This window comes from Podarcis bocagei, assembly GCF_964188305.1.
Source record: "Podarcis bocagei genome assembly, chromosome: W".
In the NCBI taxonomy this organism is placed as follows: domain Eukaryota; kingdom Metazoa; phylum Chordata; class Lepidosauria; order Squamata; family Lacertidae; genus Podarcis; species Podarcis bocagei.
In genome coordinates this window covers 89,271,756-89,341,803 of record NC_138131.1, presented here as the reverse complement: position 1 = coordinate 89,341,803, position 70,048 = coordinate 89,271,756, and the positions used below count along the sequence as shown (strand labels likewise).

The 70,048-nt window shown below is 48.9% G+C and overlaps 3 protein-coding genes and 1 pseudogene across 7 annotated transcripts in view; 1 reads left to right on the top strand and 3 right to left on the bottom strand.

Annotated features, from left to right (window-relative positions):
• Positions 1–24,730: 24,730 nt before the first annotated feature.
• LOC308578326 (U4/U6 small nuclear ribonucleoprotein Prp4-like) lies at positions 24,731–40,290 on the bottom strand. 4 transcript variants are annotated; one of them, XM_081178598.1, is made up of 14 exons: positions 40,211–40,290; positions 38,633–38,810; positions 33,369–33,555; positions 33,179–33,266; positions 32,910–32,989; positions 32,589–32,682; positions 32,049–32,143; positions 31,524–31,582; positions 30,549–30,672; positions 28,297–28,386; positions 27,578–27,700; positions 26,285–26,392; positions 25,761–25,879; positions 24,731–25,344 (listed from the first exon to the last, which is right to left on the bottom strand). In XM_081178598.1, exons 1-14 carry the CDS (start codon positions 40,232–40,234, stop codon positions 25,151–25,153), a joined length of 1,563 nt encoding a protein of 520 aa, XP_081034724.1. In that variant the 5' UTR covers positions 40,235–40,290; the 3' UTR covers positions 24,731–25,150. The 4 variants fall into 4 exon arrangements, with proteins under 4 accessions (XP_081034724.1, XP_081034723.1, XP_081034725.1 ...); XM_081178597.1 differs by having other exon boundaries at positions 40,202–40,258; XM_081178599.1 differs by lacking the exon at positions 40,211–40,290 and adding an exon at positions 40,003–40,178.
• Positions 40,291–40,425: 135 nt separating this feature from the next.
• On the top strand, positions 40,426–42,611 carry LOC308577960 (anaphase-promoting complex subunit CDC26-like). The gene is made up of 2 exons (XM_081178292.1): positions 40,426–40,663; positions 42,180–42,611. Exons 1-2 carry the CDS (start codon positions 40,583–40,585, stop codon positions 42,324–42,326), a joined length of 228 nt encoding a protein of 75 aa, XP_081034418.1. The 5' UTR covers positions 40,426–40,582; the 3' UTR covers positions 42,327–42,611.
• Positions 42,612–46,770: 4,159 nt separating this feature from the next.
• Positions 46,771–47,523, bottom strand: LOC308578249 (barrier-to-autointegration factor pseudogene; annotated as a pseudogene). The gene has a single exon. The product of its transcript is annotated as a barrier-to-autointegration factor pseudogene (transcript).
• An 18,682-nt stretch (positions 47,524–66,205) lies between these two features.
• LOC308578167 (carboxy-terminal kinesin 2-like) overlaps positions 66,206–70,048 on the bottom strand; it is a gene marked incomplete at both ends in the record, with an annotated part of 6,429 nt that continues 2,586 nt past the window's right edge. Inside the window, 8 exons of the mRNA XM_081178425.1 lie at positions 66,206–66,247; positions 66,389–66,503; positions 66,695–66,768; positions 67,099–67,238; positions 67,420–67,558; positions 68,733–68,900; positions 69,308–69,481; positions 69,931–70,047. Coding sequence (XP_081034551.1) covers positions 66,206–66,247; positions 66,389–66,503; positions 66,695–66,768; positions 67,099–67,238; positions 67,420–67,558; positions 68,733–68,900; positions 69,308–69,481; positions 69,931–70,047 — 969 coding nt within the window. The remainder of the gene's footprint in view (positions 66,248–66,388; positions 66,504–66,694; positions 66,769–67,098; positions 67,239–67,419; positions 67,559–68,732; positions 68,901–69,307; positions 69,482–69,930; position 70,048) is intronic.

Genomic DNA, 70,048 nt, shown 5'->3' with positions numbered 1-70,048 from the left:
ATAAAGGCAATATTCCCAGCTCACAACATATTGTTTCATATTTTACAGAGTTTGCAAGTCCTAGTAATGACCTCAGAAGGGATGCGTGACATTTATCCAACCTCTTGAGGTCACCTGAAATCCACACTGGTGTGCCATATAGAAGTTGGGCACAAAGTTTCATGTCAATCACTTGCAATACAGCTGGAATAAATCTATTTCCCACTGGAGAAAAAAAGTAGGATTTAATATGGTGGGCTGTCACTTTGGCCTTAACTATTGCAGCACATATATGTGTATTCCAATTCATATTGTTTTTAAATGTGATTCCCAGATAATTGAAGTGCTTAACTTCCTGTATTAAATGTCCATTAATTATACAGCCTTTTGGGTTCCCTCTCTTTCTAAATTGCATAATCTTTGTCTTATCATAATTAATTTTGAGATTATTGAGAGAGCAGTAGTTTGAGAAACTCTTAAATAATTTTTTAAAACCCAAAACAGAGAGTGAGATCATTACAGCATCATCTGCGTAAAGTAATAAAAAAAGTGGGCTATTGTTTAAATAAGGAGTATGAGTGGTTGCATTTTGAAGAAATAATGGTAGGTCAGATAAAAATAGATTAAATAGGGTAGGGGCCAGGATACAGCCTTGCCTAACTCCTCAATTATTCAGAATAGGTCATGCAAGTCTACCATCTTTTGATCTTTCTTGGGGGAGAGCGCAGTAGGAATAAATTAAGTTATTTTCAAAACTTTCGAACCAGTTACCTTGGCTCGCCTCATATAAAGTCTCGGGAGAATCTGGTCTTTGAAGATCATTAGTAAGTAACTCTGGGTGGTGATTAGGCAAGTCCTCAGTGGCTTTTATATCAATTAAAGTGTGGTATTCAGCCTTTTGATGAGGTGCTGCAGTCGAGATTGCAGAACTGGGGACTAGTGGGGTAGGAGAGGCCTCATTTTTAAAGTACCTTGATATTTTTACACCACTTGTCCTTAGGTGTTCTCTATGTTTATATATCAGTTTTGCCAATCTCCGATCATGGAATGTAACCACCGCCCTGGCAAGCAAGCCATCGTAATATAGATATTCCACTTGGTCCAACTCCGAGGGATTACTCAAAATACCTGGCATGTATGCCTTAAGGAAGTTCAGTAGATGGACTTTGCGATCCTCTTGAGATAAAAATCCTGGGGGCTTAGGATAGCTTGAAAAAAAAAGCTTGTTTTGAAGCAACACCAGCTTCCAGTTCTTATTTGTTGGAATGCTCCCCTTATTGGATTTGGTGTTGTCTATGGTTAAAACATAGGCCCATGGATCTTGGGGCAGTAAATCTTGCTTAGAGCTTGGTGGTGGAGCAAGCGCTGAAGGTTTTAGACAATCCAGAGCTTTATCAGCACAGACGTTTGAGGGCAAGTCCTGTTTGACTGACTTCATGGCTAAAGACTTCACCAGGTTCCCTCTAGTCCCAGAGGCTGTTGTGCTCTCGAGTAGGTTAAAAAGCTTTTTAAAAACCATTTTTTAATAATACACTGTCTTAAGATTTTTTATGTTTTTACTTTTTAAACATTTTTTACAGCTGTGAATCTCCTTTTACAAGCATTAGCTCTGCAGACTTTCTTACCCTTCCTTAATGGGCCACTCCTCCATAGGGTGGAGGCGAGTCCCTGATTACTTTCCAGTTCTGCAGGCATTCCGGGTTTTCTCTAGAGAGTTTTACAGGAGTCAGCCATGATGGTAAGGATTTTTGTACAAGAGTCCAAGTAGGACTTTATGGATTCAATGTCCTCAGTAAGGAGCACTAGCCATTTGATGATTGAGAGACCCTCTTCATTTGTCTCGTGGGGATGAGGATAAGAGTCTTTCGAAGGTTTAATATTTCCCAAGGCCAATTCCGAAATTTGTTTTAACATTAGTTCCTCCATTTTTTGATCTAACGATGGTTCGGGGAGAACTTGGGATTTGGCTTTCAGTTTCGGGGATGCTTCGTCGACTGTATCAAGGATATTTTGTGTTGCTTCCATTATATTCAGGCTTTTATCACTGCTTTTAGTACACTCCTTTCTTTGCATAACCAGTCCTTCACTATGGCTGTAAGAGAGGTTGGTAGGAGAGAGTAGAATTTCTCTTCCCTTCTTGTTCTTATTCTCATTGATTTCAATCGTTTCCTCATTTGTCCCACATTTTACTCTGTTCATGTAGAAGCGAGTGATTTTTGTTTGTGCTTTCTTTAGAGTGGCTCTTTTAAAGGTGGGTCTTACAGCCTTCAGAGAAAAGCCTGAGGTTTTGCAGCCACTCCTGGTCGTCACCATTGTTTCTTTAAAGTTGTAAATTATTTCTTTTTGTTGTAATAAATACGCTACAATGCATTGATTGAGATAAATAGACAAGAGGTAATTGCAAAAGTGAAGAAAGACAACGCGGTGGAGAAAGACAACGTGGTGGAGAAGCAAGTGTGACCTTACTTCTTCAGTTGCTGCAAAGTGATTACCGCAGAGGCTCTGGCACTCCCCCGGTAATAATCAAGATGCTTAAAAATGATGTGGTGTGGTGAGCCAGTGTGGTGTAGTGGTTAAGAGCGATAGTCACGTAATCTGGGAAACCGGGTTCGTGTCTCCGCTTCTCCACATGCAGCTGCTGGGTGACCTTGGGCCAGTCACACTTCTGTGAAGTCTCTCAGCCCCACTTACCTCACAGAGTGTTTGTTGTGGGGGAGGAAGGGAAAGGAGAATGTTAGCCGCTTTGAGACTCCTGAAGGGGAGTGAAAGGCGGGATATCAAATCCAAACTCTTCTTCTTCTTCTAATATATATATATATATATATGCTTTCGTAGATTTTCACGGGTACAGGAATGCAGGTTTTGGTGTTTTCGGGTATCTTCCCGTGTAAGAGTTGGGGTGTCTAGGCGACGTTTCGACGAGGTCTCACTCGTCATCTTCAGGCTGGTGCTTTCGGCTTCTTGTTACTAGAACAGAGCAGGATCTCAGTGTTTGAGTTCCTATAAATACTGTTGAGGGGGTGTGGTGTATAGCCTCCAACGTTCTGGGCAGAGAGGAAGTTCCCAGGTTATTGTGCCTTTTCTTCTTTTGTTCATTAATTACTTGAGGGATATCTTGAGTGATTTCTTGAGTGATATTCTGAGTACCACTTAGGAGGGTCATTAGGTGTGGATTAGTTGCTAAAGCTTTCGTGTCTTGACCTCTTGAGCTTGTGAAGAGTTTTTCTGAGTTTTTCTGAGAAGAGTTTTTCTGAGAAGATGGCTGTACTGCACTTAGTTGTGCTCTTAGTTGATATGTTGACGACACCTTTGTAATTTGGCCACACGGGAAGGAAAAACTAGATAGCTTCCTCACACATCTCAACAGCCTACACCCCAAAATACAATTCACTATGGAAATAGAAGCCAACAACCAACTTCCCTTCCTTGACGTCCTAATCTACAAAAAACCTGATGGCTCCCTAGGACACACTATCTACCGAAAAAAACACACACCAACCGCTACTTACATGCACAATCACACCACCACCCTGCACAAATAAACTCCGTAGCCAAGACTCTCATCTCCAGAACCAAACGCCTGGCTGACAAAGACCACTTGACAACTGAGTTACAGAATCTCTCAAATGTGTTAATCGCCAACGGATACCAGCAAAACAGGGTTACGAAGCTAATCCAAAAAGAAACACCCCCCAAAAACCAAGACACAGAAGAAAACAATGGCATGGCCCTCCTTCCTTATATCAAGGGCACTACAGATAAAATTAGCAAAATCCTCCATAAACACAATATCAAAACAGCCTTTTGCACCAACCAAAAAATAGCCAATATCCTCAGAAACCCAAAAGATAAAATCCAGTTAGAAAACCAAGGGGTCTATGAAATACCCTGCAAAGTCTGCCCAGCCACGTACATTGGACAAACAAACAGACGAATAAATGCACGTATCGCAGAACACAAGAATGCCGTCAAAAAAGAAGAAAAAACTTCCTCTCTTTACCAACACATGAAAGAAACAGGACACGAAATTAATTTTGCAGATTCCAAATTGCTCTTTAACATGGAACATCACCACAAGAGAATAATCATGGAAGCCATCGAGATAGAGAAACACCCTCACAACATGAACAAGCGTGACGACACGTCCCGCCTGCCAGACATCTGGAAATTAGCCCTCCCCACAAAAACCGACACCAGAACCAGAGGCACACAGAACGCCATCTCCAATCAACCACACCAGACCCAAACCCAGACCCTCTCCACAGATAAATTACAGACACCATCCAGTAGCCAAACCATAGTGGCACCTCCGGATGCTGCACCCCCCTGCAATCCCTACACAGATCTGACTGGCACAGGGCACAAAACCACAGCTCGCCCCTATACACGAAGCCAAGCCAGAGCACAACTAAGTGCAGTACAGCCATCTTCTCAGAAAAACTCTACACAAGCTCAAGAGGTCAAGACACGAAAGCTTTAGCAACTAATCCACACCTAATGACCCTCCTAAGTGGTACTCAGAATATCACTCAAGAAATCACTCAAGATATCCCTCAAGTAATTAATGAACAAAAGAAGAAAAGGCACAATAACCTGGGAACTTCCTCTCTGCCCAGAACGTTGGAGGCTATACACCACACCCCCTCAACAGTATTTATAGGAACTCAAACACTGAGATCCTGCTCTGTTCTAGTAACAAGAAGCCGAAAGCACCAGCCTGAAGATGACGAGTGAGACCTCGTCGAAACGTCGCCTAGACACCCCAACTCTTACACGGGAAGATACCCGAAGACACCAAAACCTGCATTCCTGTACCCGTGAAAATCTACGAAAGCATATATATATATATATATATATATTCTTTCAGGGCCTCAGTACCTTAAAACTTGGAGTTAAAAATTTAATTAAACTAAACTAGGATCATTAGCTCCATCACAGGGCTCCCTGCACGTCAGTTTTGGGTAAAAGGGAGAGGTTCCAAGGCCTCCCCAGGCCCTTATCAGGTAAGCAGTTTTTCTTTCCTCCCAAAGATTTCTCTCTAATCACGTTCTGTTCCTTTAGGGAGTTATACTCACTCGGCTGCAGTAAAAGTTCACAGCAAGGTTCCTTCAGCTATTAATCTCGGAACTGAATTTCGCAACGCTGTTTTTCACAACAGAGACCTACTTCTTTTTCTTTCTTTTTTATAATATTTTATTAGGTTTTATCAATAGAAAAGTTTAGAAAAATACAAAAACGAAAAAGATACAAAATTACAAAATACAAAAATACAGACATTGAACACAAAAAAGAAAAAGAAAAAACACATATAAAAGAAAACAAAAATTCCCTCTTTCTTAATTTCTCATCTTTAGTTAACTTATTTTCCTGACTTCCTCACGTCTCCCATTTTTGTATCCCTTTTAAAAATTGGTTCAGCAAATTCATGTCCTATTAGTTTATCTATTATTAATCCAATCTTACATTTTACCTTGTTGCTAGAACCCCTGCAATTCATTTCAATGTCATCAGCATTCAAAAATTTTACAATATTTCTGCAAATAAGTTTTAAATTTCCTCCAATCTTCTTCCACCAACTCTTCTCCCTGGTCTCGGATTCTGCCAGTCATAACAGAGACCTACTTCTTGTTGTCTTGTTGTCTTTGAGTCTCTCTTGCTCTCTCGAACTTTTAACTTGAGCTTTTAACTCAAGCCTTGTGAGTATATTAGTTGAAGAGCAGCTGCCAAATGTTGTAGATAAAATACTGAGGCTGATAAGAGCTGAATAAAAACTGATAAAACTAATAAAAACTAATAAAAAACTGCACAACTGCTGTGGAGCTCAAGTCAGTGCTTCCACTAACTTTCCACCAATCAGTCGACTGATTTTATATTGGGGAACCATTTGTCCCAGAGGAAGAGGAATGAGATCCTCAATGGCGACTATGTAGATATGTTTACACCTTCTCCCTCCTACCAAGCTAACTGGGAAAGGGGAAAAGAAGCGCTCTTTCAGTAAACGGAGGTATAGGACGAACGCACCTTTGAGAACTGGTTGGATGGGTACCAGGTCTTCATGGGAGTTATCTGTGTGGCTTATCCTAAACGTTCAATGGATCTGGATGCTTATTTGGCTCATGTGAGGTGGGCTCACACGCTGGCAGGTGAGACTGCGGCATTAACGTATGAGAATTTTCGTAGAAACGCTTCTCTCGTGCCCTCCACCCGGTGGGACCTAAGGGACCCCAATTACTGGGGCGAGGACATTAACCCCTATATCGAAAAGAAAAACCAGGAATTGGCCAAGTCGGGTAAGACAGAGGCAAAACGGTGCCGCCAGTGCTGGGAGTACAACAGGGGTGTGTGTTCGCGACCTTCCTGTAAGTATCTTCATGAATGTGAGCGGTGCCTGGGAAACCACCCCGCCTCTGTTGGGATTCGCAGGATACTGGATAAGTCTGCAGGCTTCAACAGGATGATGCAATACTCTGCTGGGTCAGAGTGACTCAGCAGGAGTGTGATTAGTGTAATTGGCTATCACCTGTTTTAAAAAGGAAAGCCTGTTTAACAGGGGGTGTGGTGGTTGTGCCGTAGTGTGGTGGTGCTGTGGTGGAGAGTATTCGTTTGTAAGTACTCTGTATGGACTGTTTCTTTTGTAAATGCCTGTATATAGCTCACATTAAAAAGGACTGCACTGAAAAACCTGGAACTCTTAGTGTTTCGCTGAAAACGCCGCGTGGAATACGCGACAGGGTTATGGGCCCAGCACGCTTCCGCTGCGCAAGAGTACAGGAGGCAGTTATCTAGCCGTGGGTGCTGGAGGAGAGCTGCAGGGATGGAGCAGTCCAGAACTGGCGTGTTGCTGGAGAAGCTGACGGCCACGAACTACAGCATCTGGTAGGTCCGCATGCAACACTTCCTCAAGCGTGAGGGCCTGTGGAAGGTGGTGGAAACTCCACCGCAGCCCCCTGAGGAGGATGAGGACGACGATGAAAAGCTGGCACTAGCAGAGGCCCAGCTTGAAAAGGATGAGAAAGCTTTGGCTACGATCATCCTTGGAGTGGATGACAGCCAGCTAGTCTACATAGATGATAAGGTGACGGCAAGTGAGGCGTGGAATGTGCTCAAGGCTGTCCATGTGCGAGAGACAGCTGGCTCACTGATAACACTGACCAGGAGACTGTACCGGTGTCGGAAGAAACCGGGGGACTCCCTGGTAAACCACCTAAAATTCCTAACAGGCTGTTTCCAGGAGCTAGCCTTAAGAGGGAGGCCTGTGGGGGAAGAGGACAAAGTCTTTATAGTCCTGAGTTCCCTTGACGACAGCTATGATATGCTGGTCAACTCCCTCGAGTCTGTAGAGACTGATAAGCTGACTCTGGAATACGTGACCGGACGGTTGTATGCAGAGGAGGACAGGCGTGCAGAGCGAAAGATGACCTCAGCCCAGCTGTTGGAGCATCCCAGAGGGAGCAACAGCCGGGAAGAGCAGAGGTGTCGGGAGCCGGAGAAACAGCCAGGAGGAGCTGCTGCAGACCAGCCGGTGGTCAACAAAGTAAAAAGGTGTTTTTGCTGCAAGTCCAGTGGACATCTGCTTCAGGACTGCCCGAGAAAACAACAAAAACAGCGGAAGCACAAGTGGCAGCAGAGGGAGTCTACCGCTTGGGTGTCTGCAGATGGTCAAGAAAATGAAGAGCTGTGGGTTCTGGACAGTGGAGCTTCTCAAACCTTTTGTAAAAGAAAAGGATTGCTAACTGATGCTAGGGCTTCAAACAAAAAACATGTAAGTCTTGCTACGGGCCAGAAAGCAAATGTGGTTTGTGAGGGGGAGGTTGTGTTTCCACAGCTGGGACACACATTCAGGAATGTGTTGTGTGTGCCTAGTTAGCAAAACAATCTCCTGAGCATTCCTGATTTGGCAAAAGCAGGCTTTGAAGTAAATTTTGTGGGAGATCAGTGCCAGATAAAGCAAAATGGGGCAGTGTTGGCAAATGCTAGCCTTAGAACTAATATGTATGTACTGCAGTGTGAATCTAAGGTTGCGAATGTGCAAAATGTCCTGACCCATGATATGTGTATTCATCTCCTGCACAGGCGTCTAGCTCATGCTAGCTATAAGGTGCTAAACAAAACATTGGAGTTGTGTGGGGGGATGAAAAACATAAAAAGTTGTGATAATTACTTAGACTGCAATATCTGCAAGGAGGTTAAAAGCAGGGCTTGCCCAGTAGCAAGAGCAAGCCAGAGAGAAACCAAAAAACCACTGGAGTTGATTCATGCTGATGTAACTGGTCCTTTTCCGCCAAGTGTCTCCCACAACAAGTACTGTTTGATCCTAGTGGATGATTTTTCTAGATTTGGCTGGATCTATCCATTAAAGCAAAAGTCTGGCATTGCCCAAACTTTGAAGTTCTGGGTAAGAAGGGTAGAAAGGCAACTTGGTGAAAAGGTGTGCTCTATTCAATCAGACAGGGGAGGGGAGTTTATGGCAAGCTCCCTAAGAAACTGGTTGCGTTCCCAAGGGATTAAACATAGGCTTACCAATGTGGCCACGCCTCAAAAGAACGGAGTAGCAGAGCGTAGGGGAGGTGTCTTGCAGACACAAATGAAAGCATTGTTAGCAGATGCAAATATCCCAATTAAGTACTGGGCTGAAAGTATTAAGACTGCGAATTATATTGGGAATCGCTTGTGGTCAAGGGTACTAGATAACATACCCTATAAAATTCTCTATAACAAAAGTCCCAGTTTACAACATTTAAGAATCTTTGGGACAAAGGCATGGGTTGACATACCTGTGAAAAACCGAAGAAAAGGTGGGAAAAGGGCACAGCAGTTGCTATTTCTTGGGTATGAAAGTGGTACGAAAGCCTACAGGTTTGAAGATGATAAAAACCTTTTGAGTTATAGTCGATCAGCCAGCTTTAATGAGCAAAGAAATTGGCCCAAGATACATGCAAACCTGCTGCCAGGAAAAGTTTTACTGCCGAGCATACCTGATAAGGCAGCTGAAACAAAGCTAAGAATTGGCAGCTCTCCCAGAGAAACTGAAAGGGAGGAAGTAAAGGTTGAGCATTTATCTCCAGCTGCTAGCATGGAGCAGGGAAGAGAAGAAAGTGGAACAGGGACAGGAGGAGGTAGTTCTACAGAGTCAATCCACCCCAAAAGCAGTCCTGAAGGTAGCCCAGGGGGTGAGATTAATGAACCAAGGAGGTCTGCAAGAAGTAATAAAGGTCAACCTCCAGACCGTTATGGGTTCCCAGCCACCATAAACCAGGTTGTGTAACTGAGCCAGAAAACTTTGAAGAAGTGCTAGAGTTACCTACTCTAGAGAAAGAGGCGTGGTTAAAGGCAATGCAGGCAGAGTATAACTCTCTGCTAAACAACAATGTGCTTGTACCTTCAGAATTGCCTGAAGGTAAAAAGCCCATAAGCTGTAAGTGGGTTTTTAAAGTGAAAAAGCTGGCTGATGGAAGTTGTCAGAGGAAAGCCAGGTTGGTTGCATGGGGCTTTACACAGAGGAAAATGATACATTATGATGAAGTGTTTGCCCCAACAGCAAAGGCTGAAACAGTAAAATCAGTTTTAGCAATGGCAAGTCTGAGAGGGTTAAAAGTTAATCATTTTGATGTTGCCTCAGCATATTTAAATGCTCCTATTGACGCTGAGGTGTATTTACAGCAAATACCAGGTTATGAGCTGGGAAAAGACAGCATGGTGTTAAAACTGCAAAGGGCACTATACGGTTTACACCAAAGTGCACGTCTATGGCATGACTGCATAGACACAACTTTGAAAAAGATGGGATTCAAACAAAGCCTGGCTGATTCCTGTTTATATTCAGCAATGGTGCAAGGAAGTGTTTGTTATTTACTTTTGTATGTTGATGATATCTGTCTAATAACAACTGCACAAAAGCATAGAATCATAGAATCATAGAGTTGGAAGAGACCACAAGGGCCATCGAGTCCAACCCCCTGCCAAGCAGGAAACACCATCAGAGCACTCCTGACATATGGTTGTCAAGCCTCTGCTTAAAGACCTCCAAAGTATCCAATATTTCCAGGCCTTTGACCATTTTGGTTGCCCTCCTCTGGACACGTTCCAGTTTGTCAGTGTCCTTCTTGAATTGTGGTGCCCAGAACTGGACAGAGTACTCCAGGTGAGGTCTGACCAGAGCAGAATACAATGGCACTATAACTTCCCTTGATCTAGATGCTATACTCCTATTGATGCAGCCCAGAATTGCATTGGCTTTTTTAGCTGCCGCGTCACACTGTTGGCTCATGTCAAGTTTGTGGTCAACCAAGACTCCTAGATCCTTTTCACATGTACTGCTCTCAAGGGACGGGTTCTCCATGGGATTTAGAATCCCAGTAGCATTCCCCCCCAACACCGTGGACCCCCAAAATCAGAAGTCTGTGCGGGAAAGGCCAGAGATAGTTAGGAAAAATATACAGAAGGAGATCACGGCAGGCAGGGTTGCAGGCCCTTTTCCCGAGCCCCCTCTGGAGGGACTTCACCTATCCCCTCTGGGCATAGTACCTAAAAAAGCTCCGGGGGAATTTCGCATGATCCACAACCTCTCTTACCCAAGGGGAGGTTCAGTGAATGATGCAATACCTCAGGAACTGTGCACGGTAAAATACGCCTCTTTTGACCAGGCAGTCAAAATGATTTGTAGATTTGGCCGAGGAGCGCTCCTAGCGAAATGCGACATCGAGTTCGCATTCTGCCTCCTGCCTGTGCATCCAGAAGATTTCCGTTGGTTGGGGTTTAGATTTGAGGGGGCGTATTTCATTGATAAGGCAATGCCTATGGGCTGCTCCGTCGCATGCTCTGCATTCGAGTCCTTTAGTACCTTTCTTGATTGATTTGTCAGAAACAAAAATTCTCATGTGCTTGATGTATGGTTTCTTGCCAAACATCTTTTCATAGGGGGTACAACCAATCGGTGATTATAATCTGTGATTATAGGTGTAAACAAAACAGCCGAGCGCTTCTGCCCAATAACTCTCTGGAAGATTGGCATCATGCAGCAAGGTTTTCAAGCCTTGAAGCAATGTTTGGCTTGCCCTTTCACAAAGTCCATTCATCCAAGGAGACCGTGGACTTGACAGGCCATGTTGAATTCCTTTCTCAGTCAGAAAAGCTTCAAACTGCTGAGAAATGAATTCTCCCCCTCGATCTGTAAATAAACATTTCACCTGTTTATCATGCACATTTTTCAACCAAGCACAGAATTCCTTGAACCTAGGAAATGCTTCTGATTTCTGCTTGAGATTGAACACATGAATATATCTGGGATATGAATCAATGAGAACCATAAGGTACCTGGCTCCACCCAAAGAGTGTGTTAGTGGACCAACGAGATCAGCATGCACTACCTGGTATGGTTCTGTAGCTTGTCTACTAGACACTTTACCTTTTGCAGCCATTTTGACCTTGTTTGCTGCGCATGCCTTGCACTTCATGTGGTACCTGCAGGGTTTAATTGTCATACCTTCAACTAAGGCAGGCATTTTGGAACTGCCTTGAAGTTTAAATGACCAAATTTCCTGTGATAATCATGGATACATCCTGCATGCAACACCTTGTTAGTATCTGCAATACAAGTTTCATCCTGCACAACATCAACAGAATCATCATAATGCAATACAAACAAATGATCAATATAATCAGCATGCAATACAAAGTCATCTTTCTTGGTGATGGTGCACTTCCTCTTCTTGAAGGAAACGTCTATGTCCTGTTCAGTCAGCTGCGAGACGCTCAATAGGTTGTGTACAGTATCTGGAACAAAAAGAATGTTGCGTATTGATGCATCCAAGCTGTGAAGAATAACCGTTCCATAGCCTTGAGTGGAGATCGTGTGGTCATCCGCTTGGTGAATTGCACCTTCCTGTGGAGTAAAGGACACGAACAGGTGTTTGTCTTTGCAGATGTGCCTCCCGAGTCGATGATGAAGAAAGATCTAGACGTCTTCTGGACCTTTGGAGTGAAGCGTGAGACCATTGCCTTGTGTTGCGTCGTCCTGGACTTCTGACCTTTGCCTTTGCCTTTTCCATGTGTTGAGCTTTCGCTGCGCTGCTCTGTTGCCTTGGCCTTGGGATGTTTGCAATCCCTCTTCATGTGGCCTAGACGTCCACACAAGTAGCATTTCACTGCCTTCAAAGCTTTGGTGCCATCTAGTGTCCTTCGGAATCGCCCTCTAACAAATAATTAATGACCTGAGCCTTTGATAAGGCTCCAAGGCACGTTCCCCCATTCAGCAGAGTTTCCAAAGCAGCAGAAGTGATGAGATTTATGGCTACATCACTATGCTTTATTTCTTACTACACAGACAGCAAAGAAATATACATCCTCTCTCTATGAAAGCAGAGAGCAACTGGAACAAAGGAAACAGGAAACCAGTAAACATCACATCCGTCTCCCTTCTCCCGTGAGACTTCCAATAGCCTGGACTGTCTCTGGAATGTAAACAGAGCCTTGTGACTCTAAGCAGCTGCTCAGTGGCAAACAGAAACTAACAGTCACTCCCTGCTGGGATATTCATGGTAACTACTCAATAGTCGTTATATTGACCCTACTCAATAAATATGACTAACTAGGGTATAGGGACGCGGGTAGTGCTGTGGTCTAAACCACTGAGCCTCTTGGGCTTGCCAATCAGAAGGTCGGCGGTTCGAATCCCCGTGATGGGGTGAGCTCCCGTTGCTCGGTCCCAGCTCCTGCCAACCTAGTACTTCAAAAGCACACCAAAAAGTGCAAGTAGGTATTGCTCCAGCGGGAAGGTAAACAGTGTTTCCGTGCACTGCTCTGGTTTCGGTGTTCCATTGCGCCAGAAGCGGCTTAGTCATGCTGGCCACATGACCCAGAAAAACTGTCTGCAGACAGTTTTTTTTGCTCCCTCAGCCTGTAAAGCGAGATGAGCGCCACAACCCCAGAGTTGTCTGCGACTGAACTGTCAGGGGTCCTTTACCTTTACCTTTTTAACTAGGGTATATGAATTTCAGTGTGTCTGCTGTCAAGAAAACTTAGTTGAATGAAAGCTAATGTTTTTAATTGTTTTTAGAAGTCTTAAAAAAGTCTTGAAAATTATTAATGACCTGGTTGCCACCTGGGGCTCCTTCAGAAGGAGCAGGATATAAATTGAATAAATAATAATAAATACATAATGTGTGCTTGGGACCTGAGATCTTTGTACCCATTTTTCATACCTGGCTGCAGTGCCTGATAAATCACTGAAATTGATATACCCTAGTTAAAAAGGTAAAGGTAAAAGACCCCTGACAGTTAGGTCCAGTCAAGGGCAACTATGGGGTTGCGGCGCTCATCTCGCTTTCAGGCCGAGGGAGCCGGTGCTTGTCCACAGACAGCTTTCCGGGTCATGTGGCCAGCAAGGCTAAACTGCTTCTGGCGCACGGAAACACCATTTACCTCCTGCCACAGCAGTACCTATTTATCTACTTTCACTGGCGTGCTTTCGAACTGCTAGGTTGGCAGGAGTTGGGACAGAGCAACGGGAGCTCACTCTGTTGCAGGGATTTGAACCGCCGACCTTCTGATTGGCAAGCCCAAGAGGCTCAGTGGTTTAGACCACAGCGCCACCCGCGTCCCTTTTCCCTCCAAGGTAGGCAGTGACTGATAAAGTACTTCTAGCCTTTCAGAAAAGTTGTTGTTTATTAAATTTGTATACCACCCTTCATCCATAGATCTCAAGGCTGTTCAAAACATAAAAATACAATATAAGAACATAAAATACTTAATAAAAACAATACAAACTAATACTCCCTCCCTCAAACACACGCTTACTCAGCCAAAAAGGCCTGGTTGAAGAGGAACATTTTTGCCTGGGAATTTAGAATATGAGATGCAGCTGACCAGAGAGACTTTGAGTGCATAGAGACATGCCTCACGGCTGTGCAGGGTTGGGCGATGTCAACTTTTCAACATTGTGGTGTTGAAAAATGGAGGGAAGAACAAGCTGTGTTGGGACCAGCCCTGCAAGGTGCTGGAGTGAAACTGCTGAGGCCCTTCATCCAGGTAGCATAATTACATCTTACTTGAACATATATAATGTGGTTAGTTTGGGGGATTCAGTGGTTAAAGTAGCCAGGCCAGCTTTTGGGTGAGTCAGTGGGCCTGGGCATGGTATAACAAAGGAAGTGGCTTTGTACCAGAGGACAAATGGGTGGGCCCTGGGCCCCCTCCCTCACCTGGCTGCTAGTGAGAAGGGCAATAGCCAGCGTTGTGTGAGAGAGCTGGGCTAGAAGCAGGCGGCTGGCAGAAGCCAGGGCGTCAGAGCTGTACCCGATTCCTGCTTGGAATCCAAGGCTGTGGTCGTGGGAGAAGCAAGACCCTTTCGGGGTGCTGATGCTGTGAGCACCTCCATTGTAGACTCAGGTTGTATATATGTGTAGATAAACCATCTCTCCTAAAGACATAACAATTGCTGCTGTCCATCATTCCAAGGAAACCGAACATGGGTAAGTGCCTGAAACCCCTGGAGTCCCACACCCTTCGGAGACTGGGGTAGTGAAGCACAAAAGAGGGTGTGTCTACTTGAATTTGCTTCAATTCATGCAAATTAGTATCAAATAAATTGTTGTAATAATTTTAAGGTGCACACGCTTAGTGGGCCACACTCCACAGAAAACCAGTAATAATAATAAGTTATTATTTATACCCCACACATCTCGCCGGGCCTCCCCAGCCCCTCTGGGTGGCTTCCAACAGGGTATTAAAAACACAATAAAACGTGAAACATTCCCTAAACAGGGCTGCCTTCAGGCGTCTTCTAAAAGTCAGAGAGCTGTTTACAGTATTCCCTTGACAACTGATGGGAGGGTGTTCCACAGGGCGGGTGCCATTACCAAGAAAGCCCTCTGCCTGTTTCCCTGTAACCTCACTTTTCGCAGGGAGGAAACCGCCAAAAAGCCCTCGGCACTGGGCCTCAGTGTCCAGGCTGAATGACGGGGGTGGAGACACTCCTTCAGGTCTACTGGACTGAGGCAGTTTAGGTGTGCTGGTCCAGGGGGGAGGTTACTGTTATTGGTTTCAGAACTCACAGGGTTAAGGAGTTCTGGTGACGTCTCTTTCCTGAGGCGTGGTTAGAAACACATACGGGAGTGGTTTGACGCTACGTGTTTCAGTCTGGTTTCGCTTTTGCGGAGGGAGGACGCAAGATGTGTGCGTTGTCACCGGGACAGATTTAAGATCTGGTTTACTTCATGATTAAAGGCTAACAAGATAAGGAACGCTTTGTGTCAGTTCTGAATTATTCACCCACATGCTGCAATTGCTTCACCGCTGTGTTTATCTCTGCTACCGGCAAGAGGGAGAGGCAGGAAGGATCTTTGGATCAGCACGGACAGACAACAGAGCTGCGCAAAGGGAAGCGTGCTGGACTCCATGTTTGTTTTTCTTGGAACTCATGGCAACACTGACCTCTCCGTTGCCATAGGTTATGGGTGCTTGCCAACGCTTTGAAGCATTGCAGGAACGTCTCACATGTGGGGGAAGCCAGCAGGAAAGTTGCTGGGGCCAGCCGGAGCTGTCTTTGAGGCTGGAAGGAGCTCGCTGGGAGGAGAAGCCGATCTGCCAGAGGCCGGAGGAAGCTGATGCTGTCGTGAGTACGCTTACCCCGGGGGAGAAGGAGATGGCTCAGTCCCAGGAACATGGCTTTGAGCTTAAGCTGCCATGTGCGAAGTTAACAACCCAAACGTGGTTGGAGTGGAGTTATTTAGCAGAGTTGTCCTTAGTTGGAGCCAAGCTCTGGGAATTGGTGAAGCCGATGTCTTCGTCAGCTGGGGCAGTTGGAAGCCAACGTGAAGCTGAGCAGCGTGTTCTGGTTTTCTGGCTGAGAATGTAAGTGCTGATTTAAGGCCTATAGTTCTGGATGCAAGGAAGCCGACGGTCGCTTGGCTAGCTCTCCAGGAAGTGTGCAACGCTGGGGGCGGAAGCAAGGGCCGGGAGATGGCTGCATCAGAACAGGAGAGGCAAGATGGAGCTTACCACCTTTGTGGAAGCCAGTGCACAGCTGGGAAAGGCTGTGGGACCCCTGAGGGGGGCAAAGGGACTATTACCACTACTGCTGCTGTTGCTGCCAGTTTTGCAGAGTCTAAAAGCTGCGTGGGTGATGCAACGTGTCTGCGTGAGGAGCTTGGAGAGAGGCAAGCTGCTGGGGGCCCTTTACCTACCACTGGGGGTGCAGGAAAGCGTCCTGGGAGCCCTGGGAGCAGTGGGGGGGCAGTGAGCAGTAAAAGAACAGAAAAGCCTCTTTTTCCAAAGGCTGCCAAGAGTTGTTTGCGTCGTGAGTCGAAGCCTGGGAAACAGGACAGAGCTAAATGCTTCAAGGTCAGACATCTGCTGCAGAGGGAGATAAGGCCTGCAGAGTTGTCTGGGAACTCTGAGATAAGTCCAGTCTTCAGAGCAACGCAGGATGTTGCGGTTTCGGACGCTGCCAAGGACAGAGGCGGCAGCGGGACGTTTGTTGCTGCTATGGCAACTTTGAAAAACAATGCCAGCAGGAACACAGATGTGAAGTGGGTGTTGGATTCGGGTGCCAGTCATCACCTCATTGGGACGCCATCTGCTGGGGAGCTGCGGAATTGCAGGGCTGTTTTAACTGGAACTGCTGTCACATTAGCTGACGGGACAAAACGAAAAGTTTCTAATGCTGCAAATGTATATGTTTCTGTTTTGCAGGCGGAGCTGGAGTGTTTCATTGTACCAGGGATGAAGTGTTGCCTGTTATCGATACCTGCTTTGGCGAAGCAGGGGTACAAAATTTGTTTTGAAAATAACACCTGTTCTATTTCCAGAGGGGGGAAGCTGCTTGTCAACGTGGAAGGCAAGGGCAATCTCTTTGTTCTGGAGACACCTCTGGAGGGTGGGGGGAATGCAGGAAAAGCACAGGCGCAGTGTGCTAGTGTTCCCAGTCATGATTCATGTGTTCATGTATGGCACAAGAGAATGTCTCATGCTTGTCTGGAAGATGTTAAGAGGCTGCCAGGCTGCACCAAAGGTTGTAAAATCACACCATGTGAGGGATCCCTAGTGTGCAGGGCATGCAGCAAGGTTCAAAGGTGCGGGTTTCCCGGGGTAAAGAGGGTAACCACAAAACCTTTTGAGTTGGTTCACACAGACCTTACAGGACCCATGAAGTGTGAGAGTCTGGGTGGGGCCAGGTTTCTGCTAACGATGGCAGATGATTTTTCTCAGAATTTATGGTGTTTCTCTCTCAGGTCACAGAGGGAGGCAGCGCAACTGATCCAGGATTGGGTTGCGGAGGTGGAACTAAGGTTCTCCACCAAGGTGCAAGAGTTCAGGAGCGACCGTGGGTCACAATTCACTGGGTCTGCTCTGAAGGAATTCTTCAAGGAAAAGGGAATTCGTCACCAGGTGACGGGTGCAAAGTCTCCTCAAGAGAGAGGCATGGCAGAGCACAGGAGTGAAGCACTGGCTGAAGCTGTCAGGGTTTTACTGTGTGACTCTGGGTTGCCTCAGAGCTTTTGGAGTGAAGCTTGGAAATTTGCCAGCTTTGTTTTTAACAGGTCCTACAATCATGATGTAGGTGACACACCGTATTTTCTGTTGCACAAGAGGAAGTCACAGGTGCATTTCTTCCGTTCGTTTGGGTCTAGGGCTTCAGTGCCGATACCAACAGCGCAACGGAAGGAGGGTGGTCCTAGGTGCCAGGACATGATCTTCTGTGGGTATGATCCTGCAACAAATGGGTGGAAGTTTGCATACCCAGAGGGTGATCAGACCAAGCTGCTGGTCAGCAAGCATGCTGAGTTCTTTGAGCAGGGTGGTTGGTCACAGCCTAGGTATGGTTCTGATTTTCTCTCAGAATGTCTGTCCGATTCTGAGGGGGAGAAAAGGGAGGAAGAAAGGGAGGAAGGAGAGTCAGAGGCGGAGCCTGTTGCTGATGACCAGGTTGCTGATGATGGTCAAGCACAGGGGTGGGTTTCTCCACAGGTTAAGATGGAACCCAAAAGTGAGCCTTCATCTCCTGTTAGCCAAGTGCAGGAGGCCCGAAGACGCAGCAAGTCAGAGGGGGAGTCCTCTGTGCTGGGAGACACACTTGCTGACCCCAGTGGGTCAGGAGGAGCGCCCGAGGTTGTACTCCGGCGGTCAACTCGGACCAAAAAGGGGATTCCACCGGAAAGGTTTCAGGTCACCAATGCGTGGGTTGGTTTCGCACAGTGTGATTCTGGGAGTGTGGAAGGGATTCAACAATTGCCTGGGATAGATGCCAGTGGGAGGCAAAAGGCAATGGGAGGTGAGTTGAACTCAAAGAGGTCTGTAAATAGGGGTTCACAGTTTCCCTCAGGGTTCGAGACGAGAGGGGGTGTTATTGGTTTCAGAACTCACAGGGTTAAGGAGTTCTGGTGACGTCTCTTTCCTGAGGCGTGGTTAGAAACACATACGGGAGTGGTTTGACGCTACGTGTTTCAGTCTGGTTTCGCTTTTGCGGAGAGAGGACGCAAGATGTGTGCGTTGTCACCGGGACAGATTTAAGATCTGGTTTACTTCATGATTAAAGGCTAACAAGATAAGGAACGCTTTGTGTCAGTTCTGAATTATTCACCCACATGCTGCAATTGCTTCACCGCTGTGTTTATCTCTGCTACCGGCAAGAGGGAGAGGCAGGAAGGATTTTTGGATCAGCATGGACAGACAGCAGAGCTGCGCAAAGGGAAGCGTGCTGGACTCCATGTTTGTTTTTCTTGGAACTCATGGCAACTCTGACCTCTCCGTTGCCATAGTTACCGTGGGGCGAGGTCCAGGACCTGAGTCGAGGGTCGGCAGACAGTTCTCCACGAGCGAAGCGGGGTCCACAGCGAGGAGCCGGGCAAGGACAGGAACAGGACTGGGTGCTGGCCGAAACAGCTCTTCAATGACGTTGCTCCCGCAACCTGGGACCGGGCTGACTGGCCTTTATCTTCTCTGAGGCCGGGGGCAGTCCCGGCCCCCAGGTGACCCGCCTCTCCTGGCCTTAAGGCGAGCACTCCTCCTGGGAGAAACCAGTTCCCTCCGCCTCTCTGTCCTGAGCCTCTGCAGCTCAGGAGAGGCCGGTGGGTTACTGGACCCAGGGGGAGACTCATTTTCCCCTGACAGGGCTGGGAGAGGCGCACCTGTAGGCAATGTGTCCTCAATCACCTCCGGAGCCAGAGTGGATTCACCTGGTGCCTGCTCCTGAGGTGCAGGCGCTTCAGAATCAAGGCCCTGCCCCAGCTCAGCCAGCCCTGGAGGCGGGGACTCCTGTGCAGGCTGGGATTCCTCCGGTTCAGCCTCTGAATCGGATTCCCAGGCCATCACATTAGGGCTTTAAAGGTCAGCACCAACACTTTGAATTGTGCTCGGAAACGTACTGGGAGCCAATGCAGATCTCTCAGGACCAGTGTTATATGGTCCTGGCGGCCACTCCCAGTCACCAGCCTAGCTGCCACATTCTGGATTAGTTGTAGTTTCTGGGTCACCTTCAAAGGTAGCCCCACGTAGAGTGCACTGTAGTAGTCCAAGCGGGAGATAACCAGGGCATGCACCACTCTGGCACGACAGTCCGTGGGCAGGTAGGGTCTCAGCCTGCGTACCAAATGAGTCTGGTAGACAGTTGCCCTGGACAGAGATTTGACCTGTGCCTCCATGGACAGCTGTGAGTCCAAAATGAGTCCCAGGCTGCGCACCTGGTCCTTCAGGGGCACGGTTACCCCATTCAGGACCAGGGAGTCCTCCACACCAGCCCGCCCTCTGTCCCCCCAAAACAGTACTTCTGTCTTTTCAGGATTCAACCTCAATCTGTTAGCTGCCATCCACCAACCGCCTCCAGACACACAGGACCTTCACCGCCTTCACTGATTCTGATTTGAAAGAGAGGTGGAGCTGGGTATCATCCGCATACTGATGAACACCAAGCCCAAACCCCCTGATGATCTCTCCCAGCGGCTTCATGTAGATGTTAAAAAGCATGGGGGAAGAGGACAAAACCCTGAGGCACCCCACAAGTGAGGGCCCAGGGGTCTGAACACTCATCCCCCAACACCACTTTCTGGGCACGGCCCTGGAGGAAGGAGCGGAACCACTGCAAAACACTGCCCCCAGCTCCCAACCCCTCCAGATGCTCCAGAAGGATGTCATGGTCGATGGTATCAAAAGCTGCTGAGAGATCCAGCGGAACAAGGAAACAGCTTTTACCCTTGTCCCTAGCCCGCCGGAGATCATCAACCAGTGTGACCAAGGCAGTCTTATGTGGATTAAGCTTCAGTTTGTTGGCTCTCATCCAGTCCATTACCATTTAATTTTTAAGATGGCAAAAATGGCAAATTTAGGATGATCTTGGCATTCATGTGGGAGGAGGCAGTTCTCTGGGGAAACTGATCTCCCAGCTGTTGTCAGACTACAACTCCCAGAATCTTTAGCAATGCTGACTGGGGCTGATGGGAGTTGGAGTTGAGGCTGATTTTCTACCCCTGGTGTTCATCATTTTGACAGAAAAGGAAGCTGTACTATGAATATTTAAAGTCATTTTCAGGCTTATTTAAAGGACAGAATGAATAGCTAGCTGAGCTTTCCTTCTGGTCCACCTGGGGGCAATTATTCAACACCACCTTCTTCATGAAGTTTGTTCACCATGATTTCTGAATCCCACTACAAATCTCAGCATCAGGCAAGCCATTCCCCCTCATGTTCTTGGCCCCAGGTATAATAATAGTGCTGACCTACCTTACAGGGCTGTTTCTAAGAATTAATGTGGAAAAGCCTGTGAAGAACCTTTGAGGACTTTGGTAGGCAGTTGTGCCTACCATAGTGTATAATAGCATGTAGCTACCTCCCAATGATAATCCTTACAAAAGCCCTGTAAGGTAACGTTTATTAAATGTTCAGCCTGTTAACTGATTGCCATGTAAAGCGTCTCCAAGCAACTTACAAAACTTTTAAAAAGCATAAAGCACAGCATAAAAGTATGTGGTTTTTTTCAGGTGGTTCACAATTTAGCGGAACCACCTGCAACATCGGGGCCCAATACGGGCCACATGTTCTCCTGCAATGATTTTGCAAAGTTTTTTGCAGATAAAATCGCTCAGATTCGGGAAGAGGTAGACTCCACCGTGGGAGCAGGGCGGGAGAGTGCTAGAGTTCTGTCTAGTCAAGTTGCGTGGGATCAATTCCAACCTGTTACCTCCGAGGATGTGGACAGGCTGCTTCGACGAGTGGAGCCAACCACCTGTCTCCTGGATCCTTGCCCATCCTGGCTTATAAAAGCTAGCCGGGAAGGACTGGGCGATGGGCTTCGTGGGGTGGTGAATGCTTCCCTCTGTGAGGGAGCCTTCCCAGACCTGCTGAAAGAGGCGGTTATTAAACCGCTTCTTAAAAACCATCTTTAGATGCGGCCACGATGGCCAATTATCGCCCAGTCTCAAATCTTCCATTCTTGGGCAAGGTGATTGAGCGAGTGGTTGCTGAACAACTCCAGGCACGCCTGGAAGAAGCGGACCATTTGGATCCCTTCCAGTCGGGATTCAGGCCTCACCATGGGACTGAAACTGCCTTGGTCGCACTGGTTGATGATCTCCGGCGGACTAGGGACAAAGGTGAGAGCTGTTTAATAGTTCTGCTGGATCTCTCAGCGGCATTTGATACCATCGACCATAACATCCTACTGGACCGTCTTGAGGGGCTGGGAGCTGGGGGCACTGTTTATATATACAGTGGTTCCGCTCCTTCCTCCTGGGCCGTGTTCAGAAAGTGGTGTTGGGGGATGAGTGTTCAGACCCCTGGGCCCTCACTTGTGGGGTGCCTCAGGGTTCTGTCCTCTCCCCCATGCTTTTCAACATTTACATGCAGCCACTGGGAGCGATCATCAGGAGGTTTGGGCTGGGTGTTCATCGGTATGCGGATGATACCCAGCTCTACCTCTCTTTCAAATCAGAACCAGTGAAGGCGGTGAAGGTCCTGTGTGAGTGTCTGGAGGCGGTTGGAGGATGGATGGCGGCTAAAAGATTGAGGTTGAATCCTGACAAGACAGAAGTACTGTTTTGGGGGGACAGGAGGCGGGCAGGTGTGGAGGATTCCCTGGTCCTGAATGGGGTAACTGTGCCCCTGAAGGACCAGGTGCGCAGCCTGGGAGTCATTTTGGACTCACAGCTGTCCATGGAGGCACAGGTCAAATCTGTATCCAGGGCAGCTGTTTACCAGCTCCATCTGGTACGTAGGCTGAGACCCTATCTGCCTGCGGACTGTCTCGCCAGAGTGGTGCATGCTCTGGTTATCTCCCGCTTGGACTACTGCAATGCGCTCTGCGTGGGGCTACCTTTGAAGGTGACCTGGAAACTACAACTAATCCAGAATGCGGCAGCTAGACTGGTGACTGGGAGCGGCCGCCAAGACCATATAACACCAGTCTTGAAAGACCTACATTGGCTCCCAGTACGTTTCCAAGCACAATTCAAAGTGTTGGTGCTGACCTTTAAAGCCCTAAATGGCCTTGGTCCAGTATATCTGAAGGAGCGTCTCCACCCCCATCGTTCTGCCCGGACACTGAGGTCCAGCTCCGAGGGCCTTCTGGCGGTTCCCTCACTGCGAGAGGCCAAGTTACAGGGAACCAGGCAGAGGGTCTTCTCGGTGGTGGCGCCCGCCCTGTGGAACGCCCTCCCATCAGATGTCAAAGCGATAAACAACTACCTGACATTCAGAAGACATCAGGGAAGTTTTTAATATGTGACATTTTAGTGTATTCTTCATCTTTGTTGGAAGCCGCCCAGAGTGGCTGGGGAAACCCAGCCAGATGGGCGGGGTACAAATAATAAATTATTATTATTATTATTATTATTATTATTATTATTATTATTATTATTAGGGGGGGATCCATATATTACAATAAAAAGCATACAAAATCTGCAAATCATGCTCTGTAAAACTGAAGAAAAACTTGGGTAGCAAAACAGCTTGGACCCGTTTACTCATGAGATTTCCTTACCCCACCTGTGCCCACTCGCTTTGTACAGTGGAATTGGTGCTGCTACAGCTGCCAAACAACACCCGTCTTTCAATTGCTTAGTGTGGCAATGCCAACACTGTGGAACTCCTGGCCTATTGAATTCAAGCAGGAGCCTTCACTGTACTCTCTTTCGTGCTTGCCAAGCCTACCCGGATGCTTACAAAGTAGAAGTAATTTTAATCTGTTTTAGTATTTTAACTTCTGTATACTTTTTAAGGATTGGTTGTGGTTTTTTCTTGATTTTACTTTTTTTGTAAATGGCTTTGGGGTTAAAGAAAATGAAAATAAGCCTTGCCCTCTTGTTTAAGCTTCTTCTTCCAACAACAACAACAACTGTAGTTGTTATTATTATATTTGTACCCCACTCATCTGAATGAGTTGCCTTAGCCCCTCTGGGTTGTTCCCGAGAAATAAGAAAAAGCATAATCAAACATCAAACATTAAAAAGCTTCCCTATACAGGACTGCCTTCAAATGTTTTGGCATATGACAGGAGGGCGTTCCCAGGGAGGGTGCCGTTACCGAGAAGGCCCTCTGCCTGGTTCCCTGTAACCTCACTTCTTGCAGAGAAGGTTCTCAGAGCCGGATCCTGTGTCCAGGCTAAACGACGGGGGTGGAGATGCTCCTTCAAGTGTACTGGGTTGAGGCCATTTAGGGCTTTACAGGTCAACACCCACACTTTGAATTGTGCTCAGAAACGTACTGGGAGCCAGTGCAGATCCTCCGGAACCCGTGTTATATGGTCGCAGCGGCTGCTCCCAGTCACCAGTGTAGCTGCCACATTCTGGATTAGTTGTGGTTTCCAAGTCACCTTCAAAGTTAGCTCCATGAACATCATGTGGCAGTAGTGCAAGTGGGAGATAACCAGAACATGTACCACTCTGGCAAGACAGTGCATAGGAAGGTAGGGTTGCAGCTGGTGTACCAAATGGAACTAGTAGACAACTGCTCTGGATACAAAATTGACCTGCATCTCCATGGACAGCTGTGCATCTAAAATGACCCTCAGATTGTGACCTGGTCCTTCAGAGGCACAGTTACTCCATTCAGGACCAGGGAATTTCCCACACCGGCCCTCCTCCGTCCCCCAATACTTCTGTCTTGTCGGGATTCCACCTCAATATATTGACTGCCATCCATCGCCCAATTGTCTCCAGACACCCACACAGGACGTTCACCGCCTTCACTGGTTCTGATTTATATGAGAGGTAGAGCTGGGTATCCTCATACTGATGAACACCCAGCTCCAACCCCCAGATTATCTCTGTCCACGGCTTCATATAAATTATTCTGGGCAACCTTCTGAGCTCCACATGCCAGTGGTAGGTGGGGTGAGGCAAAAATGAGTAGGGCAGCTAATGTAAATGTTACCTCTGTGCAGCAGGCCAGTTTCCATATCCACACACGCCCTTCCATATCCTTCATCTAGGCAAGCAAGAAGTATTATCAGAGTGAAAGAACGCATTCCTGCCAGGCAAAAACTCTCAGGGAGGATGTGAAACATGGTTTGTGGAGGGTTGTGGCCAGGGGAGAGTCCTGAGGGCCAGGCAGGGAAGCCTGGAGGGCCACATCTGGCTTAGGGGGCCTGTGGTTTCACCATTCCTGGGCTAATGATCCTTAAGGTCCCTACCAACTTTATGATTCTATGAATGCAGGAGTGATAATAGGAAAGCTGAGCACTGATGGGTGGGGCAGGGGAGGCACCCCATCACCAGAGGCTGTTTGGCTCAAGAAATGTGTCAAAAACGCAACCCACACAGGCGTCACCATTTTCAAGCAGCCACTCTGCTTTAATGTTAGGGTGTCGTTTTTCAAGAAAAGTCTCTGTCCGAGTGAGAAGAAGCTGTGACCCCACTCCAAAATAACAACCAGAACAACCCACCCTACCATCTCTGTTAGCACCCTGGGTATTCCTAAAGGTTGGTAGTGCTGGATCAATGCAAGCCAATTCCACAGGGAAGGGAGAGGAGAGTACACAACTAAAGCAAAATGCAATAGGAAAGGCATTCTCAAACTCAGCTTGGCCTGACCAGAGGGTGTGTGCATGTGTTAGGAGGAGGCAGTATCCCAGAAGTGCATCAAACCATGCCCTGATCTGCAGCGGAGGCCCAGGGAGTCACAGCAGGCTGCCTTCCTTGGCTGCGGGAGCTGGGCAGGGCCAATCCGGCAGAAATGCTCCTTCCGCCTACTCTGCCATCCAAAGCTTGAAAGTCCTGTCATAAGAGCATGTGGCGATCAGCTGCCCGTCCAGGGAGATGTCCAAGCCCATGACTTTGCCCTCGTGTCCTGCCAAGGTTTTCAGCGGGGATGAGCCTGGGTGCGTCCAGACCTTGGCTGTGTTGTCGTAAGATCCAGTAAGCAGGAAGTTGCCATGATTTGCTGGGTGGCGGAAAGAGAAAAATAACAGGAAGTGGGGAGGAGGACTAAGGAGGTAATATAGAGATTTACCACTTACAGCAGGGGTGAGGAACTACAACTCCCATCGTCCATGACCATTAGCTATGCTGGCTGGGGCTGATGGGAGTCCAACAACTTCCAGAGTGCTACCAGTTTCCCCAAAACCTTACCCAAAAGCCAACCATAAGCAGGGAACGGGGGATGCAGGAAGAGGGAGGGTGAGTGACAGAGCATACAGGCTATTCTCAAGAGCCAGTGTATTTGGGGAGGGTGGGGAGCGGTATATATCCAAGTCTTGGGAATCTATGTTGCACATGGAAACCACAGACAAGGTACTTTTCAACCCATTATATATCCTCAGTTTCTGGGAAAAGGCATTAGCAGCTACAGAGACTTACGTTCAAACTTCACTCTGGTCACCAGGTTCTGATGGGCAGGGATGGTGTAGATGCACTTTCTCTGGCGGAGATCCCACACTTTACAGGTGTTGTCGCCGCTTTCAGTGGCAATGTGGTACCTATGAGAAGTACGGAAGAGGAGGAATTCGGGTTTGCGTGCAAGGGGGTTGTTCCCAGTTTCAGCCCTATTCATAATCCTACATGATTATGAAAAAGCTTTAATAAAATATATTGGAGGAGGGGGGAAGGCTATGTACCCATCATACATTTAAAGCACACGGCTTCTGCCAAAGAATCCTGGGAACTGTAGTTTACTAAGGGCATAGGGAATTATAAGCTCTGTGAGGGGGAAACTAAAATTCCCAGGGTGATTTGGGGTGGGAAATGTGCTTTGAATGTATAGTGTGCATGCAGACCAAATTAGTTCCATTAATTTCAATTAATCTACTCCAAGCAGAAGTTAGTTGTCTGTGTGTCAATATTAAGACCTGCACCCCAAGAGGGGAAGGCAAATTGGTTCTTACCCGTTAGGGGAAAAGTTGATCCCATAGATCTCCTTGAGATGACCCTCCAAAAACATGATACAACGCCCTGTGCGCAGATCCCACACGCGGCCAAATGCATCAAGGCCACTGAAAGGAAGAGAAAAACGTCAAACAATCTCTTTCTCACACAACCCCCTTCCCATGCTTCCACTCTGAATAAGAGGCATCACTTAAAGCCATCTTTGGATCTTCTTTCCTCTTTAGTTGTCACCTAGGCTGGATGCCTCTTAACATCACTAAACAGGAGCCAAAGGAGCTTCTGCGAACCACAGTTGTTAAATTGGAGCAAAGCCTTTCTGCAATGCAGCTCGGATTGCCTCCCATGTTACTACCACCTCCTGTCTGCAGTTCCAAGGTTTTGCAAGCAGGACCCAGATCTGACCTACCTGGCAAATCACATGTAGGAAAGTCTAATTAGCACACTTTGTTTGCATAGATTTAGAATATTTATTATGCACTTAAATCAAAAAGTTATCTAAGAGGAGTACAAAAACTGAACGTGAAACATAGCTAAAATCTACAGAACAATTAAAAAGCAAATATACCTAAAAGCCATTGGCATTATAAACACGCATAAAAATAAGTAGAACTTTAAAAACAAAGTAACTAAATTATGCACTTGGGTAGGCTTTTCAAGCCAAAAAAAAAAAAAAAGGATTCAGCAGGTGCCTAAAACTATATAGCTTGCTTAATGTCAATAGGCAGGGAGTTCCAAAGCATAGTTACATGACAATGAAGGATCGACTCAATTACAAACAAGCTAAAGCAAGAGCTGCCCAGATCAGAATTTGCAAATTAAGAACAATGATGGGGCAAATCTTAATATTGCCCTAAAAAGTTGAAACTTTTATTTTAATGAGCAGTATAAACTCAGGAATACAGTCAAGCTATTAGGAACAAAGGAAGTTTCCTAGAAATGAGTCAGAACATTGGTCCATCTAATTCAGTAGTGTCTACACTGACTGGCAGCTGCTCTCCAGGATTATAGATAGGAAGATAACCATTGGGGATTGAAGCTGTGACTTTCTCCACGCAGAGCAGACGCTCTTATCGAAGCTATGGCCCCTCCCTCATTAGAATTTCCACCCTGTGACTTTTTAGCTCCAGGAGTGAAGACTTGAGTGGGATCTTCTGAAGGTAGAATCCCAACCAGTTCTCTCTCTTTTCTGGCATTTTAGAACTAGCAAGAATGAGCATCATTACTGACTGGCTGATACTTGCTCAGTGACACCCCCAGGGAGGGTTAGGACTTGCACATGCATGTAGATTTACCCAATGGCAGAAAGGGAGCCGTCAACATGGAAGGTGATGTCGTAAACTCCTTTGCTGTGCCCCTCCTGGTGCAAGATTTCCTCCTGAGCCTCCAGGTCCCACAGGCGCCAAGAGTGGTCATAGCTGCAGGGGGGGAGGTGGAGAAGAGACAAAGACTCAAGTGAATATCTCACAAGGCCCCAACAGGTCCCCCCCCCCCGAAGTTCAAGCAGGTGGCTGGATTGTCTATCCTGATCTCCACTACAAGCTAAGACCATGGAATTAATCTAATCTGCCCCTGGCCCCCACAAACTTAGACGATCAGCCAACTGATACAGGGATATGTGTAGCATTTAGGACACATAATTCAATTCTCTGCTCAGTATTGGGATCTTCAACTGCAGCTTCCTCCCATTCTGACCTCTCACTTTCCAGTCTTGTGTAATGAGTGCTGGGCTGAGTGGAAAGAAGTAACATATCACAAGGGGATGACAACAACTGTTTTTCTATCGAGGGCAGAATTATTTCGAAGGTAACCCATGGTGGTGGCATTGCCAGTGGTGGTGAGACTACTAACAATGGAAGGAACTCTCTTTTCTTCCTTTTCTTTCTGCTGCTCTCTGCTCTTCCTCTTTCTCCATCACATCATTTCCCTATTTATTCACCTCCTTGCTACCCACAAGAAATTAGACCAGGTGCCATGTGTGGCCCTTTGGGCAGCACCCCCTCCTCTGACTTACCAGGTGGTGCCCAGAAACCTGCCAGAGGGATGCCATGCCACCCGGGCTACTCTCGCTGTGTGTCCCTCGATGTCAGCCACTGGTTCATCACTGAAAGAAACACAACATCTCACGGCAAATTCTTGATGATGCTGACTGTCCCATAAGAGAGACTAAAATAAAGAGGGAGCAATACAGAATAGGAGAAAGGGAAAGGTGCGATGGGTGGATCCAGCTGGCTGGCTGGAGGACAGAGGGGGGGGGGTGTACAGAAACTAATCTGCTGTGTGAAGGTAAAATTTACAGTAGTTACTCCACCCACCACTGGTAAGTGACCCCCCTGAAGGGTGCCCAGAAGAGAAAAATGTTTCAGTTGTTATTGAAAGATTCACAGACTAGCTTGGCTTTATCCAATGACTTTATTAACAGCTTAGTCATAGTATACTACTGTATAAGATTTGTACACTGCTTGCTGCCTTTCAAGCCTAAAATATGTTGTGACGGGGCTTTGCAAAACTAGTTCACAAGTAAACAAACAATGCTGTCTCTGACTGGCTGCAAAAATACACAGGCAGCTTGGGATGCTTCATGTAGGCTACTCCCCATTGTTCCCAGGGCTGCAAAGTACAAATATTAAAGTAATCAAAGGGCATTCGAAACAGAAGGGAAAACCCTGCCTGCCCAAGCAGAGCAGTTGTGGCTCAGTGGTAGACACACTCTGCAGGCAAAAGAATCCCAGATTCAATCCCTGGTGTCTCCAAGTACGGCTGGGAAATCCTCCCACCTGAAACTGTGGAGAGCCACTGCCTGTTAGAGCAGACAACAGTGGCCTTGAGAGGCAATTAGTCTGGCTTGCTATAAAGCAGCTTCCTATGGGGTTGTATTCAATTCAGTTCATTTCAGAGTAGACCCAGTGAAATTAATGCATGTCCATGCATTTCAATGGGTCTACAACCCTGTGTTCCAAAAGAAAGCAACTGGATAGTGAACCAGTAACCTCATTGGCAGGAGGAAGTCCTAATACTTCCTCAAGTATAAGAGCTACTAGACCAGCTCCACTTACTGTAGCTGCTCTCTTCAGTTTGATTGAGCCCCCTTGTTGATGGAATGATCCAGTCCTGTACACGCAACCCTGACTTTCTTAAACAAAAGGTGAAGGAACTCAGGGAACTCCAGAAGGAAGCCTAGCCCAGTGGGGTTTGAATTTGACATCAATATAACAAGCCACAGAATGGCCCCAGAACAACATGTTTTAAAGCTCTTCTACTTGTTCCTTTTGCGGCCGTGTCTTTACCTGCCCCATGTTATACAAGATGTCAGGGGTGGGGCAGGTGTGGCTTGGCAAAAATGGCCCCATGGGCCATATCAGGTTCCCTGCCAGGCCCAGTCAGGCCCATGGGCCACAGGTCCCTTACTGTTGCATAAGAGGGTCTCGAGTTCAACAGGTGGGAAAAAATCTATCACTAAATATGAGTTTGAGCAAAAGATTCCTGCATTGCAGGGGGTTGGATTCAATGACCCTTGTGGTCCCTTCCAACTTGACAATTCTATGATTCTATGATTCTATGACCTCACAGGCACCCAAGACTGAGAGAAGGAGTGCGAATTTACCACCACTGATGCTTCGGCCCACAGCAACAGTATCTGACAGAAATAAACCTCTTCCCTGAGGCCCAATTAAAGAATCTGCTCTCTCTCTGTTTCCTTGGATAACGCACTGACAGAATCAACTGCCTTCCCCAAGAGTCACAGTGCCTTGACTGTTGGAACAAATGCAGCCTATCTGGGGACATAGCAAGACAAGAGGTGTAAAAAGTAAGACAAGTATGACATGGGGGAGAAGTGGGAACCCCCCACCTCACAGTTTGGGCCAGGGGGCACAACCAATAAGCCAAGCAAACTCGTGTCTCTATAAAGGTTTAGAAACAGTAACACAGAAAAGAAGCCTCATTATAAGGAGAGAGGAGCACTGCTGGATCAGGCCCCCAAAAGCACCCACAGCAAAATAACTCTGGGAACTATAGTTCACCCTCACAGGACTATAATTCCCAGCACTTGTAACAAACTACAGCTCCCAGGATTCTTTGGGGGGAGCCATGTGCTTTAAAAGTATGGTGTGGTCATGCCCCTGCCTCAATCACTTGTGTTAGTGTTTTGTTTGTTGCAGAAGGAGGTTAAGCAGGAAGCCATTCTTTAATATTTTTCTCTACCACCCGCAGCAGCCAATAAAATAAGGAAGGGAAGGCAACTGATTTTCCTGGGCCCAGGCGTACCTTTCAAGACTCCAGAGTTTGACAGAGCCATCTGCTGCGCATGAAGCCAGGTTGACGTCCTTCTTGTCCAGGAAGATGGTTGCCTTTGGGTGAAAGACAATGGCTCCAACGTTGGTGTTGTGCCCTTGGGAACAGACGAGACAGACAGACAGTTTGAGAGCCAGCCAATTTTAAGCTTGCTTCCTCTGTCTGAGTCTGGGCCTCTTCCTATTGCTCCGAAGAGACTCTTTGACTGGGAATCACTCCAAATTTAGTTTTTGTGCTAAAGCCGGGGTGGGGAACCTTGGCCCTGTAAGCCAAATGTGGCTCTCAAGGCCTTCCACTTTGGTCCTTGGCACTCTCCCCACACTAATTCACTCTTTCCCCTCAGGCCACACACTTCACTCTCCCTGCTTCACGCCCTTCTTGAGTGTCTTCTGCTGCATGCCAATAGTGGGAGGGGCCAAAAGCAAAAGAAGGTGGAGCAACAAATGCAGCTTTTCCCTTTGTATAGTAGGCTACCTGCCTTCACACTCCCATTTCTAGTCTCCTTCCAGGCCTGATCAGAATTCAAGGCCACATTCCACCCAAGTAAAAACACTAAAGGAGGGTGCCAAGCAGGGTTGGTGCAGTTTGAAGAGAGCCCCAAGGGCCAGAGAGGCTGTGAGGGCCACATGTGGCCCACGGGTCTGACGTTCCCATGCTCTGAATTAGTCAGCAGCTAAGCAGTGGACCTATAGGATATGACTCCCAACACTGATTATTAGAGTCAAGGCTGTCTTCCAGAAAGGAATGCCATCTCACCCAAGCCCAAGGGGGACAAACAAATAAAGGAAGAAGTTTGCACAGCACCACTCTCAAAATTCATAGCCTCCCACCCATGTAGCCTTATGCTCCTAATCAGCCATATACTGTAATTGCTCCAGTCATTTGAGGGAAGATAAGAGAAAAGCAGGCTGCTTTGGCAATGGGTGCGGTGGGAGTCAGATACTATACCTCGCAAAGTGCAGATGAGATTACAATCCGGCACTGACCACAGTTTACAGAGGCCACTCCTGGGAGAGAAAAGGCAGAAGGAAAACTGACTGGCATTTTATTTTATCTTAAAATGTTTTCTATCCCTTGTCTTTCTGTTTTACAAACAAAACCAATCAAACAAAAGCAATCAAGGAAGCTAAGAGAGTAAAAAAAAAACCAAACACATATAAAAACCAAGCAAAATTCAGTTGCAAGATAACAAGTCTAAAAACAAAACAGAAGATAGCAAGTCTAAAAACAACCTTCAACAAAATGATAAAATGCACCCACAGAACTATCACATTCTAAAAACTACTCCCACAATAGCCTTCCAGAACTTGCTAATTACAGGGCGTTGGACAAGATGACTTTCGGGATCCTTTCCAGCTCTACAATTTTATGATTTTATGACTGCTCCCAACAGCTCAGGCAGCCTCTCCTGTGCACTATAGGAGAACTTAGCAGGATTGGGAGGGACATAATGAAAAGCAGAACAAAGTTTACCAGCAAGCTGTAGCCAGGAGCTTGGAGTTGGGGCTGAAGTTGCAATAGGAGATAGGGCGGTCGTCTCCAATTTGGCTGCAGAAATTATTCAAAGACTGAAAGAAAAACAACAAAAAAAGATAATATTTTGCCACCAGAGGAAATGAAGGGCTCAATAAAATGAGATGGCGCTGAGATGGTAAAGAAAAGAGATGACGTTTCCTGCCCAGGCTGCTCCCCCACCTCACCCCCAGTAGTGTTTCCTACTGAGCTGAATTGTGGGACCCATTTAGTGCAATGTTATGTGCTCTGAACTGGCAGCTGAATTCCAAGCAACCAGCAGAGATCTTTCCTTGTCCAGGAGATGGAGATGCCAGGGAGTCAACCTGGGATCATCCACATGCAAAGCATTTGATCTACCATTGAATTATGCTGAGGAGGAGCAGAGGCACAGAAGCCTTCTGCAAGCTCATTTGAACCTCAGCATCTCGGGGGCCTTCTGGGCTGCAGCAGCCCAGTGCCCAGAACTTTTAAGTCATAGCAGAGATGGGTCCCACTTACCCTTAGAGATTTGTGCAGCTCCTGTTTCTGGGAAGTCCGTGTGGCCTCAGGGACCTCCTTGAGCAGCCGGGCTTCCTCCAATCGATTCATTGCCCTGTGAAGGGAACAAAAATTAATGCAACCAGGTCTTGCCCATATTCAACCCTTGCAGAGGCCTACAAGTTGTAATGGTGACAATTCTTCTGCCACGTGCCATCTGTCTTTTGAGGTGGGTTTGAAATCCCCCATTTCTCAACCATCACCACCACTCTAGTTAGGGACAATAGATATACAAGGCCTCATCAATGTTTGCGTTAGCATTTCTCAATCCCAGCCCCTTACCGAGGGAGGGAGTAGTTGGCGATCCACAGTCTGGCCGTCTTCAAGGTATTTGGTCCTTCGTGGTACCAGGTTTGCTGATACTAAGAGAAATGAAACATTAAAGGGGTGGGTATCTCTTGTGAGACTTGGGTACTATAGTGGGCACACATTTATAGCTAAGGGGAAAGGTCGGAGCTCAGTGGGAAAGTGTGAGCTCCCAGGGTTTGTGAAGACTCCCATTTGAAACCCCAGAGCTGCTGTCACTCATAACACACTTTAAAATTTATTACCTCCTCTTTTGATTTCTTGGACTTCTCATCTTCTTTTTGGGTCTTCTTCAATGCGTCTGTGCCAACCACAGACAGAATGTTACGTAGCCTGTTGAGAAATAAAGTGAAGATTAACTTGCCTTTGTTTATATGAGTCACATCAATGAACTGGAAAAGGAAGTGAGAGCAAGTCAATTTCATCCTCTCTCACCTCTCCCTCCTTTCTGCAGGGCCCTCTCCAAAAAGTGTGATGGGCTTCCCGAGGGCTCGTAAGCAGGCCTTGACCTCAGAGTCATCTGTGGAAACATTGATTTGCCTGGCACGCTTCCGGCGCTCAAACTCTGCCAGGACCTCTGCCTGGCGCTCGCTGATGTGCTCTTCCAAGTCAAAAACTTCACCTGATCATAGTAGAAAGCCAAAGGTTATAGGAAATACAACCCCAACAGGACCCTACAAAGCCTCAACACTTGACCCTCACTTCAAAAGTTTGCTTCATTCCAATGAAGCCACATTCAAAGAGCAACAATATGTGGTATATGCTGTGTCACCTCTCTCTGCTCCTTGAGTGTCCAGGTCAAAGCTTATGTTATCAGTGAGGCCTGTGGCTTAAGACTTTGACGGCTGCTGTTGCTGCTTGTGTGAGTGCTGGGAAGACCGCTCCCTCTCCTGCCAACTCCATCTGGCCTAGGGGGCGGGGCCTGCACTACCATTACAGTTTAGAGGACTGAGCAGCTACCGGCAGCAATGGACAAAATAGTTTTAAATGTTTTAATTGCTTTTAATTTGCAGCACCTTAAATGGGGGTTGTTGTTTTTTATAATATTATATTATTTCATTATCTGCAGCAAATGTTAAAGATGTTTATATATATTTTAAGTTGTTTTAAAGGTGTTTTTATTGTTTACTTTGTTGTACCACCGTGAATGGTGGTTTTTATCTATGTATTTTTGTTTGTTCCGTCTTGTTTTGGTTTTGGGGTTGGACATTTGAGTGGGGTGGGGACTGGTTTTGTTTGGGCATAATTGTTTTGGTTGTTTTGTTTTCTATTTTGTAAATGGAGGTTAGTATGAGGCTTGGGATTGCTACCGTGGAGGGGCGAGGGAGGTATGGCGGTGGGGGCAGATGTCATAGGCGAAGGGGATCGAGATACGGATATGCTCGTACCCCTTCCAATCTGCGCCCCATCCCGAGAGACAAGGGTAGGGTGAGCAAGGATTACTCACCTCCTTCACTGGTGTTGTGCAATGCCAGGTCTATAGGCAACAAAACCACTACCCTGCGAGATTTCTTTACCTCGCAGGGAGTCGACCTGGCTTGTGTGACGGAGACCTGGGTGCGCGAAGGGGTAACTGTTACCTTACGAGAGATTGCACCCCCGGGTTTCTCCGTCCTCCACCAGTCACGGACTGTGGGCCGCGGGGGAGGGGTGGCAGTATTAATCCGGGAAGATTGTTCTTTCAGGGCTCTACCACCGCCATCGATCCCCGGCATTGAATGTGTTGGTCTAGTGTGGGGCTCCGAGGAGAGCTTGGCTGTCTGGCTGGTGTACCGGCTACCTAACGCACCAGCAGCCACCCTGTCAGGCCTGCTGGAGGCGGTGGCCGGCTGGGCCTTGGAGTTCCCTAACCTATTGGTATTGGGAGACTTCAACTTCCATGCTGATGCCACTCCCTCCTCACTGGCTCTGGACCTGGTGTCTTCCATGGCGACAGTAGGGCTCTCCCAGTTTGTTTCGGGCCCCACACATCAAGCAGGCCACACGCTGGATTTGATCTTTGGCGCCGGTATAGATGTGATCATGTCTCCTTCGATGAAGGTGCCATGGTCTGATCACTATGCTCTGAAAGCCAGGATTGACTTTCCACCCCCACCCTGCTTAGGTGGCGAGCCGATTTGGGCTCGCCCGCAGAGGCTGATGGACCCGGATAGATTCCGTCAAGCCTTGCGGGACCTTGCTCCCCCGGCGACTCATTGACTGAGCTTGTTGAGGGCTGGAATACCCAGCTCCTGGCAGCCATCAATGAGATCACACCTAAGCGCCCTCTGCGACCCCGCAGAAACCGGGCTCCCTGGTTTACCGAGGAGCTTCGGAAAATGAAGCGGGACCTCAGACGGCTAGAGCGAGTATGGCGGGGTGCCCGTGACAGAGCCTCAAGAACATCTTATAGGGTTTTTATGAAAACCTATGAGATGGCAGTGAAGGCCGCTAAGAAGTCTTACTTCTCGGCCTCCATTGCATCCGCTAGCTCTCGCCCGGCGCAATTATTTAGTATAATTCGGTCTCTTAACGTCCCTTGAAGGACAGCCAAATTTAAATAACAATCTGACACACAGCTGTGAGGCATTTGCGAGCTTTTTTGCGGAGAAGGTCCTGTTGCTCCGCCATGACCTCCCTGCCAATTTGGATACAATAAAGGAACTGGAGGCCCCTCGACTGTGCTCGGGTCCAGTATTGGACCACTTTGACCGGATATCTCCAGCCGATGTGGACAGATTCCTCCAAGCTGGAAAGCCCACCACCTGTCCTCTTGACCCGTGCCCGTCATGGCTGATTAGAGCGTGTCCAGACGAGGTGCGGGGCCCCCTGGGGGATATCATCAATTTGTCCCAGGGGAACAAATTATTCCCAGGGGAACTGAAGGAGGCGGTGGTGCGTCCGCTCTTAAAGAAAACATCATTAGATCCCTCAGATCTATCCAATTACCGCCCAGTCTCGAATCTTCCATTCCTGGGTAAGGTGATTGAGAGAGCGGTTGCTGAACAGCTTGGTAGGTTTCTGGATGAAACATCTGCTCTGGATCCATTCCAGTCCGGCTTCCGGGCTGGTCATGGGACCGAGACGGCTCTGGTCGTCCTAACAGATGATCTCCACAGGCAGCTGGATCGAGGCAGGTCGGGGCTGCTGATTCTTCTAGATCTGTCAGCAGCCTTTGACATGGTCGATCACGAACTCCTGGACCACCGCCTTGCCGACGTGGGGATCCAGGGCACAGTCCTTCAATGGCTGCGCTCGTTTCTCTCTGGTCGGGGACAGAGGGTGGCGCTTGGGGGGGAATTGTCATCACGCCACTCCTTGGTGTGTGGAGTGCCTCAGGGTGCAATTCTCTCCCCGATGCTTTTTAACATCTTTATGCGCCCCCTCGCCCAGCTTGTCCGGAGTTTTGGGCTGGGTTGCCATCAGTATGCTGATGACACCCAACTCTATCTGTTGATGGATGGCCATCCTGACTCGGCCCCAGACACACTGACCAGATGTCTGGAAGCTGTGGCTGGATGGTTACGTGGGAGCCGGTTGAAGTTAAATCCTTCGAAGACAGAGGTCCTCTGGCTGGGGCGGGACGATATGGGATCGAGGGGGCAACTCCCATCTCTTGCGGGGGTGCAATTAGTGCCAGCACCGTCCGTTAAGAGTTTGGGTGTAATCTTCGATACCTCCCTCTCTATGGAGGCGCAGATTACAGCTATAACAAAGGCGGCATTTTTTCATCTCCGCCAAGCTAAGCAGTTGGCACCTTATCTCTCTCGTCCTGACCTAGCCACTGTGATCCATGCGACGGTCACCTCCAGACTGGATTATTGTAACTCGCTCTACGTGGGGCTGCCCTTGAGACTGACCCAGAAACTCCAGCGGGTGCAGAATGCCGCGGCGAGACTCCTTATGGGGTCTTCGCTGCGAGAGCACATTCATCCGGTACTATACCAGCTGCACTGGCTCCCGGTGGAGTACAGGATCAGGTTTAAGGTGCTGGTTTTAACCTTTAAAGCCCTATACGGCCTAGGACCCTCGTACCTACGGGACCGCCTCTCCTGGTATGCCCCACAGAGAAACCTACGGTCTGCAAATAATAACATCCTCAAGGTCCCAGGCCTCAGAGAGGTTAGGCTGGCCTCAACTAGAGCCAGGGCCTTCTCGGCTGCGGCTCCAAACTGGTGGAACGCTCTGTCCCAAGAGACTAGGGCCCTGCGGGACCTGACATCTTTCCGCAGGGCCTGCAAGACAGAGTTGTTCCGCCAGGCCTTTGGTCAGGGCACAGCCTGACTCCCTCCTCTGGCAACCTGCACAGAATTTTGCTTAATTGGTTGCCATCAATTCGATTTAATTAATTTTCATAATGAAATATTTTTAGATTGTGTGACTATTTGACTGATTATTTGATTGTTGTTAGCCGCCCTGAGACCGGCTTCGGCTGGGGAGGGTGGGATATAAATAAAATTTATTATTATTATTATCCCTCTTTTCAGCCAAAACTGGCTCCCCAAATGGCTTAAAATCAACATTCATACAAAGGCAAAATGTAATTAATGTTTTGCTGGGGGGGGGGGGTAAGAGAGCACAATCTCTTATGGCCACTGGAAGTACACATTTTTATATCCAGAGGGAACAAATAGGATCTGCAGATGCGCAGGAGCTAGCCAACAAGCATTTGTTCCCCTGAAACGAAACCTACCCACATTGATCTGCTGCCACCTGTGACACTCCTTCTCATCTAGTGTTTTGCTTTTTGCTACCCCTATCTAGATTTAAATTATAAAGACCTCAGGGCAGGGATTTGTCTCTTGCTTGCTTTCTCCTGTAAAGAACTACAGTGGTACCTCATGTTGCGAACCGTCCCCCTTACAAATTCTTCGGGTTACGCGCTCCACTAACCCGAAAGTAGATGCCCCTCATTGTGAACTTTGTCCCGGGATGCGAGCAGAAACCACGCTCCGGTGGTGCGGCAGCAGCGGGAGGTGCCATTAGCGGAAGCGCACTTCATGTTACGAGCGGTTTCCGGTTACGAACGGACCTCTGGAACGGGTTAGGTTTGTAACTGGAGGTACCACTGTATGTATAACTGATAGCATCCCTGGGATAAAGATAGCCTGGTCACATTTATCCATGGGCTGATTACTATAACGCACTGTACTTGGGGCTGCCTTTGAAGATTGCTTGGAAACTACAGTTAAAGCAAATAAATGGGACTGGTCATATGGAACCTATTTTGCCTGTCCTAAAGAGATACACTGGATTAAAGTTCATTGCCAAGCTCAAGCCAAAGTGCAGATTTTGACCTACAAAGCCCCAAATGGGTTGGGGCCAGGCTAGTTGAAAGATTACCTGTTCCCACATGAACCCACCCAAACATTAAGATATATTCTAGGTCCTACCACCCTTGGAAGTATGGTGGACAATGACACAGGCTTCTTAGTTGTGGCATTCTGTCAGCACCAAGTGAATGTCTTCTTTGTTTGCATGTGGTTTTATGTCAGCATCTCGTTTAATCTCATTATGCTGTGTAATGCTTTAGTGTGATTTGTTTTAAAGGACTTCCTGATTTAATTGTAATTTTAGTATTGAACTGAGAACTTCTCTGAGAGCATTTGCTGAAAATGGCCTGCTTGCAAGCATTCTAAACAAATTATCAGCCCCACTAAGCAGTTCTTCCCTCCATCCTTTTCCTTCCATCTCCCAGTCAGCTCACTACCATCTCTTACCACTGGTGATATTGATGTTGCCAGCCTCAATAGCTGCTTTGACTGCATCCTTGCCCATCAACCCAGACTCCCCTTTGAGGAGACGCTCTTGCTCTTTCTCCTCTAAGCTCCCATAGAAAATTGGGGCTTTCTTGGCTGGAGGAGCATCCCCTTGATCTGAAGCCTTTGTTTTTGAACCCTGCAAGAAGGAAACTCAGCAGTAGCCTACATGGAGAAGGAAGAGAGCAAATTTGGATTTTCCCCCACCTGCTGTCATGGGCTGGCTTGATGCAGAGAACTGGGGAAGAAGGCTCAGAGCCAGGGGGGCAGCGATGCATGGTCAGAGGGAGAAGAGGCAACAGGCTTTAGTGAGCAGGAAGAGACATGGGGCAGAGAGCAGTCCAGACTGAGGCAGAAGAGGAGGCTGGAGAGGAATGGAGCCAAAAGGCAGTAACCAGCTCCCCTCCCCCTATACTCCTGACTCATGACATCTGCGCACATCTGACAGCCCCCACCCCATCAAACAGTACATGAGACAATTTTGTTTTGAATCCCAGCATACTGTTAATCATTAAGGCTAAAACCCTAAGCCCACCTCTGTGGGAGTCAGCACTACTGAACTCAATAGGACTTTCTTGTGAGTTGACATTGTTAAGGATTATACTGTTTGGTAATATATTTATTACAGTGACTAACATAAAATATTCCACAGGAACAGTCCTGTTAGTCCATGAGTATCATGGTACAGTGGTACCTCAGGTTACAGACGCTTCAGGTTACAGACGCTTCAGGTTACAGACTCCGCTAACCCAGACCTAGTACCTCGGGTTAAGAACTTTGCTTCAGGGTGAGAACAGAAATCACACGGCGGGAGCAGGAGGCCCTATTAGCTAAAGTGGTACCTCAGGTTAAGAACAGTTTCAGGTTAAGAACGGACCTCCAGAACGAATTAAGTTCTTAACCCAAGGTACCACTGTACTTTAAAAGCAAAGGAAATCCATGTCTTGCTCTGAGTAGGCCCAATAAAACTAATGGGCTTGAATTGGTTATGTTTATTCATTTCAGTGGGTCTGCTCCGTGTAGAGATAGCACTGGATACAATCCTAACATATATATATATATATTTATTCTGGCATAAACTTTCATGGACTACAAGTCCACTCTAATAGGTGGTTTTGAAACAACAACGTTTGTTAGTCTTTAAGGTGGCAAAGAATGCCTTGTTGTTTTAATGCAGCAGAAATATTAGAACTCTTAAAGCATAACATTTTGCCTTTTGTGGCAGAAGCTGAAGCGTTGAGTTGCACCCAACTCAGCTCAACTGAAAGAGGAGAGCCACTGAAATTAACAGCCGCAAGCGAGTCATATTCATTAATTCAAATGAGTCCAACCTTGAATTGAGCTTTAGTTGGATACAATCCGTTACGCTCTAAAAACTTTTACTACCGACGTGAGGTTACGTTAGTCACTGCAGTAAATAAGTAGACACTGGTGTCTTTCAAACAGATTTTTCATTTTATCATTTCTATGAAAAGATACACGTTTTTTAAACAAAGAAACCACATTCTATCCCAGTTTCAAACCCCCTGCCTTATTCACCGCGGCGATCCGCGACGCAGCCATGGCGCTTTCCCGACCCCTGCTCTCAGACCGGGGCTCTGTAGTGGGGGAATCACACGCAACGGGCTCCCCACAAACACTTCCGGCACAGCGGCTTCCCCCGCCCTTGCAGAGCGCCACAGCCAATGATGCCTTTCCATTCCATCCCGGAGAGTGGGCCGCTCTAGCTTCCCTGGAGCTCCATGGTTATGCGGAGCGAGAGCTTCCGGGTTGCTGGCTGGCGACGTGGGGCGTGGTGGGATCGAGCCTCTGGCGTCGGCGTCTGAACTAGAGGTGCAGGTGAAGAAAAGAGCGGGGAGCTGCTGCGCACGTGCGAGAGAGCCGCAGTGTGGGGAAAGGTCTGCTTGCAAGATGCTGCGGCGGAAACCGACGCGGCTTGAGTTGAAGCTGGACGACATCGAGGAGTTCGACGGCGCCCGCAAGGAACTCGAGGTGGGTGAGTCAGCGGCGTAGCGTGAGTTGTCAGCACCCGGGGCAAGGCACGTAATTTGCGCCCCCCTAACCCCTAACCTGCGAGTTGCTGCTGGCGCTGCTGCCCAAACGACGCCGCTTGCCCGGAGGAGGAGGGGGGCAGAGAGGCGAGGAAAATGCAACGGTCCAGCAGCGGCAGCAGCACCGGCGGAGGCGGGGCTGTGAGGAGGGGCTGCCTGGCGCGTCCTCCGCGGCGAGCACTGAGAGCCGCTGCCTGCCGGGCGCCTTCAGCCCGGGCGCGCGCACAGCTCGTCGGTTCCGCGAGACATGCGGCTCCGCTACAGCCTGCGCCCGAGGCTCTTCGGCGACTCCGGAGGCAGCGAGCGCGCCCCCCCCAGATGTTGCGCCCGGTGCGGCCTGCCCCCCTTGCACCCCCCACGCTATGCCACTGGGGTGAGTGGTTGGTTGGTTGGTTGGTTGCGGGACGGCAAGGCGCTCCTTGCCCACCTTTCTTCGGTGTTGGTGTTGTTGTTTGCGCACTCTGCACATGCTTAGAGATTCTCTTGGCCTTGCTTTCTCTTTTCTTTTTTAAAAACCTGTTTCTCCTCACAAGGGGAGTAGCCATCCTGTTTGTTATTGAGCTGCAAGGCCCGGTCTTCTCTCTCCCACTCAGGAGGGTACCGAGTATAGTAAACAGGCGGTGAGGTAGAGCCACCCGCTGGAGTTGGGCGCAGTCCCCCCCCCACTGTTCTTACTTGGGTGGAACATGCACAAACAAGCTTATAAAATTATGCACAGTACGGAGAAAGAACACTGGCTCCTCAGGGCTGCCATTTGCTTGTTTTAATAAAAGGTTGTTGGCTGGGGAAAAGGTCGCAGCTCAGTGTCAAAGGGTTTTCTTTGCATTGAGAAGGTCCCAGGTTCAATTGTGAGTATCCCCAAGTAAGTTTGGAAGAGGCTTCCTGCCTGAAACCGTGGAGAAGTGCTGCCAAACAGGGTGGACAATACTGAGCTAAGTGGATCCAATGGTCTGACTCTGTAAAAGGCAGCTTCCTGTGTTTTGTTCCATGACCATAAGCTCAGCTGTAAAGCATTTCCTTTGCATGCAGAAGCTCCCAAGTTCAGTCTCCCAGGTAGGGCTGGGAGACTCCCTGCCTGAAATCCTGCAATATTGTTGTTAGTTAGAGTAGACAATACTGAACAAGATGAAACAATGGTCCAATTTGGTATAAAATGGCTATTTGTATTCCTGTGCAAGAAGGTGTGTTTGTGCGTACACAGTAGCAGATCTAAATGCCAAATTATGCTTGAGGTTGCCTCCATGTTAGCCCCCTGCACTCACGAGTAAAGGTGTTTGGCCCCTTTCTGTGGCAGAATTTTTTGACAGCTTGCAATGTCTTAAATCTGAAAGCAAAGAATCAGATTCATTACAGCTATATTTGAAAAAGAAAACATGTCATGGCATGGGCGGAGGAGGTACATATGTGATTGTCCTGGAGAAGTTTTCTTTAATTATGCTTTAATTATGTTTCCACAGAGTCGTAGGAAGCGCGAGGAGGTGGACATGGTGGGAGCCAGCGATGCTGAGTGTGCGCTGGGACTCAGCACTGATCATAAGAGCCGGGAGCAGATGATACATGACCGGATTGGCTACAAACCCCAGCCCAAACCAAACAATTGTTAATCTCAGTTTGGGAACTTTGAGTTCTAGAGCCCAAAGGGTGGACAGTGGGAGTGCCTGGTACCTGTGAGCTTTGGAAGAAAGCAGGAATTTGTTTCAAGAGCCCAACAAACTCTGTTTAGAAATAGCAGAAGAGACTGAGCTGCTCTCCTCTAGGTTTTAAATGGAGTTCCTCCTCCAAGCAGAGCAAGTCTTGCTTTCCCTACAAAGATGGGATCTTCCTTACTTGATGGTTTCTTTTGTGCAACCTTGCTAGGCTGCTGTGCTTAATAAAATATTTGTTTTTAACTTTGCATGCTTCATTGTATAAACATAGATGGACATTTTTACTTGTGAAAGAGACCTTGAGCCTTGCTGATGGGTGCAGCAACAGAAGTGAAATTGAGCATTTTTTACTTTTTACTTTGAGGTGGTTGTAGAGTGGGTTTATTTACAACTGAGAGGCCCTAGATTATTAGTGGAAGAGCAGAGACTGGATATGCAGAAGGTCCCAGGCTGAACTGCTGACATCACCAGTTAAAAATGCTTCTGAGTTGCCAGCCTGGGAAATGACCATTTGCTGCCTGTATCCCTGGAGTAGACAAGGAGTGCGGAAGCTGTGGCCCTCCAGACAGTGCTGAATCATAGCTCTCATCCTCCCTGACCACTGAAATAGGGTGGCTGAGGTTGATAGGAATTAGGAGTTCACCATTGTCTGGTGGACAGTGGCAGAATTTCGCCTACTTTAGAGTGGACTGTACTGAGTTAAGTGGACGAAAAGTCTGACTTCGAAGCAAAATGGATTTGGGGGGCAACCACACTATATTCCTCATCTTTCTCACACGAAGATGAGTTGACCACGGTTATGATCAATATGGTTTTATTTTCGGGGTGAAACAAGGTACCAAGATCTACTTGTTACAGAGATGCTCCAAAGGTGCAGGAGATGTTACTTAGTGTTTGAGGATTCCCCCTCCCCTTTTGTCTTGGGAAGAAGGCATTCTGTCTAAAGCTGCTGCATACTGACAAATTAATCTTCCTGCAAAACAGTATGCCACAAGAGGCTGCCTTACAAGTCCATGGGTTGCAATAAAACATCTGCTCCTGCCTTTTGTGCTTGAATTCTGTGTGATCCATTCATAAGCAATGGGCTGTAGCCAATGCTAGTCCTACTCAGAGTAGATACACTGAAATTAATGAACGAGACTAACTTGGGTCCATTACTTTATTTGGGTTTACTGATTAGAACAAGCGTTAGCTGGTAATGGTTTTCTGCAAAGAATTCTGGGAGCTGCCGTTTGTTAAGGGTGCTGAGAGGAGTCGTTTTAGTTAACACAGCTGATTTTTGGTTCTTGCCAATAAACTGAGTAGCATAAAAATTATAGCGGGGATCAAATACTGGAGAGAACTCACAAAAATACAGTGGTGCCTCGCAAGACGAAATTAATTCGTTCCGCGAGTTTTTTCGTCTAGCGAATTTTTCGTCTTGCGAAGCACGAACTCCCATAGGAATGCATTGAAATTCAATTAATGCGTTCCTATGGTCAAAAAAAGTCCAAACAAAGCCAAATTTGGTACAACAAGAGTTTATTAAGTGCTCTTTAAAGTCACACATACTGTAAAGAGCATTTCAAAAATTGAAGGAACAAGTAAGTTTCTAAACATGACAGAAAAACATTTAAAAATCAACAAAGTGTACAGTACATTTTCTAAGACTCTGGGGGACCACTCGAAGAAGGTTCCTCTTCCACTCTTTGCTTCTTGCTGAAGAACCTGCCCATGGTCTGCTGCTTCATCCGCCTTTTCAGCACCTCCCTGAAAGGCGACATGACCCTCGTATCAAAAGTGTTCGCGAGGTCATGTGCCACGTGCTTGTCAGGGTGGTGCCGCTGTGCAAAAGCCTGCACATCCTTCCACTTCAGGCAAATGTCCCTCAGTTCTTTGGAGGACGGCCATTCCTCAGTTGCTTCCTCCTCTTCCAGCGAGGCCTGCTCCTGCGCAGCCTCTGCCTGCAGTTCGACCAGCTCCTGGGTGGTCAGCTCGTGGTCGTGCTCCTCCACCAGCTCGCTGATGTCCTCCTCTGTGACCTCCAGGGCCCATGGTCCTCCCCAAGGCAACAATGTCCTGCACCACTGTTGACTCTGGTGCATCAGAGTCACTTGGTGCCACGCAGTCCGGCCACAGGCTGCGCCAAGCGCAATTCAAATTTCTCTGGCTGATCCCATTCCAGGCCGTGGTGATCATCTTCAAGCAGGTGACGATGTCAAAGTGGTCCTTCCAGAATTCCCGCAGGGTGATGGTGGTGCAATCAGTCACCTCGAAGCATCGCCTGAAAAGCTCCTTGGTGTAGAGTTTTTTGAAATTGGCGATGACCTGCTGATCCATCAGCTGGAGCAGTGGCGTGGTGTTAGGCGGCAGGAACATGATGCTGATGAAGCTGAACTCCTCCAACAAGTCCTCCTCAAGGCCTTTAGGATGAGCAGGAGCATTGTCCATCAGAAGCAAAGCCTTCAGCAGCAGGTCGTTGTCCAGCAGGTACTGTTTGACAGCAGGGCCAAAAGCAAGATTGACCCAGTCCACAAACAGCACACGTGTGACCCAAGCCTTACTGTTGGATCGCCACATGACACTCAGCTGCTCCTTGTCGACCTTGTGTTTCTTGAAGGCCCGTGGGTTCTCCGAGTGGTACACCAGCAGGGGCTTGATCTTCAGGTCGCTGCTTGCGTTGGCACAGAAGAGCAGGGTCAGACGGTCCTTCATGGGCTTGTGGCCAGGCAACGTGGCCTCCTCCTGTGTGATGAAAGTCCTTTTGGGCATCCTCTTCCAAAACAGCCCGGTCTCGTCACAGTTGAAGACCTGCTGTGGAACGTAGCCCTCCGTCGTCACAACCTCCAGGAACTCCGCTGCAAAGTCTTCAGCCGCAGAAACATCAGAACTTGCAGCCTCTCCATGCCTGACCACGCTGTGGATTCCAGATCTTGTCTTGAACCGGTCAAACCAGCCTCTGCTTGCCTTGAAGACTTCTGGCTCGCCTGAGGTTCCTGGCTGTTCCCGGACGAGGTCTGCGTGCAAGGCCTTGGCCTTCTCACAAATGATGGCCTCAGTCACTGTGTCCCCTACACGCTGCTTCTCTTCTAACCAGATGAGCAGCAACTTCTCCACCTCCTCCAGAACAGCTGGGCGGTTCTTCACGATCCTGGTGACTCCCTTGGCTGCATCAGTCGCAAGGATCTTCTCCCTCACCTTCAGGATGGTCCCGATGGTCGATGGATTCCTCCCGTACTCCCTGGCGAGGTCTGTCACACGCATTCCACCGCCGTGCTTCCGGATGATCTCCTTCTTCATTTCCAGCGTAACCTTCGCCTTCTTCCCCTCGCCGGCCTCTGCAGCAGCAGTCTTCTTGGGTCCCATGGCAGCACAGCTCCTACCTTCGCAAACCCCCAAAAATAAATAAATCAGTGCTTCAATTCCAAAAAATTCAAAAGCACCCAGCCACCCACCACACAGAAATTCAAACCCAGAACCAGGTCCTTGAATTCCAAACACCCCAACCCAAAATCCAACCCCCCCCCCCAAGTTTTAAAACTTTAACTTACCGATTGGCTGCAAAAGAAGTTTTGGAAAAGCTTCAAAAATCACCAAAGTCTTCAAAAACCTCAACTGTTCCCCCAGCCCCTCCCCAACTGTTGCAACCCCCTCCCCAACTGTTGCAACCCCCTCCCCAACTGTTGCAACCCCCTCCCCAACTGTTCCCCCAGGCCCTCCCCAACTGTTGCAAACCCCTCCCCAACTGTTCCTCCAGCCACCCACCACACAGAAATTCAAACCCAGAATTTTTTTTTAAAAAAACACAGCAGAGTGGCCCAATGGTCACAGAAAATCATAAAAATGCAGAAAAAACCACACAAGCTTCCAAATTATTGCAAACCCCTCCTCAACTGTTCCCCCAGCCACCCACCACACAGAAATTCAAACCCAGTTTTTTTTAAAAAAAAAACCAGCAGAGTGGCCCAATGGTCACAAAAAATGCAGGAAAAAAACACACAAGCTTCCAGATTCTTACAAACCCCTCCCCAACACCAAGTCCTTGATTTCCAAACACCCCAACCCAAAATCCAAAACCCCCCAAAAAAGTTTTAAAAGTTTAACTTACCAAATGGCTGCAAAAGAAGTTTTGGGAAAGCTTCAAAAAGCAGCAAAGTCTTCAAAAACTTCAAAAAATACTACCACACCACGTGCTATGAGTTGCTCCTCGAAGTCAAGTCGCAACTGCACCTCTTCAAGCAATGCACCCTGGGTATTAACGGTTTTAAGAAAAAGGAAACAAACTTGCAATACGTTTTCGTCTTGTGAAGCAAGCCCATAGAGAAATTCGTCTTGCGAAGCAGCTCAAAAACCGCAAAACCCTTTCGTCTAGCGAGTTTTTCGTCTTGCGAGGCATTCGTCTTGCGGGGCACCACTGTAATAATCCTAATAACATCTTTTGTCTTCAGAATTGACGGGTAAATCTCAGTCTAACTGGAGCTCAAACAAAGGTAGTAGGGGAACTTCCATTATTGTTAGCAGGCAGGTCTGGTTCTGGAGTTGGGTGGCCTAACAGTGAGGGGGGGGTGCTATTAAAGCCACGTAAAAAACAACGACCTACTTGATGTTTAGAACATTTGATGTTTCTCAATCCTCTCCCTGGAGGAAAAAAGATTCAGTTACATTAAAAGGCAGCCGTGGCTTCCCCCCACCCTGCCCCAGTGTTGGGAGCAATAGCCCTCAGCAGCTTGTGTAGATGTTGGAAGGTTTATAAGAAGTAGGTGCTGAGAGAGATGGGGAGAAACAATCTCTATTCAACTACAAAAGCCCTCACAGCATCCACCAGGCTTTGGCCAACAATCACAAGAAAGCATCACACCATTCCTTCAGGCAGCCATAACAGTCTCTGGATTGCTTGGCGTTGGCACCGCATGTGTCCTTCAGCCACTCGCGGAAGAGGTCCTTCAGCACTAAGAACTGTCCCAGAACCACGTACGCCTTGTCAAAGCCTTTGTCTTCCAGCTTCCTGCCAAGTACATCTCCAATGCCAGCTAAAGTACCAAGAGACTTGTCCCCCATGGGCTCAGCCATGAAGTCCTGATGCTTCTGACTGGTGGTCATGTTGCCTGCAGCTCTGCCTGCTCTCTCGCCTCAACCACTGCTCCCATCAAAGGGTGCTGAGAGTTGTTAGAAGACCCACTAGTCTCTTCACAGAGCTACAATTCCCAGAGTTCCCTGTGAAGAGGGATTGATAAACTGCTCTGGGAGCAGAAAAGGGGTTCTCAGCTGTAATGGGTATGGGGTTGCTCATGCGTAAGTTGCTGCCTCTCCTGGTTATGTTGCCTTGTTAAACTTTTCTGTCTGCATAGCCCTTCAATTCGTGGCTGCCTCAGTCGCTAGCAGAATCCGTCAGTGGGCGTTTCTTAAATCTTTTCCAACATAAAAGTTGTTTGACACCCAGTCTCCTCCTACTCTCTCTGCGCGGAAGTCTTCTGTGCAGGGTGGGCGTGGGTAGCGGAGGACCCGTGCTCTCCCCGCTGGTGTCCGGTGAAGAGTCCTGGAGCCCTCTCGCCGATTCCCCCATCAGCCCCTCTATATCCCTGGTGTTGCGCTGATTTGCTTCCCCATCTGCGGAGCTGCATCTCTCCCTGCTGGGCCCTTCTCCAGCATCATTTAAGAGCCTTCCCTCCGCCTCTAGCTCCGATGTCAGTTCCCTGACATCAGCCCTCTTAGCAAATCAGTTCCCAGGATTCTTTGAGGGAAGCCATGACTATTTAAAACAATAGTGTTTTAAGTGTGTTTTGTGAATGTGGCCAGTATACAGGTGAAACTCGGAAAATTAGAATATTGTGGAGAAGTTCATTTATTTCAGGAATTCAGCTTAAAAGGTGAGAGCTGGACCATAAAGAAGGCTGATCGCTGAAGAATGGATGCTTTTGAATTCTGGTGCTGGAGGAGACTCTTGAGAGTCCCATGGACTGCAAGAGGATCCAACCTCTCCATTCTGAAGGAAATCAGCCCTGAGTGCTCACTGGAAGGACAGATCCTGAAGCTGAGGCTCCAATACTTTGGCCACCTCATGAGAAGAGAGGACTCCCTGGAAAAGACCCTGATGTTGGGAAAGATGGAGAGCACAAGGAGAAGGGGACGACAGAGAACGAGATGGTTGGACAGTGTTCTCGAAGCTACCAGCATGAGTTTGACCAAACTGCGGGAGGCAGTGGAGGACAGAAGTGCCTGGCGTGCTCTGGTCCAGGGGGTCACGAAGAGTCGGACACGACTAAATGACTAAACAACAACAATATATGAGATAGACTCATGACATGCAAAGCAAGATATGTCAAGCCTTTATTAGTTATCATTGTGATGATTAGAATATTAAATGAAATCAGCAAAATAAGGACTGCAAATAGAGCAAATCTCTTTTCTGATAAGAACAGCTTTTGCATCTCATTTGGAAACCAAGGACCCAGAGTCTGGAGGAAGAACGGGGAGGGACACAATGCCAGATGCTTGAAGTCCAGTGTGAAGTTTCCACAGTCTGTGTTGATTTGGGGAGCCATGTCATCAGCTGGTGTTGGTCCACTGTGCTTCATTAAGTCCAGGGTCAATGCAGCCGTCTACCAGGAGATTTTGGAGCACTTCATTCTTCATGGGGATGCTGACTTCATTTTCCAGCAGGAATTGGCACCTGCCCACACTGCCAAAAATACCAAAACCTGGTTCAATGCCCATGGGATTACTGTGCTTGATTGGCCAGCTAATTCGCCTGACCTGAACCCCATAGAGAATCTATGGGGCACTGCCAAGAGACAGATGAGAGACATAAGACCGAGCAATGCAGAAGAGCTGAAGGCTGCTATTGAAGCATCCTGGTCTTTCATAACACCTCAGCAGTGCCACAGGCTGATAGGCAGTAATTGATGCAAAAGGGGCCCAAACCAAGTACTAAGTACATATGCATGCTTCTACTTCTCAGAGGTCCAATATGGCTCTATTTGCAGTCCTTGTTTTTCTGATTTTATTTAATATTCTAATTTCCTGAGATTGTTAATTTGGGGTTTTCATCAGCTGTACGCCATGATCATCACAATTATAACAAATAAAGGCTTGACATATCTCGCTTTGCATGTCATGAGTCTATCTCATATATTAGTTTCACCTTTTAAGTTGAATTACTGAAATAAATGAACTTTCCCACGATATTCTAATTTCCGAGTTTCACCTGTATATAAGGAGGCAGCATCAAAATCTGTCTCCTGCATGTGGTTCTGAAAAATGTTTTGACACCGAAATGCATGAAAGATGCTGGCCTAAAAAAAAAAAAGAAGACACTAGCTTCATGGTACTGTTAGGTGCCATGCAGGGTGCTTTGAAACATTTCACACACATCCACAATTTCTATAAAATACATTCTGCTTTATTAGTTACATACACAGACTGTTCATCTGTACTTATATAATGTTATCAGATGCGCAATCTCAAACTGGATTTAATGAACATCTGCCATAGAATACTTTGCTAGAAGAGAGAGACAAGTCTGAAAATATATTGAAAGGCACCATTGTTTATTGGGCACAGTGGGGTATACAGCACCAGCAACACAATTCTTTAGCAAGTAAAATGAGGCCCCAACTGCACCATGTGTTTAAAGCAATATCACATTGCTTTAAGCAGTCATGATTTCCCCAAAGAATTTTGGGAACTTCAATTTGTTATGGGTGCCGCAGTTGTTAGGAAACCCCTAGTCCTCTGATAGCTACAATTCCCTGAGTGGTTTAACAGTCAATCCTTTTACCATGGGAACTTTGGGAATTGTAACTCTGTGAGGGGAAAAGGGAGTTTCCTAGCAATTCTCAGTACTCTTAACTGAGGTTCACAGGATTCTTTGAGAAGCCATGACTGTTCAAAGGGGGCAACTGGCAAGTTGAAGGCTCAGAGGTGGGAGGAAGCTGGAGGCCTCAAGTACACCCAGACCTTTATTGCAACTTCTCATGAGAACATTGTGGATCTTCACTCTCAAGAGGTACCACACTTCCACCAAAGGCACCCCACTCACAGAACATGCCAAGCAGTACTTGCCTGGGCAAACATGGGTTTGTGGGCTGATGGGAGGGAAGCAAGCAGAGAAACAGAAGCAGGCAGAAGAAAAAGGCTGGAATGTGGCTGCCGCCAAGCATGTATTGCTGAAAACACATGTTAAATGCACATAAGATGCAAATTGCCTGTTTTGCTTTGCTTCCGGTTATACATAAGATAATAATAATAATAATAATAATAAATTTTATTTATATCCTGCCCTCCCCAGCTGAAGCCGGGCTCAGGGCGGCTAACAACACTAAAATAGTGCAACATTATCAAAAACATCATAAGAATTAATTAAAATCAAAAATGATGGCAACCATAAACTAAAGTATTGTAAAGATTGCCAAAGGAGGGAGTCAGGCTGTGCCCTGGCCAAAGGCCTGGTGGAACAGCTCTGTCTTGCAGGCCCTGCGGAAAGATGTCAAGTCCTGCAGGGCCCTTGTCTCTTGTGACAGAGCGTTCCACCAGGTTGGAGCCGCAGCCGAAAAAGCCCTGGCTCTAGTTGAGGCCAGCCTAACCTCTCTGTGGCCTGGGACCTTCAAGATGTTTTTATTTGAGGACCGTAAGTTCCTCTGTGGGGCATACCAGGAGAGGCGGTCCCGTAGATACGAGGGTCCTAGGCCGTGTAGGGCTTTGAAGGTTAAAACCAGCACCTTAAACCTGATCCTGTACTCCACCGGGAGCCAGTGCAGCTGGTATAGCACCGGATGAATGTGATCCCGCAGCGAAGACCCCGTAAGGAGTCTCGCCGCGGCATTCTGCACCCGCTGGAGTTTCTGGGTCAGTCTCAGGGGCAGCCCCACGTAGAGCGAGTTACAATAATCCAGTCTGGAGGTGACCGTCGCGTGGATCACAGTGGCTAGGTCAGGGCGAGAGAGGTAAGGAGCCAACTGCTTAGCTTGGCGGAGATGAAAAAATGCCGCCTTTGTTATAGCTGCAATCTGAGCCTCCATGGAGAGGGAGGTATCGAAGATTACACCCAAACTCTTAACGGACGGTGCTGGCACTAATTGCACCCCCGCAAGAGATGGGAGTTGCCCCCTCAATCCCATATCGTCCCGTCCCAGCCAGAGGACCTCTGTCTTCGAAGGATTTAACTTCAACCGGCTCCCACGTAACCATCCAGCCACAGCTTCCAAGCATCTGATCAGTGTGTCTGGGGCCGAGTCAGGATGGCCATCCATCAACAGATAGAGTTGGGTGTCGTCAGCATACTGATGGCAGCCCAGCCCAAAACTCCGGACAAGCTGGGCGAGGGGGCGCATAAAGATGTTAAAAAGCATCGGGGAGAGAATTGCACCCTGAGGCACTCCACACACCAAGGAGTGGCGGGATGACAGTTCCCCCCCAAGCGCCACCCTCTGTCCCCGACCAGAGAGAAACGAGCGCAGCCATTGAAGGACTGTGCCCTGGATCCCCACATCGGCGAGGCGGTGGTCCAGAAGTTCGTGATCGACCATGTCGAAAGCTGCTGACAGATCTAGAAGAATCAGCAGCCCCGACCAGCCTCGATCCAGCTGTCTACGAAGATCATCTGTTAGGGCGACCAGAGCCGTCTCGGTCCCATGACCAGCGCGGAAGCCGGACTGGAATGGATCCAGAGCCGATGTTTCATCCAGAAACCTACCAAGCTGTTCAGCAACCGCTCTCTCAATCACCTTACCCAGGAATGGAAGATTCGAAACTGGGCGGTAATTGGATAGATCTAAGGGATCTAATGATGTTTTCTTTAAGAGCGGACGCACCACTGCCTCCTTCAGTTCCCCTGGGAATGTCCCGGTGCCAAGGGACAAATTGATGATATCCCCCAGGGGGGCCCGCACCTCGTCTGGACACGCTCTAATCAGCCAAGACGGCCACGGGTCGAGAGGACAAGTGGTGGGCTTTCCAGCTCGGAGGAGTCTGTCCACATCGGCTGGGGATATCCGGTCAAAGTGGTCCAATACTGGACCCGAGGACAGTCGAGGGGCCTCCAGTTCCTTTATTGTATCCAAATTGGCAGGGAGGTCATGGCGGAGCGACAGGACCTTCTCCGCAAAAAAGCTCGCAAATGCCTCACAGCTGTGTGTCGAATTGTTATTTAAATTTGGCTGTCCTTTGAGGGACGTTAAAGACCGAATTATACTAAATAATTGTGCCGGGCGAGAGCTAGCGGATGCAATGGAGGCCGAGAAGTAAGACTTCTTAGCGGCCTTCACTGCCATCTCGTAGGTTTTCATAAAAATCCTATAAGATGTTCTTGAGGCTCCGTCACGGGCACCCCGCCATACTCTAGCCGTCTGAGGTCCCGCTTCATTTTCTGGAGCTCCTCAGTAAACCAGGGAGCCCGGTTTCTGCGGGGTCGCAGAGGGCGCTTAGGTGCGATCTCATTGATGGCTGCCAGGAGCTGGGTATTCCAGCCCTCAACAAGCTCAGTCAATGAGTCGCCAGGGGGAGAAAGGTCCCGCAAGGCTTGACGGAATCTATCCGGGTCCATCAGCCTCCACGGGCGAGCCCAAATCGGCGCACCACCTAAGCAGGGTGGGGGTGGAACGTCAATCCTGGCTTTCAGAGCGTAGTGATCAGACCATGGCACCTTCATCGAAGGAAACATGATCACATCTATACCGACGCCAAAGATCAGATCCAGCGTGTGGCCTGCTTGATGTGTGGGGCCCGAAACAAACTGGGAGAGCCCTAGTGTCGCCATGGAAGACACCAGGTCCAGAGCCTGTGAGGAGGGAGTGGCATCGGCATGGATGTTGAAGTCCCCCAATACCAATAGGTTGGGGAACTCCAAGGTCCAGCCGGCCACCGCCTCCAGCAGGCCTGACAGGGTGGCTGCTGGTGCGCTAGGTGGCCGGTACACCAGCCAGACAGCCAAGCTCACCTTGGAGCCCCACACTAGGCCAACACATTCAATGCCGGGGATCGATGGCGGTGGTAGAGCCCTGAAAGAACAATCTTCCCGGATTAATAGTGCCACCCCTCCCCCGCGGCCCACAGTCCGTGACTGGTGGAGGACGGAGAAACCCGGGGGCGCCATCTCTCGTAAGGTAACAGTATCCCCTTCGCGCACCCAGGTCTCCGTCACACAAGCCAGGTCGACCCCCTGCGAGATGATGAAATCTCGTGGTTTTGTTGCCTATAGACCTGGCATTGCACAACACCAGTGACGGAGGTGAGTAATCCTTGCTCACCCTACCCTCGTCTCTCGGGATGGGGCGCAGATTGGAAGGGGTACGAGCATATCCGTATCTCGATCCCCTTCGCCTATGACATCTGCCCCCACCGCCATACCTCCCTCGCCCCTCCACGGTAGCAATCCCAGGCCTCATACTCTAAGCCAAGATCTAAGCCAAGATTAGCCACACTAGAAGAGACTGGTTTCCTCCCATCTATATAAAATGAAAGTTTAAGTCTCCTAAAGCTGAGAGCACACCGATACTAGTTAGGGCAGAGGTGGGGAAATCTGTGGCCTTGCAGATGTTGGGACTCCAGCTCCCATCAGTCCTAAGCACCACGGCCCCTGGTCAGAAATGATGGGAACTTTTGTGCAGCAGTACCTGGTGGGCCCAAAGGTTCCCCATCCCTGTACTCTAGTATGAGCATCTTGCCTGTAAAGGGATGATTCAGAGGTTGGAAGCTGCTTGCACCTAGCTCAGTTACCTGCCATCTACTATAGACTTTCACCTTTTCAAGTGACTTAGTGTATAGTGAAATGTTAAAAACACATAAAACACAACAACATAGACCTGGGGAAGCCATTTGACTGTGACATTTAAACTATGACACAGTTTGTTTGCTTCATGCTAAAGACAGACTGCATGCGGAAATTCTGTAATAACCTTGCATCTCACTTTATAAAGTTACTAACTTTACTTGCACAGTATTATTCATTTGGGGCATGTAGTGATCTTGGATGAAAAGAATCACCCACACTCAAAGCAATTTACAAAAAAAAGACAACTTGAAGGAAATGGCTATCTAAATTCTACTCTTTTGTTGCCTCCAAAGTCAATTTTTGCAGAAGTCTAAAGCAGAAAAGTGGGTATGATTTTTATATGCAGGGACTGAAAGCCAAGCCTGCTCAAGAAGGGTTGCACATGCCTTTTAAAGAAATTATGCCAAAGAAGTCAATCCAGAATATTTCCATTACTGGTAATGGAGGTATAGACCTTCAGTCTTAAGTGTTTTATTTCAATTAGGACTCAATGAATGCGGTTGCAGGGAAGAGCTTAGGCAAATTATTTTTAAAAAGCCTCTCTTACTATATGCTAAGCAACATAACAACATATTAAATGACCAACAGTTAAATGATACACTGCTTTCATTTTTAGCTTCCAATAAACTTGCCCAAAGGGCTACTGTAGATGGGGGTAGCCAATTGGAGACCCTCTCCGGATGTTGTGAACTCCCAACTCCCATCAGCCCTAGCCAAAATTCACATGAGGCTTGAACAGCAAAACTCTGGGAGGAGTGCCAATAATAATAATTCTCCTCTGTCCACCCCTTGGCCCAGGTCGTTTGATTCACAAAAGAACTTTTTACACAGTGTTCATAAGAACCAATCAGATTTCCTCTGAGCATTTCAAAACCCCAACGTGGGACAAAGTCAGATCAGAAGAAATTCTTTTAACGACAAAGAAACTATTTCCTACTTGAGCATGCATATGTAGTTCAGAGTAAATAAAATAGGAATAAAAGGAGGAATGCATTCAGCAAAACCCTAGAGGTCGTAAACAGGAGAGGCAGGATGGCAGTATTTACTATCTTCTCGTGAACTCTCTTCCTGGCCCTTAAGATCTATCTAAAAATTAAACTACATCAAAGCTACCTTCTATCTTTATGACCCAGGATGCCTGATGAACAACTGGCCTGTGTATTTAGAATGTTTATACGTGCCTGTCAGGCGTAGAGAAAGCAAATGGCAGAGGTGGAGAGGCTTGTGGGATTCGATCAGAAATTATTGTCAATGAATCAACCCCCGTCAACGCGATGCTTTCATCGCAGACACAAATGGCTTGCTCCATATTTCATAATTCCTCATAGCAATCCCACCTGACCCCCACACTCTGGATATTTGCACCCCTACATCTCACCGCTTTTTATTTTTAAATTTTTTTATTTGTTTTTGTTTTTTGTAAGAAGAGCTTAAGATAGTAGAGGTTAAGGTAATAGATGTACTGTGTTCTCTTCATGTTCATGTATGTGTTCTTGTATCACATAACGATGTCTAGCAGACATTCCTAAAGGAGTGCTCGACAACCTCTGCCTATTCTTTTCTAAAATTGAGTGACTAGGCAAGACCAAAGTCAGTCTGCTGCGGCAGCACTGAGCATCAGATAAATTGGCGGGAATGTAGTTATAACTTCTTTGATTACACGTGAAAAACCAATCATCTGGCAAGCTAACATGAGCATAATTAAAAATAATCTGCTGAACATGTGAGCAATTCCAAGTTGGCCATCCTGCGTCCAGACAGCAAGTTGCTTTCTTACTGCAATTCCCAATCTGAACACAAGAGGTGTCTGGTGGTGCTGCAACTCTAGGTGTGTATAATGCTATCGCATCCAGAGGTAACTTTTGTGTCACCTTTTCCCAGTCATGGAGATTGGTATAACCAATGATACCTTCAGGAATCCATTTAGAAAACCACTTTCCCATGTGTGTGGCATGTGCCATATGAAAGGGTTGTGTACAAACAGGGAGTATACAATTTCCTAAGGTAGTGTGCATATCATATGCTTCACTCAGACAAAAATGAGAGACGTTAGCCACTTTAGCGAAACGCATCCACAAATTATAGTTATGACTAGAAGAAGTGCCAGGGGGAAGATAGATACACTGAGTACTTGGTATCAAGAAAACAAATAATACACATGTTAAAATCAGCATAGAGTTCATATTTAGCTGAGTAATCAAGGCTACTAAAAAAGTCCCTGATGCTTCTGGAACATCATGATGCTGAAGTTGTGAAAAGATAAAGTGCGAGACTGGCTTCATTACTATCAGATAATGGAGGCATATAATTTGGATAAGAAAATTGGCTTCCAGGTGGAAAAATCAAAATTAGAAACAGAACTGTTAAAACCCAAAACTAAGATTTTGTCAAAGATGTATAACTTGCTGTTGAAATGGAATACTCAGGATGAAACGGTGAAATCTGCTATGATTAAATGGGCACAAGATGTTGGACATAACATTATGTTTCCTGACTGGGAACAGTTATGGACCACAGGTATGAAGTTTACGGCATGTAATGCTTTAAGAGAGAATATTACGAAAATGATATACAGGTGGTACATGACACCAGTCAAGCTTGCAAAAATCTATCATTTGCCTGACAATAAATGTTGGAAATGTAAAGAAACTGAGGGTACATTCTTTCACCTTTGGTGGACGTGCCCAAGGATTAAGGCTTTCTGGGAGATGATCTATAACGAAATGAAAAAGGTATTTAAATATACCTTCCTGAAGAAACCAGAGGCCTTTCTCCTGGGCATCGTCAGCCAATTGGTACCAAAGAAGGATAGAACTTTTTTTATGTATGCCACAACAGCAGCAAGAATACTCATTGCAAAGTATTGGAAGACACAAGATCTACCCACCCTGGAAGAATGGCAAATGAAGGTGATGGACTATATGGAACTGGCGGAAATGACTGGCAGAATCCGAGACCAGGGAAAAGAGTCGGTGGAAGAAGATTGGAAGAAATTTAAAGACTATTTACAGAAATATTGTAAAATTAATGAATGTTAGAATGATGTTGGATAGAAATTAAGGGGTTTTCAGCTGTAATATTATAAAGGAATATGAAAAATGGATTATTAATAGGTAAAAATTTAATGTTACAATAGCTTAAGATTAAAGACTAGGATAAACAAAGAGGGTAAGGATTTGCTGAACCAACAAACTGAACTGGAATACAAAAAAGGGAGGTGTGAGAGGTCCGGGAAATAAGCTAATGAAAAATAAGTAATGGAAAGAATGAGTTGTTTTTAACTATTTTTATTTTGTATTTTCTTACTTTTTATTTTTATTTTGTAATACTTTGAAAATCTTAATAAATATCTGTCAGGGGTTCAGAAGCAGAGACGCAGAGAAGGGAGGAGACAGAGAGCGAGGGGGAGGAATACGAAGGAAAGATGAGTGGGGATGACGAACCGAGATCACCGAGCTTATCCAGTGAGTCCGAGGATTCCCAGAAGGGAGCGCCAGCGGTCAGAGCAAGGGGGGAAAGCAGGGGGACACCCCAGGAAGAAGGGTCCAGAGAGGAATCAGAGAGCAGCAGTTGGAGATCGGGACCCACGTACCCAGCCGGGAGCAGCGGGGAGAAAGGGGACCAGATATCGGGTTCCGGAGGCTTTCAGAAGGAGGGAGGGCATGAGTCAGGAGTAGTCACGCCCACCTCGGGGAGCGACGAAACGATCAAGAGGAAGGTTGAGAGTTGGGCGCGCGCGCCAAGTTCAAATGTAGCGGAAGCTGGCGCAGTAAGCAGCCCAGAGAGTGAACCAGGTCCCAAAGCCCGCCGCAAGGAGGCGGAAGGGTCAGGGGGGTCCGCGTCAGAAGAGAGTAGGAAAAAGGAGACCCCGGGGGGCAGAAGGACCCAGAGACGGAGGGAAAGGCGCAGGAGGTGGAGCAAGGCTAGGGTATTAAGCTGGTGTGCTAGAGGCGGAGACTCAGACGGGTCTTCGCCGGTCTGACCTAGAAGAAGTAGGGCTGCATATTGCAGTTTGGAAATGGAAGCTGTAATCCAATAAAGACTCTTTTAACCTGAACGCTGGCTAACGTGGTCCTATGTGAGCTGGGACTGAGTGGCAGCCCTGACAGTAAGACCCGTCTCATTTAAGCTTCGGACACCTGATACCTCGCAGCGGAGGCAGAAGCAGCGAGAGGAGGAGATTGGTGTTTGGGAGCGAGCTCACAACGGTTGGCAGAGATGACGGAAGCAGAGAAAATTTCAGCGCTGCAACAGGCAGTGACCCAATTGAACGCGGAGGTACAGGCATCCAAGAAAAGGGAGGAGGATGCGGCAGCCGCCTACAGAGATCTCCACGCCAGGTTTGAAGCATTGGTTAAGCATGGGCAGCCAGGACCCAGACCGGAGGGGGTTGGGTTGGCACGGAGAGCAGGAGGGCTTGTGGCTCACTTCGATGGGAATTTACAACAGTACCCCAATTTTAGAGCAGACGTAATGTGCGCACTGCAACTGCTGGCAAAAGACTTTAGAGATGAGGAAGAGAAAGTGGGGTTTATACTATCCCATTTGCATGGGGATGCTAAAGCGTGGCTACGCAATTTGTGGAGGGATAAAGATCCGGCGCTTCAGAGTGCAGATGCCTTTATCAAAGCGATGGATGCGTGCTTTTTATCTACCATTGACGTGGATCTTGCCCGACGGGAGATTCATGGACTGGAACAAGGGAGGGCGAGCGTACGGCAGTATCACGCCCGCTTTTTTGCGCTGGTCAGTGCCTTAGAATGGGACCGGGATTCGCCCCCAGTCAGAGACCTATTCTGGGAGGGTCTGAGCAGTGCTGTTAAAGACGAAATTGCGAGGGGGGAGAGGCCCCGGAGCACGCAGGAGGTGGTCCAAAGGGCGCTGACTGTGGGGGTGAGGCTGGAAGAACGTCCATGGTGCAGAGACGAAGGACGTGGAGGGCGCGAAGCAGCGAGAAGTTTCTCTTTCGTTCCCAGGGAAGCTGCGCGTGCGCAATCCACACCTCCGCCAGGAGGGGGAGTGGAACCTATGGAGGTGGGAGGCGCCAGGGCTCAGTCAGCTACCAGAGCCCCTGCACCGGCGGCAGTCAAGACTAAACCTCCTAGAGGGACCCGGAAGTGTTACATATGCGACAGCTCTCAACACTTGGCGAAAGAGTGTCCCCAGAGGAGCTCCAAGCACACTGCAGCCTCCGCAACGGTGAAAGCGGCCACGCAACACAGCGAACCCCAGCAGGGAAACGATGATGTCTGGCTGGAGACAGAGGCACTGGGGCCCAGCCAGACGCATCACTGAAGCAGTCCCCAGCGATCTTGCAACCCACGGACCCCCTCCCACCCAAACCAGTAGTGCAGCTCACAGCATCTCTCCAGCTACCCGATGGCGTCACTATCGAAGTGCCGCTTTCTGTGGATTCTGGAAGCAACGCAGACTTTATAGCGCAGGATTTTGTGGAGCAGCACGCTATACAGCTATTACCTGCCACTCTGCCCCTGCAAGTCGTCACAGTGGATGGCAGAGAGTTGCTGGGGGGGCAGGTGGTGAAGCAGACGCCGCCAATGGTGATGCGCCTTGGTAACCACAGGGAAGTCATCAGTTTTAATGTCACCCGACTGTCGGACACACCCATTGTGTTGGGCATGAGTTGGCTGGACAGGCACAGTCCGACACTGGCTTGGTACCAGCGACAGCTGATCTTCGGCTCCTCTTACTGCGCAGAACACTGCATCCTGCCCAGACAGGAGGGAGAGGAGGAGGAATCACAACTGCAGTTGGGAACGTTGCAAGCAGTCCCCCACAAATACGCAGACTTTCTGGAGGTCTTCTGCGAGAAGGAGGCAGACAAGCTACCACCGCACAGGCAATATGACTGCAAGATTGACCTCCTACCAGGGGCGACGCTACCGAAAGGGAAGCTGTATTCCATGTCTGAGGACGAACTACAGGAACTCAAACAGTTCATAGATCACAATTTGGAGCGCGGTTTCATCCGGGAGTCCAGGGCAGTAGGGGGCAGTCCTGTTTTCTTCGTGAAGAAGAAGGACACGCCCCAAAAAAGACTGGTGGTGGATTTTCGCCTCTTGAACAAGATGACCAAGCCCTCTGATTTCCCCATGCCCAGGATTGACGACCTACTGGCGACGGTGCACAAGGGACGCGTGTTCACCAAGTTGGACCTGCGAGTGGCGTACAATCTCATCCGCATGAGGGAGGGCGATGAGTGGAAGACAGCCATGTTCACGCCTCTGGGCACCTACGAATACAGAGTGATGCCGTTTGGATTGCAAAACGGTTCTCACTGTTTTCAAGCTTTCATGCATCATGTGTTGGCGGGACTCCTCTACAAGAAGTGCGTCTGCTTTCTGGATGACATCCTGATATTCTCCGAATCGCAGCAAGCGCATGACCAAGACGTTTGGGAGGTGCTGGAGAGGTTGCAGCAGCATAGACTGTACGCCAAACTGGAGAAGTGCCAGTTCGACACGAAGGAGGTGGATTTCTTGGGTTACAAGTTGTCGGACAAGGGGCTAGCCATGGACAGCGCCAAGGTTCGCGCGGTGTTGGATTGGAAGAGCCCGCGCAACCGGAAGGAGGTCCAGCGGTTTGTCGGCTTCGCCAACTTCTATCGCAAGTTTATCAAGGGGTTCGCGATGCAGACGGCGGCTATTACGGACACGCTAAGCTCCAAGAAAAAGAAATTCATCTGGACGGAGCAGGCGGAGCAGTCCTTTCAGGCACTCAAGCGTCTCTTCGCGTCGGAAGAGCAACTGCTGCATATCGACCCCAGCAGACCGATGCGGGTAGAGACAGACGCGTCCGATAGAGCAGTGGGAGCTGTCCTGCTGCAGAGGGACCCACAGGGGGTCTGGAGGCCGGGAGCGTTCTACTCCAGAAAGCTCAGCAAGTCGGAGCAGAACTACACCATCTGGGACAGGGAGTTGCTTGCCATTCATGCAGCTTTCAAGGCGTGGAGACACTTCCTGATCGGCGCCAAGCACACGGTGCAGGTCTGCACGGACCACAAGAATCTGGAGCACTGGCGCACGGCGAAGTTCCTGAACCAGAGGCAGATACGTTGGGCGGAGTTCTTTGCTGACTTCGATTTCCGAATAGAGTACGTCCCAGGCGACACCAACATCATGGCGGATGCACTGTCCCGAAAACCGCAATACCTCGAAGAGGCGACGCCAGCGGCAGCCATGCACATCTTCGCGCCAACAGCGTGGGCGTGCGCTTCAGCCACAGTAGACCTGGATGCGGTGCGGCGGGCGTTGCAGGACGACTCATTCGCGCAGGCGAAGATGGCCGAGGTGCACAAGGGCACGGCGAAGAGCGACGAGTTCCAGATACGAGACGGCTTGCTCTTACGTAAAGGGGCCATCTACGTGCCGGGAGACGAACTTCGCGCCAAGGTACTGCAGCAGTTGCACGACGCACCCACGGCCGGGCACTTTGGCACAGAAAAAACGGTGGAATTAGTCGCAAGGGACTTTTGGTGGCCCAGACTGAGAGGGGAAGTCGCGGACTACGTCGCGAGGTGCGACACCTGCCAGAGGGCCAAACCGGTGCACAAACCACCGGCGGGACTGCTGGAACCGCTGCAAACGCCGTTTGAACCGTGGGAGAGGGTGGCCCTGGACTTTGTCACGGATCTACCCAGCTCGAGAGGCAAGACAGCTGTACTAGTGGTGGTGGACTTGTTCACCAAGATGGCACATTTCATACCGTGTGCGAAGGTGGCCACGGCAGAACAAACAGCCAAACTGTTCATAGATCACGTGTTCAAAGTGCACGGGCTGCCGCGGTCTATACTGTCCGACCGCGGCCGCCAGTTCATCTCGAATTTCTGGCAGAAGCTGATGGGCTTCCTGAACGTCAAGATCAACCTGACATCAGCGAGACACCCGCAGACCAACGGGCAAGCGGAGAGGGTCAATGCCATCATGCAGCAGTACCTGAGATGCTATGCCAATCAACAGCCTGCGACGTGGGTGGATTACCTGCCGCTCGCCGAGTTCGCCTACAACAACACGAAGCACGTGTCCACAGGGGTGACGCCGTTCTTCGCCAACAATGGGAGGAATCCCAGAACCTTCCCGGGACTGGACAGAGTGGGGGAAGGGGAACCGCAGACGGCGGACGCTTTCGCGTCTGAGTTGCAGGAGGTCCACGATCAACTCCGACGGCAGCTGGAGCTAGCGAAGCACGCATACAAGGTGCAAGCTGACAAGCACAGGCGGGTTGGCGAAGAGATACGAGTGGGAGACTGGGTCTGGTTGGCAGCCCACGCAGTGCCGACCAGATCGTTAGCCAAGAAGAAGTTGGGGCACAAGCAACTCGGTCCATACCAAGTCGAAGCGCAGATCAACCCAGTAGCTTTCAGGCTGGTGCTACCGGAGGGTTCCAGGATGCATCCGGTGTTCCACAGGTCGGTGCTCACTCCCTACAGGACACCTCACAGGTTCCAGGAACCAGGAACGGCACCGAGTCCGTCTCAGGAGCGGACGGAGGCGGGGAGATTGCCACAGCAGGACCCCATCAACGAAGTCACGGAGATTTTGGACTCCAGATGGGGGGAAGACGGAGTAGAATACCTCCTAGCCAGAGAGGGCACCCGGGCCAGTGCTAATAGCTGGGTGCCAGACTACGCTTTGGAGGAACCCCTGCTCAAGGACGAGTTTCATGCCCTTTTCCCACACAGACCCATGCCACAGGTGCCACAGGGTTCTGTCTTGGGCCCGGTCTTATTCAACATCTTTATCGACGACTTGGATGATGGACTCAAGGGCATCCTGATCAAATTTGCAGATGACCCCAAACTGGGAGGGGTGGCTAACACCCCAGAGGACAGGATCACACTTCAAAACGACCTTGACAGATTAGAGAACTGGGCAAAAACAAACAAGATGAATTTTAACAGGGAGAAATGTAAAGTATTGCACTTGGGCAAAAAAAATGAGAGGCACAAATACAAGATGGGGGACACCTGGCTTGAGAGCAGTACATGTGAAAAGGATCTAGGAGTCTTGGTGGACCACAAACTTGACATGAGCCAACAGTGTGACGCGGCAGCTAAAAAAGCCAATGCAATTCTGGGCCGCATCAATAGGAGTATAGCATCTAGATCAAGGGAAGTAATAGTGCCACTGTATTCTGCTCTGGTCAGACCTCACCTGGAGTACTGTGTCCAGTTCTGGGCACCACAATTCAAGAAGGACACTGACAAACTGGAACGTGTCCAGAGGAGGGCAACCAAAATGGTCAAAGGCCTGGAAACGATGCCTTATGAGGAACGGCTAAGGGAGCTGGGCATGTTTAGCCTGGAGAAGAGGAGGTTAAGGGGTGATATGATAGCCATGTTCCAATATATCAAAGGATGTCACATAGAGGAGGGAGAAAGGTTGTTTTCTGCTGCTCCAGAGAAGCGGACACGGAGCAATGGATCCAAACTACAAGAAAGAAGATTCCACCTCAACATTAGGAAGAACTTCCTGACAGTAAGAGCTGTTCGACAGTGGAATTTGCTGCCAAGGAGTGTGGTGGAGTCTCCTTCTTTGGAGGTCTTTAAGCAGAGGCTTGACAACCATATGTCAGGAGTGCTCTGATGGTGTTTCCTGCTTGGCAGGGGGTTGGACTCGATGGCCCTTGTGGTCTCTTCCAACTCTTCTATGATTCTATGCCCTCCCAAGAGGATGGTACGGGGTCTGTTTTCCAGCCTACTTAATACCCCCCCATGTGGATTCCTGACCAGATTGCCTCTGCACTCCCTAGAAGGAGGCGTTTCGACTGACCTGGCAACAATTGCAGGTGGGAGTTCCCAGAATTGGGGCAAAAATCAGTGGCCTCCAGAAAGGATACTGGCCCATTATTCTCCAGCCTCATGGAATCGGGGAGAGAAAATCTCTGGGGCAAGGGGGCTGATCTAGAACTTGAACCGCGTAATCAGACTCCAGGCAGTGGTAGAGATTGTTGCTAACACAACAGCCACGGCCCTTAGGTTAATTGCCACGCAATTGGATGAGACACGCGTTTCTCTCAGTCCGCTTAGCGTTGGACTTTCTCCTGGCGCAATATGGCGGCTTTTGTGCAGCGTTAAATCTCACGGGTGGGGCCTGTTGCTTTAACATCTCTGATCATGGTGAAGCCATTCGCAATTTGGCAGCAGGACTTGAAACAGTGGCCCATATTCCTACCGAAACCTGGGAGGGATGGGACATGTCATGGCTTGACTGGTTGCCAAACCTAGGATGGGTAAAAGGCCTGGTTTTGCTGCTGCTTGGCCCACTGTTCATCTTGCTAATTTTTTGCTTTTCTGTACCTTGCCTGCTGCAATGCTTGCATACAATGACACGCAATATGATTTCACGCATGCTTCGCCCCCTTTCGCTTCCCAGATCCAAGATAACCTTGTCCTGGTACATTGACTTGCAACATACTTCCGGGAACAGAGTCAGAGAACGAAAAGCAACATTTCTATGTAAGAATCTGTGAAGGGGGAGAGGGAAGGAGGGGCTTTGGAGAACAGGATAAAAACCTGATGTAAAATACTTTTTGCTGCGGCCTGTCTTTTGTGAACTGAATCACACAGGTGCCTCTGCCCCCCCCCCCATGGCAGAATAAAACACTCTTTCTCTGGATTAACCCCTTGGTGTCGTTTGGCTCCTTTTGTCTCTGCTCGGGTGCAACAATTTTTCCTACCCATGGATTAAAAAGGCTACATACCAAGGAGAGCCTAATCCCATCCCCAAACTTGCCAAGGGGCCAGACATGCAAAGGAAGTTCTGTTTTACTTTGGGTGGTGGGACTTCAGAAGTGTTTGCCTATGCTAATCTAACACCTGGGTCTTGCCCTGACATGTCTGCTTATGCTGATGTTGTACCAAGGACTTGTCTGGACATGTTTGCCAAGGTTAACCCCTCCCCTTTGAACTGTATTCTGGGATATGGTGGGAAAGTTTTAAAAAGTCGCCACCCCATCCTCGGGGTTCCAAATTCCTCTTTGACCCTGTTGCACAATAAACTTTGGTCTACAGCTATTTGCTCCGGTTGGTGGCTGGACTCCTCCTTTATTCTGGCTCTGCCCGACCGGTTGGGGGACTGAGCAGCCTCCCACCTAGATTCTTCCGTAACAGTATGTTGTTTGTTACTATGGTGTGTATTTTTGCTTGGATGAACCCCCCAACTCACAAACAAGCCCTGACACAACCAGCATGTTTTTCTCCTCTGAAACACAGCTAAACTTTTATCTCTTCGTACATAAGAACATAATAGCCTGTTCAGGAGTCTCTGGCGAGGTGCTGTGGCAGCTTTTTGCAGGAAGGAGTTCAACAGGAGTAGCCCATCTTTCCTGGCGGGCCATTTCTGCATGTTTTGGCCTTGCTAGCAAAGCCACATCATGCAAGAGTTGGTTGCTGAGAGCCCTTGAAGCCTCCTCAGACCACAAGGGTCTTACGGTTACCTACAAGGCTTTCCTGCCTCAGCCACAGTTAAAGTCCTCCCGTTGCCACAGGATCCTTTCCAGAAGGGCCAAACTCAAGCTCAAGCCACCTATTTCCCTTACCCCTGAAGAAGAAGAAGAAGAAGAGGGGGAGGAAGAGGAGGAGTTTGGATTTGATATCCCGCTTTATCACTACCAGAAGGAGTCTCAAAGTGGCTAACAATCTCCTTTCCCTTCCTCCCCCACCAGAAACCCTCTGTGAGGTGAGTGGGGCTGAGAGACTTCAGAGAAGGGTGACTGGCCCAAGGTCACCCAGCAGCTGCATGTGGAGGAGCGGAGACACGAACCCGGTTCCCCAGATTACGAGTCCACTGCTCTTAACCACTACACCACACAGGCCACTGCACTGCTGCCAACGAAAGGGCAGGGAGGCTTGAGAGGGAGGAGACGCCCTGAAGTGGAGCCTGGGCACGCAGCTCACCGGAGGAAGACAGCAGAAAAAGCCAAATTCAGCAGTGGAAGAAGAAAATTTCAGAATATAAATGCAGAAATATAAACATTTATTACAAAAAAAGTATCATGACTTTAGAAGACAAAAGAGTAAGAATGGGAGTCGCTATCCGAGACGCAGAAAGACCAGCCGCCTCCGCCGCCCTCACTTCCTCTTTGTCGCTGTGCCAATGACACAGTCATTCACCTGCAAGGCAAGACCGGGCAGATTTGGGGGGCCAGAAACTGGTCCCCACAGCTGCTGCTGCCGCCACCTCCTCCATCCAGCTGCGGTCAGGATGCCCCTTCCGCAGAGGAGATTCTGCAAGCAGCCCAGAGAAAGGGACACCCCCGCCCCCCCCCCCAGCCGGATGCTGCAGCCACTTACCTTTCTGGCAAAGCGAAGGGAATTGAGGGACTCGGCAAAGTTCTCCTCCGAGGGCGAGATGTTAACAAACATCAGCCTGGGGGGAAAGGCCAGAGGAGAGGGTGAGGAGAAACAGAGGCTGCCTCAAGGGGGGTGCATGGCCCCCCTGTCAGAGACCTCTGGGTTGAAAGGGGTCATCTAGCCCAACCCCCTGCGTTCCTGGCAGGACAGCGCAGACCAGGCCTCAAAGGGGAGGGGGAGCCATCAACTCCCTCCTTGCCGACTCACATCTTGGAATTGCCGCCTAAGGAGTTCTGGAGGAGGTAGGTCAGCTTGCTGTTCCGGTAGGGCACATGGGCCTCCTGCAAGGGGGCAAAGGAAGCGGACAAGGATGGGTGCAGGAGGGGGAAATGTGTGGGGACCCTCCTCCCCACTTAGGGCAGGCCGGTTCCGCCAGCATCATGAGGCTGTCCCATTCCCGATTGAATTGTAGAGTTGGAAGGAATCACAGCTCTAGAGCCCCCGATAGGTGGGCACCCCACACGTGAGACAGTGCTGGACGCCACATCCTCACCCTCGCAGAAGACCAGCGCACTGCGGGAGGCGGGCTGTGGGGCTGCAAAGGGCTGCCCCATGGCTGGCCAGGACTCCCCCCCCCCCGGAGGCACACGCGACCCCCCTCTCCCGCCTACCTTGTTGCTGAGGGCGGTGATGACCAGGCCCAGGTTGGAGAGGCTGCTGTTGATGGCCTGGGTCTCCTTGAGGCGGTCGCCGGTGGAGAGGGACCTGTCCAGGCGCTCGCTGCCAGCCAGGTCCACCAAGCTCAGCACGGCTGCGGGGGGGGGGGGACGACAAAGGAGGGGTGAGGGTGGAGGGAGAAGGGGGGGGTGCTGGGGACCAGGGACCCACAGAGGGCCTGGCCTAGAAGAGGAGGGAGAGCAAGGGAGCGCCTCTGGGCCAGGGCAGGGACAGAGGCCTCCGGCGAAGGGGGTCGTGGGGCCGGCCACACTCACAGGAGGTGTGCAGCTCCCGGTTGGGGTTGTGGCCCTCGATGCGCAACTGGAAGAGGCTGTGGCTGCGGGACGAGCGCTCGTTGAGATTGGTCTTGGCCACCGAGCGGTTGGCTTTGGCTCTCTGGAGCAGCTTCAGGACCTGAAGGGGCAAGCGGGGGGCAGGAGGCGGAGAATGGCGGTCGGAAGGGACCCCAGAGATCCTCTGGCCCTAGCCAGCCCCAGGCAAACAGCGTGAAGAGGCTAGCCGGGCACATTCCCCCCCCCCCGGCTATTGGCTACTTGCGACCAGACTGAGATGCCCGGGCGCCCGATGGCGTTGGACATCACCGCCTGGAGGGGAAGCCTGGGAATCCTCGGAGCAAGACTCTTTCCACACACGAGGACCTCGTCCTATAGAATTCTATCCGTTACACAATCAGAATGAGTATCAGGAACCAAAACGGTTTCTCTCAGCAGCCTGAGCAGGAGCAGTGAACAATGGCAGCTCCTTGTTCTCACCTGACTTCACTCCCCCGCTGCCCCCACTGCCCCACGCTCAGCTGCAAAGAATATTCTTATATTCTGAATGTACAGTTAAGAAAGAGAAGTTGGAATAGGCCAAGATATGTGGACTGCCCCAATCCCAGCTCAAGGTGGTCATCTGAACTGGCCAGATGTTTAACTGAGAATCAGTCAGTCAGTCAGGCCATCATTTGAAAAATAAGACTTTAGAACGCCTGGCCCCAAAATGGCAACGAGACATCCCATTTGGGTGAGTTTAAGCTTGGTTTAAGGAGCCGCTTGGTGCCTAGCCTCTACACTGGAGTTTCTACCATTGCCTGCAAATAGAAAGGGAAGCATGGGGGGGGGGGGGAGTTCTTCCTCTGGGAACTCTAGGGCAGGCAGAAGCCCCATAAGGAGCCGAGGGGCCAAGACCCAGGTGATCTGAGCTCTCCAGAAAGGCAAGATGGCTCAGGCCTTCATGCAGAAGCCTCTCAGAGAACGGCACAGTCGGAGGGGAGCCCCCAGGGTCATCTAGCCCAACCCCAGATTCCTCCCTCTGCTCCTCCCCTCAGAGGCTTTGGATGCAGACACACTCTGGCTGCCTTGTCCCCAGACCAAGGCCCTAAAACGGGTCACAATGGGGCTGGTTCTCTGGCTTCTGCCTCTCCTCCACCCCTTGCAAGCAGGCTGGTGGCCGGACACAGTGCAGAGAGCGGGAGAAGAGTAGTGTTGGAAGGGGACCCCCAAGGGTCATCTACCCGACCCCCTGCACCGCTGGAACCCCCCAGGAAAATCCCAGACAGACAGCTGCCCCCCCCCCACCGCGGTACCTCTTGCTCCGAAGCAACGGGGACGTAGCAGAGGTTGGGAACGTGCAGCTCCTCCGTGCATTGGCTCACTCGCCGGATCTCCAGCTCAGAGCCCTGCTCAGGGCGCAACACCAGCAGGTCCCGCAGAGACTCATTGTAGATCTCCAGGAAGTTGGCAGTGAAATGGTACTGGGAGGAGACAGGCAGAGGGGCAGGATCAGACCAGGGAAGGCGGCTGGGGTGGCGCGTGCCCAGCCAGCACATCGCTCCCAGCTCAGACTCGGGGACCAACTGGCATGGCTATTCCAAGAGGAGGCTTCCAAAGGTGAGGCCCAGGAGTTCAGACAGGCCAGCCCTCGGGTGTTCAGGGGATCTTGTGAGGCTGAACGGAAGGCCCTGCAGAAAAACACTGGCGGTCTCACCATCCTGTGGGGTGGGTGAGGGTGAAGGAGGCAGCCCTCTCTCACCAGCGCCCTCTCTGGGAGCTCCCAAGCCCAGTGCGAAACCCCCCTGGCAATTGCAGCATGGCGAGTGAATGCAGCGGGGGTCTCCACCCCCTTTGGACACCTGCATCCGCTTTCCCTCTCTGCCCCCACCTTCCAGCCTTTGGCCTCCATCTCCCGGGCTTTCCTGAAGATCTGCTGCACTGCGCGGGGGATCATGCCGGCCGTGGAAGGGTCCTGGCAGTCGGGGCCCTCCATGGTGTACGTCTTGCCGCTCCCCGTCTGCCCGTAGGCAAAGATGCAGACGTGGTAGCCGTCCAAGGCCGACTGCGGGGAGGAAGGGAAGCCGTCAGGCTGGCGTCCACCAGACCCCACCTGCCCCCGGAGGGGGAGAGCCGCCCTATGTGGAATTTCCAGACCATCCTTCAGCCACGACTCACAGGACAAACCAGCCAAATCAGCCGGGGAATCATCCTCACGGTCATCATCATCATACAGTGGCACCTTGGTTGTCGAACCGAGTCCGTTCAAAAACTAAGGCTGCCAAAGAATGTTGGGGAGTTGGAACACTTACTTCCAGGTTTTCAGCGTTCAGGGGCCAAAGTGTACGAGTACCAAGGTGTTTGAGGGCCAAGATACGACTGTACCATGCTCAACATAATAACAAACTAGAAGAACTGGGCCGCTTCCCCCCTTAATGTATTTATTCTATATATTTATTTGATTGATTTATGTGCTCTTCAGGGTGGTTGACAGAATAAAATGCTTTTCCTTACCTGCACAAGCAGAGAGATCTCCTCAAAGACCTCCTCCTGGGAGCTGGACGGAGGGAAGACCTGGTCAAAGTTGAACTCATAGACAATGTCCTCTTTTCGCTCCCGGCCAACGTGGGAC

What these genes read in the sequence shown, in the direction of transcription:
- LOC308577960 (XM_081178292.1), top strand. Translation starts at nt 40,583, where the DNA reads ATGCTGCGGCGGAAACCGACGCGGCTTGAGTTGAAGCTGGACGACATC. An exon ending in GCGCCCGCAAGGAACTCGAG is followed by an intron (nt 40,664 to 42,179) that starts GTGGGTGAGTCA and finishes ATGTTTCCACAG; the next exon opens with AGTCGTAGGAAGCGCGAGGA.
- LOC308578326 (XM_081178597.1), bottom strand. Translation starts at nt 40,234, where the DNA reads ATGGCTGCGTCGCGGATCGCCGCGGTGAATAAG. An exon ending in CAACATCAATATCACCAGTG is followed by an intron (nt 33,556 to 38,632) that starts GTAAGAGATGGT and finishes TACTATGATCAG; the next exon opens with GTGAAGTTTTTGACTTGGAA. An exon ending in GCCAACTACTCCCTCCCTCG is followed by an intron (nt 32,683 to 32,909) that starts GTAAGGGGCTGG and finishes TTCCCTTCACAG; the next exon opens with GGCAATGAATCGATTGGAGG.